Source organism: Rhinolophus sinicus, linkage group LG02, assembly GCF_036562045.2.
Source record: "Rhinolophus sinicus isolate RSC01 linkage group LG02, ASM3656204v1, whole genome shotgun sequence".
Classification (NCBI taxonomy): Eukaryota; Metazoa; Chordata; class Mammalia; order Chiroptera; family Rhinolophidae; genus Rhinolophus; species Rhinolophus sinicus.
In genome coordinates this window covers 186735433-186798565 of record NC_133752.1, presented here as the reverse complement: position 1 = coordinate 186798565, position 63133 = coordinate 186735433, and the positions used below count along the sequence as shown (strand labels likewise).

The 63133-nt window shown below is 42.5% G+C and overlaps 1 protein-coding gene and 1 pseudogene across 3 annotated transcripts; both read right to left on the bottom strand.

Moving 5' to 3' along the window:
* Positions 1–5667: 5667 nt before the first annotated feature.
* Positions 5668–41044, bottom strand: TCP11L2 (t-complex 11 like 2). 3 transcript variants are annotated; one of them, XM_074326251.1, is made up of 10 exons: positions 41026–41044; positions 32394–32585; positions 29652–29787; positions 25984–26104; positions 24736–24956; positions 22722–22858; positions 15902–16089; positions 15515–15696; positions 12520–12692; positions 5668–8053 (listed from the first exon to the last, which is right to left on the bottom strand). In XM_074326251.1, exons 2-10 carry the CDS (start codon positions 32548–32550, stop codon positions 7809–7811), a joined length of 1560 nt encoding a protein of 519 aa, XP_074182352.1. In that variant the 5' UTR covers positions 32551–32585; positions 41026–41044; the 3' UTR covers positions 5668–7808. The 3 variants fall into 3 exon arrangements, with proteins under 3 accessions (XP_074182352.1, XP_019584008.2, XP_074182353.1); XM_019728449.2 differs by lacking the exon at positions 41026–41044 and adding an exon at positions 40736–40872; XM_074326252.1 differs by lacking the exons at positions 32394–32585; positions 41026–41044 and adding an exon at positions 40736–40870.
* On the bottom strand, positions 18112–18776 carry LOC141568826 (U1 small nuclear ribonucleoprotein C-like; annotated as a pseudogene).
* Positions 41045–63133: the final 22089 nt, after the last annotated feature.

The window sequence follows — 63133 nt, the reverse complement described above, 5'->3', positions numbered from 1 at the left end:
GTTAAAAAAATGAGGGTGCCTGCGTGTGATATGGTGCCTGCATTATTCAAAGATTAAAACAACCATAAAGTGAGGGGGTATTAACTCACTAGAGAGTAGAGCATAACAGGACAATAATTAAGACAGTGTTATATTCTAAAAAGAGCTTAGAGGTAAGATCCAGGAATAAATATCAGCACGTGGAGAAATTTAGTATGAAAAGGTGACATTTTAAATCAGTAGAAGAGAGATGAATTATCCAATAAATGATGTTGGAACAGCTGATTAGCCATTTAGAAAAAATACATCTAAATGAATCCTGTATGGATGATATACTTAAATGTTAACAAAACTTGAAAACGTAAATGAATATATTCATAACATTGTGGAGATGACGGCTTTCAAGGATGGCAACACCAACATTGTAAAGCATTCATAGATTTCATAATATAATTCTCACTGTACTTTGATTCCATGAAAATTACTTTTTTTTTAATCACCATGAAGAGAGTTGTTTAAAAACGCAGGTTGCAAAGGACAAAAGCTTGGTATCCCTAATTTAAAATGAACTCATACAGATCAATCGGAAAATCCCATTGGGAGAAACAAGGCAAAAGATACCAACAGTTGTTTAATGGGTACGAGCTTCAGTTTGGGACTATACGAAAGTTCTGGAGGTGGATGGTGGTGATGATAACACAACAGTGTGAATGTACTTCAGGCCACTGAATGGTACACTTAAAAATAGTTAATATGGTAAATCTTATGTATATTTGACTGCAATAAATTATGGGAATTTGTTAAATACACATTTGTCATTTTCTCATCATGAATGTATAGGCCTTACAACCAGGTTAGTCTAATTTCTGAATTAGCTGCTGCAAGTAAACTTCAGTTGCCTGTATCTTCTAAATATTGCGCTGTTGTACTGATGTTTGAAAGTAGGAGGAGAAAGGAAAGAGAAATTAGAAGAATCAACTCCTGCTCTTGAAGATCTTACAGTTTACTTAAAGAGACAGGTACACTTTTGTATCACCCTTGTGAATTACCAGAGAGCAACCTATTCAGAACCTAACCTGGAAGGAGCCATGAAGTAGTTTTTTGATAGGCGGCATCTCAAGGTTGGCTTTTGGGAGCCTCTGGAACAGGGACTGTTTTGTCTGTCTTCGTAGTCCCAGGTTCTAACCCACTGTTTGTTCCTGAATAAACTTGTGTTGAAAAAATAATTTGAAAGAAAAGCATACAATGAGTGATACTAAACTCGGTATTATCTTTCAGTTTTAATCCTAATTTTTAAATTTTGTTTTAGTTTCTCTCGGAAAGTGGAGGACGTTGGTAACCGTGGTCCCAGGTTCCTGCATGGCGATGGTTGGCTGATGCTGAATGGTGTTGGCTCAGATCACAACCGCCACCATCCTACCTTCCTTACACCTGCCTGGCCCCCGAGGTATGGCGTTGGCAACCCCAGGTCAAATCAGTGAATTCTTTCTGATCTCCTTAGGGGCTAGATTTTTAAAACCAAAAAGCCAGGAACAGTCTCTTGATTTCTCTGTCTTCTGCTGTCACATCTTTTTCCAGAGCTGTGGGTGCAAAGAGACTGATGGTTTGAATAGGGAAAGGAAATTGCAGAGGGAAAAATGGTTGATATCTTGGACTACTATCCCATCACTTACGTATAAAGTGTTTTTGTAGCCAAATGAGAAAGTGATCAATGCCACTGGGGTTGGGGAGGAGAACAGGGAACATTGGTTAAAGGAGAATAAAGGGAAAGAAAAAGCAGAGGTGTCCAAGCTGGGCCCTGAAACATTAGAACATCAGTTTCTTGAGTGTACTCTTTGCCAGACATTAGAATCACACTTTATGTGTATTCTCTGATTTAATAACGAACCCAGGCGGATAAGTATGATGGATAAGTGTGATTATCCCCACTTGACAGATGAGGAGACTAAGGCTCAGAGTAGGAGTTAAGAAATTTGCCAAGCAGAGTTGGAATTTAAATTCATCATTATCTGATGCCAGAGCCCATGCTTTTACCCACCCTATGATAATACCACACTGAAAGGAAAGTGGTGGAAGGCATTTCAAGCAGAGAAAAATGCCTGAGCAATGGCATGAGGGTTGTAGATAACACAATACCACATTCTGGCAATTGAGTGTGGTTCTTCCGTCGGGCTATCAAGGGAAGTGTCTGTAGATGACACTATAAAAATCCATTGGGGCTGATCATCATTGGCCTTTCTGCCATGTTACAGTTAGACCTTCTTATGAGAGGCTCATAATTAGAAATGAAAGAAAAAGATTATCCTCTCTTCAAAACCTTCGTGCATTCAGGCTGGGAAAAAATAGGTATGGTCCTGATTTCTATACCTGAATCCATTGATGATAGAACTAGAGGAGACCAGAACAATGTTGGAGAAAGAATAAGGGCTCTTCAGTCTGAAAAGGCGAGGGCAGAGGGGGATCCTTGAAGTCTGTTATTTCACAGAGAGGAAGGTGAGGAGGAACATAATCAGAAGTCCCCACTGTAGTCAGAGAACATTCTGCATTTTGAGTAAGGCGGGTGGTCCAAAAATCTCTAGCAGCTGCCGTGCCCACAGGCTTTTCCCTGAAAGCCTTACTTTGTGTCATGTGACATCACCATCCTGCCAAAAGCAATAGGACTAGGAATCTGCCAAAGGCAGCCATATAAGGAAGCCAAGGTGGCTTGTCATGAGACCCCTACACAATGAGGGACCGTGGGAGAGGAGGAATGCATACCAAGGAGTGGCAAATACACCCAATTGTATTCTCTCTCCTGCGACGTTTTTAATTAAGATGAACCAAAAGGAAGGGCAGCAACAGGAAGCAGAAGCAGAGAAGTAAACACCAAGTCAGCATTTGGTAGCAACACGACCGTGAGAAATACTTTTCATTGGATGACCTAAGGAACCAATGTAGCAAGTGGTTAAGAGCACACATTTCAGGGCTTGACTCCTTGGGTTCAAATACATTTACCAGCTCTGTGACCTTGGATGACTTCCTTAGCCTCTCTGGGTCTCATTTTGCACATGTGGGAAAAATGATAGCACCTTCCTCACAGCATATCTCGCAGTTATGTGAGAGCATATATATTAGGTGCTTAACGGTGGTGCTTGCCATATGGTAAGTGCTTGGTGGCTATTATGATTATACTGAAAAAAAATTACATTCAAGTTCTTGACCAAGTCTAAGTGCAGCTGCTGGGATACATTCCTGGGTTTCCTTTTTTCCCCCCTCCATAAAGCCTTATACTAAATCCCTAGGTCCCTTTTCTCTGAAACCTGAAAGAGGCTAACGTAGTAAGCTTAGAAATGAAAAGATAATGCTTCACTTCAAAAATAGAGAACAAGAGGACACAAGTTGATTATACAAACAGTCTCTAAAAGATCAGGTTAAATCATGGAGAATAAGGGCCCAATTGATTACCAAAGGAAATCAGAACATGTTGGTTTTGTCACTATCCCTTGAAGATGACATCCAAGACAGTAACTGCAGCTTTCCACATACCCTTGAGTTTCTCTGTCAGTGACAATATTGGGCCTAATGAACCATGCTTCTGATGAGATACGACAGTTTTTGTTCTTTTGCACTTAAGTACTTAATCATCACGTCTCACAATACTAAAACCTCTTGAAGCTTGAAAGAGATTCAGGACTAATAAATTAACAGTTATTTTCATGTGTTCTGGCTACACTATGCTTTAGAATTTGCAGACAATTTCAAGTACATTATCTCATTTGATTCTCACCATATCTGCCAGGTAAGCAGGGAATAGAATCGGCAGGTAGGATAGGAAACCTCCATTTAGAGCGTTCAGGGAGTTTAAAACGCTGGCTTGAGTTTATATAGCTATTAAGTGGTAGAAGTGAATTCTAACTCAAGTCTTGTGACTCTCAGTCTGGTACTTTTACCGAAGGAATGGAAAATTTTGCAACTTACTATCAGAGGGAGCACAGACTGAACTTTATTTTCAAGAAGGGGGTCTAGTCAGAAGTAAAAATATGTTGCACAAAAGGTGTCACTTCATTCGCCAGGCCCATGGCATACTTTGCCAGTCAGACACAGAATTCTCTGCTGCTTATCTTGGATCTAGCTTCAAAATCCTCTGAACACAGTGTTCTGGGGAGATACTACTAAGAAGAGTAGACACATGATTTTAAACTTATTTTTAAGAAAAGAAGGTTTTGTGTTCAAGGAAGCTGAATGCTTCCCAATATGCATGTCAGCCTCTTTCTCCTGGGCACATTTTCCTGCCTTCCTTGCAATTACATGAGGCCACAGGATTAGGTTCTAGAACAGACCATGGGTGGATGTGGGCAGTCCTTTTCTTTCCCTTTCTACTGAGGGCATGGAGAAGACTCTGAAGATGTAGGGGACAGCTGAGTGACAAAATGAAGTTGGGTCCCTGAATGGCGGAATGGAGTAGCCACCCTGCCCATACCATACTAACCTACCCCCTGCTTTGAACTATAATTTGAGAAATAAGGCTCTACCGAGGCGACTGTGACTTGGGAGCTACACGGTCAGCAGTTCATCTACACACACTAATAAAGGTTGACTTCATGTGACTCTGCCCTTCCTTGAATCATCTTTCTGTGATTGCAGTGGGTGGTCTCCTCATACTTTTCCTACAATCAAAATGTAAAGACCTCAGGAATGTGGACTTGTTTTTCTCTTTCTGCCCCTCAGCATTCCCGTCCCATTTGGGAGAAAGCCTTAGTTGGGTGACATTGGCGGGACCACAGGAGTCCAAGGGTCAGCTCATCCCATCCCTTGCAAGTTAGAGCCTGGGCACTTGACCTAGATTTTTCCAACTGAATGTTGATATCCAGGACTGAGTCTTGAGCGAATGAGGCAAAGAAGCAAGGACAGTTGAGAAATCGATCTCTGAAGCCACACACTGAATCCACCTTGGCTGGAGTCCTGCAGCGTGGCATTGCCTTGGTTCCTACCCACTTTTCCAGCCTGATTCCCCAGATTAAATAGCCAGAGTCTGTTTCTACTGCTTGTACCGTGTGTGCGTATGTAAGTGCATATATGCACACAACACAGGCATATTCCAGCACCAACAGCACGTGTTCTTTGCCAGGGCAGTCTTTCCAAGACAATAATTTGTTCGTAACTTTTTTCTTTCAAAAGATTCAATGATTTTTTTATCTTTCAGGACAGAAACCATACATTTCAGCATGACACCCCAGAACCGTTTTACATTTGTTTTTCCTCTCATCACTTTTACTCTTCTACCATATGCTGGTCCCTGGGCTCACCGTTTCTCTACACAGTTGTGTTCACCGGGCACTTGGCCTGTCGTGCCTTTCCCTTTCCTGGGCTCTTGGCAAGTTCCTGCCTAGCCTCATGTTCTAGCTCAAGAAGGATGCCCACGAAATAGAGTGATGATTTTTCCTCTAGCACTATGTTTTACAGCCCTAGTTCACAAGTTTGTTCTTACTAGGTAATAAACTTCTAGTTATCTATCAGAACACCTAAGATACTTCTTGGCACATAATAGATGGTCAGTAGGTGTTTGCTGACTGACTGAATGAATAAACATGACCCCATGTCTGTAAGACTCCGACGATCAGCATTGAATCATTCTAGAACAACCACAACAAAGACTGCTATATGCCAGCCCTGAGCAACCCAAAAGTGGTTTAGAAGACAGACACTCGCTGTGTTGAAACAATGTTTAATGTTTAAAATTAAACAGTGCACACAATACATGTTTTAGCAGTAGATGAATGAAAATGTGTGTATGGTGTTTAATAAAACTGACATTACAAAACAAGACCATGTTAAGAAAACCCTAAAAGTAGAAGTAAACATTGAGATAAAAACCAAATAACATGCTAGGGGATATGATTTAAAAACCCTAATAAATGCAGTTGCCTAAATCCAGACTTGAGACACTGAGATTTACTTTGCCACTTAGAAAAAGAAAAAAAAGCAGAATGCCCTTCATTTTAAATGCATTAAAAATAAAGTTTGTACATTGTTTTCCTGCTGGCAACTGCAGTATAATCAAGTATATAAGAATACCAGCTGGATTCCAATCTGATAATTGAAAAACGCACCTGGCTGGTCTTCCTGTTCAGTATACAGTTCACCCAGAAAGCGACAAAAAGAAAAGAAAAATCACACTACTTTTCTATGTCAGACCCTCCCTGCCACCCATGCCCCAAAGTTGAAAACTACTTCAAGAGAAAATGAAAACAAATCTTCAGCACCTTATGGTTTCTAAGCATGGGCAGCGTGCAAACAGAAAGAGGGAAGAAATGGGTAAAACTAATAACGTGCTCTTCAGTAAATTTCAACTTACGTACAGCTGCTTAAATGGACAGAATGGCTGATTTATATGTATTGGTCATTGTGAGAAAAAAAAATTGACTTTCAAAATTTCCTCAAATTTTGGCAGATCACTCCAAAATGTGAAGATTGGAGATAATCTATTCACACACTCCTTTCCTAGAACTTTGTCAAATAAAGGAGTAGCACCATAATGGTGGAGGTGGTGGGGAAGAAAATGGGGTGAGGAAGAGAGGAGAGAACTCCTTTTGACCTCTTACCACTCTTCTCCACCATCCTAGTAAGGTTCAATGAGTCCTTATAAAACAAAACAATCAAAAATGTGTTTTATGTAAATAAAGCACTTTCTGGACTGAGTCCACCCAAACTGTAGTGCTTCCCCTTAACACTTCAAATGAAGCATGTAATTCCAGGACAGGCAGAATTTTCTAACATCCAATGACAAGCAGCGCCAGCTTGGCAAGTTTCGATTTAATGCTCAAGAATGTCACATGGTGACGCTACTTAGAAGAGCATCTTGGTCACAGCAGGGTCACATAGTTTAATCAGCACAGCAGGCATTTGCTAGCAATTTATATGGTTAAAAAATCCAAAGTTTAACTATTTCTTTTTTTGTGACCATCACTGAGAATGGGGATCTCCTGGGCATCTTGTTTTGTTAACTTCCCTTCTTATAAGTAAACCAATTCAAACCATCTGCCTTATGTAAAAATATTAAAATCTTATATAATCCTTACCAATGGCCTGAGAAATGCAAAGACATTCACTAAGAGATTTGTGCAAAAATTATCTCTCAGAGAGCAGGATTGCAAGAATAAATCAACCTCTAGAATAAAATTTTAGAAGGCATTTGTTTCTATTTTCACTAAATGAACAAGGGAGGTTTTATCTAAAATTTGCATATAAGGTAATAAATTTAAATTCTACACAAATACTGACAATTGGTATTATAAAATGTAAATAGCTACATCTGTGGAATTTTAGGACTTACTATGTAAGTTTTTGTTACACATTAATAAAATTTCATTGTACATTTCAAATACAATTATGCTTCCTTCACATAATGTATTCAGGATACCAATCCCCTTTGTTATTCTCACAACTTTCAACCCTTTTAAGTTGTACCAAAGTTAAAAACCATTCGATTTGATAGTGACAAGTGAGGAAATACAACTCCTTAAGGGTTGAATGAATAAGCCAGATATAAATGCTTTTAAGAAAACATTTACAAGTATTATATAGGTAATATAATTGATTACAAATTGCTTTCTGTTCATGAAAAACATCTCTTCTGAACTTGAAAATGACGCATGAATGGGCCTAGGTGATGAGCGTGTCTTCTGCAATGCTACCATTACTGGGTTACACAGACGCGGGCTAACATGGCACCACGGACAGGACTGAGAATGTGCCACATCTGTAATGCCATTGATGGAAACAGACTGGGTACCGAAGGGCTGGATTTCCAATCTGTCGTCCAATGTCAGTCAGTTCCTCTTAGTTCCTCTTTAGTTAGCAGGAGATGAGGCATCCGCCTTCCCGGGGCCTTCCTCACCGAAGAGCAGCTTTCGAAGTATATTTGCGTAAAATGGTCCATACACTTGTTTGTTGAAATTCACAATGTTTGCGTATTGATAGCCTAGCACTTCCAGCTCCTGCTGAATGACAGCAAGGCCTCCAGGTACAGGAGGCATGCATTTTTGAGGGCTTGGAAGACAAAGGAGGCTCTTCAAGTATAGCTGGATTCGTTTATCTGGGGAAAAGTAAAATATCTTTATCTGTCCCATTATTAAAGCATATAATTAAAACAAAATGAGAACAGTAGCTACGGTAGGTGGATTGCAATAATACTCCCAATTCTTTACCCTCCCTATATCCATGCCCTTTACAAGGTAGCTTTGCAGCTCTTCCCATCAAAGGCTGGAGTCTGTTTCCCCAGGTCTTGAATTGGTGCTGGCCTTGTGACTTGCTTTGGCCAATACACAATGCAGCACAAATGACAGTCTGTAGTTCCATGCCAAGGCCTTAAGAGGCATGGTTCACATCTGCCCTCTCTACCTACTATGTGAACAATGTGGGCTTGTTGAAAGCCCACCTCGAGGAAAGCCCTGCTCTTCTGAGGCCATTTGAGATCAACCTGTAGCCAACCAACTCCCAAACCCTTGAGAGAACCCAGCAAGATCAGTAGGGCTACCTGCCCAAGCCACAGATGACCACAAATGCATGCGTGAGGCCAGCAAGACCAAAAGAATTACCAGGTGCCCCCACAGACTTCTGAGCAATACTAAATGTTTGTTGTTGTTGTTTTTTAAGCTATGGAGTTTGAGGGTGACTTATTTTGCAGTTATATATAGCTCACTGATAAAAATGTAGAGTACTTTTGGGGTAGGGCAGGGAATCTTTTACAAAACTTCAATACTTAATGCCCATAATTTTAGTTATGTACACTAAAACTGAGTTTATAAACTGGCACTGCCAGTTTGGCCCTCACAGTGTTTTGTTTTTAAACCATTTAAAATTAGAGGATTTCACATAGAAATCCGAATTTCTGCTTCCTCTTAAAAAAAATCTAGAGAGCTGGCAAACTTGAGGGGCCCAGTTACCACATGGCAAGGGTGACCACACATCCAGGTTTTCCCAGGACAGTTGAACTTTATGCCTGTGGTCTTGGCATAAGTAAAAAGAACACTGTCAAAAATGTCCTGGTTTGGACAATACATGATACATTCACCCCATACACGGCCAACCATCTGGAGGCACCAAGGAAAGGCCACCCCCACTGGCACTCCTGCTTGCCAGCTTTACCCTTTCTGTGTCAGTGTATCTGCTGCAGAGTACTTCACAGAAGCATGCAAATGCAAGACTGAAGGAGGCTGCACAAGTACTGGGCAAATAGGACCCGACAAACCAGACTTGCTACAGCCCATGCTGTTCCAAGGACTTTCTTTGGCCTTGGAAACACAAATCTCACAAATAAGTTTACTAAGGAGAACAAACTCCATCAAATACAGACAACTATGACATTAATGAAACTCATCTCCAACACTTCTCCCAAAAATCACGTTCCAGCCAGATCTGACATAGAACTCCCATTTCCCAATATCCTGTGTGCACGTCTTAGCTAGAATTGTTTCCTCTTACTAGAATTCTCTTCCATCTCACCTCATTATCTGCCCCAAGTCAAAAGCAGCCTTCAGTGCCAAGGCTAAAGTGGCCTCCTGCTGTGGCTCTCCCTCACATCTGTTACACTATCACACCATATTATTGCTAAGTGGAGACTGTGTCTCTCGCTTAGACAGTGCGCTCTCTGAGCGTGAGGGCTGTGTCCTTTTTGTCCTTATAGCCCTGGTCTGGCATGTGGCAGGCACGTCACAAATGCTGGCTGAATTAAAGTGAGACTGGAATGGAAAAGGTCTGTAAAGATCAGTCAAACTGAAAGCAATGGGAGTCAGGGAGGAATGGGTGCTGGAGAAGGCAGTCAAAGGTTTTAATGGATGCCTGATCCGTAAATCTGTCAGCAAGAAGAAACGATTCATGTATGCATCACCTATACGACTGAAAATTGCTTTTTAAAAACAGATGGCGATAAGCATGCAAATAATCTACACAGTAGGTAGTCTATAAATAATTTTTACCTGGCTTTAATATGCATTTTTAAAAAAATTGGTTTGAAGGAAACTTTTCTGATTATCTTCTTAAAAGGCTAAGAGCCACAGCAGGAGTTGTAATTGCACTGTAAATAAATAGTACATCAACTAAGCACAAAAGAAGGCAGGCCATGGAGACGGTGAACAGGGAGGAAAATCATGGCTAACGATGGTCACATCCTTTTTATGTCCTCTAAGCGCTTAATTTATTCTAACTCTCTTATGGGCAAAAAATTAAGAATCAATTGTATACTAAATTTCCCGTTAGACTGGTTGCCTGACTCTCCAGAGCCCAGGTCTATTTTCATCACAAATATGGTCCAAACACTTTCCCGCAAGATTGTTTAGAGAATAAAACTCTTTTAAAACTGTTATTATGCTGACGTTCTGTCTCCTCTGTGGACGAGTCAGTTTTTAGGCCAAGACTAAAATGACAGAAACATTTGTCCAATTAGGAGCAGCCAAAACTGAGTCGCTGCCAAAGGTGTGTCCTTGGTTTCCAGAGTCCAAGGAGAGCTGCTCAAGTGAGTCATTCAAGTTGCTAAGCAACAATACTTTGAGGTTAAAAAATGCTTTCAATTTGTAAAAGAACAGGAAAGTTGGACTGGGAAGAGTGGGTTCAAAAAAAGTTGCTTTACTGGATTGTAAGCAGCCACCTTGGGGTGGGGCATCCGCTGGCCCCCAGCCTCCCTCTCTCTTCTGACTTTGCAAGTACTTCTCTTACCCAAAGCAAGGGCACAGAGGACACCTGGGTGCCCTGGCCACCCTGCCCAAGCAGCAGGGCTCCAGCAGTGCCCACCAGAGCAGTTAAGAATCTGAGCTCCAGAGTCAGACAGGCTCAGTAACAATCCCTGCTCTGCAACAGGCTAGTTATGTGACCTCAGGGGAGAGTCACTTAATCACTCAAAGTCTCCACAGTATTCGCCCCTTGCACAAACATTTATTCAATGTCATCTACTGGCCCAGCGTAATATAAGGATACAGCAGTGAACAAACATGCACCCCGTTCTCATGAGGCCTGCACACTAGTGGGGGGCTGGCGGTATGTGGCAGAGACCGCAGACAGTCTGCCCCCCCCCCCTTCCTCTGAGAATACCATCTTCCAGACATTAGCTGATCAGCTGGAGACTACGGGCTGAGGACAGGTGTATGTCAGCAATGAAAGTTATGCAGGAAAGGGTTCAGCCACAGGCGGCTGTGGTTAGGCTGTGATCACCTGTCACCTCAGCAGCCTGTAGCACTGCACGCCAGGCTGCTCTTTTCTGGGGGAGGGGTGACACCTTGAGCTCTTAAGGGGCCTGTGCGACCTAGATCTCCAGCATCCTGTATCACGGGAATAAGGATGAGAGAAACTATTTGAGAGCCTCAAATAAATAACAAGCGTTTGTGTTCTCAGGGAAGTCAATGTTGTACTTCAAAACCTTGCAAAGTAGTCCTGGAATGTTAGCACGTAAGTTCTAATTTGACAGCCATTTCCTCCTTCTAGTCTTTATCCCTCACCCTCTGTAGCAGACTCCTGCTTTGTGCCCTCTCCCCCTTCTTCTGGCCACAGCCCCAGATCTTGTCTGGGGGGAACCATCTGTCCCCTACACTCAGACCAGGTTTTACAGTAAAGCAGGAACTGAACGCATGTCTCGGGCCTAAGTTCCTTCTCCTCTGGCCACCAAGACTGATTCGAGAACGGGACATGACCAACAGTCAGGCCAACTGGAGCCAATGAGACGCAATTCTGGCGTCATTACAAGGAAGCTGACTCCTTGTTTCTGGCTTGACTTATGTATTTTCAGCTGAAGCTGTCTTCCTAGGATAGGCAGAGACTACGTATGAGACAGACAGTCCCAAGGAAGGCAGTGCTGAGGGCTGGCGGTAGAGGAACTAGTACCGGGGACACAGTCTGAGCTCATGGGAAACAGTACTTGCAGCCGGCCGCATCTCTGGTCTTTTGAGTTATATGAGAAAATACATTCCCCTTCTGCTTAAGCTAGTGTAGAAGTCTAGGTTCTCTGGCACAGGAAACAGAAAAGGTCCTAAGGATACATTGTTCATTTTCCCCATTCAACAACACAATTTGACACCCAGATATTCACTTTTTAGCAGCAAGTACCAAAAAAAGCCCACCCGTTATGCTTCCCAATTCCACAACCTTTTCACGCTGTCTCTTTAAGCCTGAGTAAGAATGGGTCCTCAGCTGGCTTAGGCTAGCTCACGGCAGGACCAATATCTGCTTTCTGTGAACATATGGCCGGCTGGTTTGGACTGTTGTATTTATCTACTAGGATTTTAACATTACTGGCAGCATTTTATTTTCTCCATAAAAATGTATTGGCGGGATAGAAAGATTGAAGACCCTGAAATATACCCCCGCTCCACTATGTATATACACACAGAAGTAGTTGAGTCCCAAACCTTTGAAAATATTAATACTTTCTTCATATTTTCAACATTTATTCTCCAAAAGAAGCAGGTAATCTGTTTAAGACTAAATTTTGATTAACACTTAACATTAGTCATAACCAGCAAGTGAAAGCAAATTGGATTTGAAGCAGAGACCAATAAAAACATGAGGACCCACCAATCAAAGACCGGATAGGATTGTCCTTTTCTTCGATGCTTGAAAATTGACCTATGAGATTAGCTTGAACGTCAGCATTTAAAGTGGGGAAGCCTCTCTCCATCAGGGTCTTGTTAATCTCAGCACAAGTCTGAACACCAATAGAATTCAGGACTTCCTTCAAGTTAAAGGTCCTATAAAACACAAAACAAAATCCGATCAGGGAAAGTTTTTCTTACTCAGTTTTGTTGCTGTTGTTTAATATCAACTTGTTTTAAATATCTACCATTTTTTGTTTATACAGATAACAATTACCCCTATTAGGATGAACTTAGAAAACAGTAACTCCTCCCAACCACTAACCCTTACTTGTAGCATATTTTTACACGCTTAAAACCACTAATCTGTATGTAGTGTTTATACAGGAAAGCATAGATAGAAAAACGTGGTCCCTGAAAACAAGTCTGCAATCCCATTTTCATGCAGGACTATCAGAAAAGAAAGAAAAGACCTATTTCTTAAAATAAACCCTTTGGCCTGAGTGGATTTATTAATAGATTTTTTTTTTTTAGCTTTGAAAATGAGGTAGAATCAATTCCTTTATTTCTGCCTGAGCAGTAAATCTATAACACCAATCAAAAACAAGAAATGAAGATATCCAGAGGTCAATACCATAAAGGTAAATTACCTCAAACTCCTGATCTATCATAATCAAAGATAAGCGCCTTCTCATTGCTACTTGCAAGTGACTGATCAATAGCGCAAATATATAGAGCACAGAAAAACTATGAAAGGTAATTAGCAGTGGGTTATTAATAGGCAAGGAAAAAGAAGTAATTAGAGAGTATATTTGTTGGGTCCACTCTACTGGGAATAAAGACTGAAAATTGCATCTCACTATCCGGAAAGGGTCTTTCAGATAACTCTGTTCAAAATGGGAATTAAAGGCCCAATGAGCGGAGGCAGTATAAAGTAGTGGTTACAGCATAAGCTGTAGTGTCACACAGACCTGGGTTCAACTCCCGACTCTACCAGTGAACTTGCTATGTGACTAGCTTAGCTCTTGGCAGATTGTCAGACACACAGTAAAGGCTTAATGAGAAGAAAAAGAAAAAAAAAAACTGTTTATCATTATCATCATTAACAACAATAAGAAGTAAGTCCTTGGTATTCTGCCTTCACTGGAATTTGTTATAAATCCACACTGGACCTGCCTTTGGGTTTCTACAACCCAACGTTAGATTCTTTACGGCAAAACTTTTACCTCCTAACTTTTACCCAACTTCCTCCTAGCTTCCACCTGCTTTTAATCAGTGAGCTCTTAGGCTAAAGGAAAAATTAATTTCAGCATAAACTAGGACTTGTTATTCATAATAAAGAAGGCAAAATTCCTGCTAGTTTTCCAAATGCATCATCAAGCCCAATGTAAATGACATCTGGGTCTACTGACTATTGGAATCATCTGCTTTTCTTTATTATCAATGTTATTACCCCATCCATAATGAGGATAATTGAGAACTGATTATAATCATTTCCGAACACAGACGGGGGTGGGGGGGACAGCGGATTAAACAAAACAATAAAACAACAGGATAGGCAGAACAACTATAAAGAGGACGATTTAGCAACTAAATAGTTATTAAAAGCAGCATGTACTGAGCACTTACTATGTGCCACACATCTGTACAAAGTGTTTCACGTGAATCACTTTGGATGTTCTTATAACTCCAAGGTGAGCATAAATATTATTCTCTTTTTGCAAGTGAGGAAGTGAGACCCAGGGTGATTCAGGAACTTGTTCAAGGGTACGTACATGACAAGTCAATAGCAGAGCCTGGATTTAGATCCCAAAGCCTGTCCTCTTAGTAACCACACTGCTATATGCTTTATATTAATACTAAAGCAGCACTGGGGGCTCACTAGAGGCTTAAAAAGTTTCTGGAAATGAATGGTTACCCAATGTGGGGAAACACTAAGGTGAGACCAATTGCAAAACCAGAGATTTCTTTTCATTACAGGTCTCGGGTCCCAAGCGTGAAAGATATGAGCCTGGCAGGTTAGCACCAGAATCAGTAGAAAGGGCAGGGCCTTGAGACAGTCAGACCAGGGCTCACGCCTTGGTTTGCCCTTTTCTTGCTGTGCAGCCCAAGGTAAATCTTATTCTCTCTCTGAGCTTCAGCTCCAAATGAGAACTTTGGGTTCTGTAACTGCTCAGGCTCCTTTTGGCTTTAATATTCTAGGGTTTCATCAGATAATTTACGTGCTCGCTGAGTACTGGGCGGGAATATGGGAGAACAGGTGCATGTCCTCAGTGAGAGGAACAGAGTACAAGTCCCTGCAAACACCTGAAAAGGCAAAACCAGCAGGAGGCGCTGACCATTTGAGACCCATGGACACATCTGGTCACTGACTAGGGTTAGGATCTGACTTGGACAGGATTCCCAACGAGATGATCGAAATGCAAAGTCTCAATGGGATTCTAATACACAACGAAGGTATGATCTGGGAGGTGAATTTTACAAAAACAACACCTTCACCGGCCTTGTATAAGTAACATCCTTAAAGGACAGAGAGGCCACCACTTCTAAAGGCTTGAGAGCAGGCTGGATCAGTGAAGCTGGTAAACACCTCATTACACAAAAAAGATGGTGTCGGAACAACTAATGTGGAAAGCCTCTTTGATAGGGCACTCTAAACACCGAGCTTGGTGGATTTCTGGGTTTTGATTGTTTTTTTCCACAGCGCTGTCAAAGAAGAGCTTTTGCATATAACCATCCTCAGTGGAAATCCTACACTCACCTTGGCACTTGTCATGGAAAAGACCTCTCCCTTCCTATGAAAGGACATCTCAGCCCTCAGAGATATTAAAAGAAATTCTAGAAAAGAAGGTGTAAGATAAGCTTCTCTAAAGCACAGTCCCGAATATCACGTCCAGATGTCCGAGGTTATTCTCGTGCTCGGAGATGCATACGGGCCTTAATAGAAGGGGGAGCAGGTGACAACACTTGGAACTTACTCTTTGTTCATGCCTTCAAGTAGAACAGTTGAAATCCTTTTTAATCTGCTTGCAAACTCAGGTAGGCCTTCTATGACAGAACCCACGATGCTATTGGTAATTACGGACAGGCAGGCAATGACTTTCAATTGATTCAGCTTTTCTGTCAGTTCCTGAAGACGTGCTCCATCTGTCATCAGGGTCTAGCACATTTATTTGAAGTGGAAAAATAGAAAGGGAAATTTAATACCATGAAAATGTAAAATAAGCAAATAATCCAAACTCCCATTTTATCTGATTTCAGGAAAGTCATTACACCACATGCAACACAGACCAGCTGATTCACAGCTGAAACTTAAGAACTAAAATATTGGTAAACTTCAGAGAAGAATAAAAAAAATCACTTACCTCTGGTAATTCTTTTTTCTGATAATCCCACTGCAACAGTTTCAAATAACTGTTATTTAGCAGCAGTGTAGGCCTCAGGCTTGGCTTGGAGCTGTGTTCCGCGCCGGGAGTTGAAGCAGTCTCAGAAAGGGAAAGTAATTCTTCATCTACAGATTCTTTTATCCATTCCGTAGTTTGATCAAGAGCACCTACAAGTGAGAAGGCCACACATTTTTCCTACAGCTGATGGATCCTTTCACTTGTGCATTCTACATGACAGATACTATGTGAGGAGCTGGGCGTGAATGAAAAGACAGCCATACCCCTCATCGAGATGGGGAGACAGATCTATAAACTAACAGTTACAGCAGAATACAATGCATACCAGAAGGTATAGTTGAGAATGGAGAGAGCAGAGGTTGTCCAGGGCACAGTGTAACAGAAAGAGCTCCATCAGTGACACTTGAAGATACAAGGGAAACGGAAGAAAGGGCTGTTGCCCCAGGCCAGGAAAATAGCCCACACAAAGACCAGAAAAAATGACAGAACATGGCACATTCTGGATGCTACAATCAAATCTGTATTGCTGGTTCATAAACACCAGCAGGGAGAGAATGGTAGCAGATGGCACTGAATGGTAGACAGGCCAACTCACACATGACCTTGAGTTTTGTGCAGGGAAGGTATTTAGAATAAAGGCATTGATTATTAGACATTTTGGGTCCTGGTCCCCTTGGAGTGTTGATTAAAGCTATGCCTTTCGCAAAATGCACGTGCAGGCTGGTGTGCACACTTTACTTTAGACCCAGTACTAAGGTTTCCCATTAGAAACAAATTGCTTTTTATACCACATTTCTTATAAAATTATTATTTGGTAGAATTTATAAGGTGGCAATTGCTAAAAAAAAAAAAAAGCACACTGAACACAGGTGCAGATTTTTTAAAAAGAGCCAGACAACGAAATAAAGAACAGTCACCCTGAAATTCTTCCTCGTACCCAGCACTTCAACAGTGGTAATTTATAAGCAGCTCTGTTTGCCACACTAAAGCAACACCAACCCCCAGAATTTCACAATTTTGTTTCTCCTCAGTTGGCAACTGTTGTTCTTGGTTTTTCTAGTTCTGTTTCTAAAGATGTAAAAGACTTGCAGTCTTTTATTTGAAAGATATCCAACAGAGAGGGAGAGAGTGGAAATCACCATGGATATAATTATAATGTGGCAGTAATAAGCATTTATACTGCAAGCTTAATCATTTACAGCTGACACATTTAAAAGCCCATTTAGTTATCTCAAACAAAAGCGACAGTGTAGCATAGTGGTTCTCAATCCTGGCTGATTTTAGAATCACCTGGGGAGCTTTAAAAAGAAAAAAATGATCTTGGGCACAGCTCCTGGAGTTTCTGATTTAATCAGTCTGGGACAGGGCTCAGGCATCTGTGTTCAAACACCCCAGTGATCCTAGTGTGTCACCAGGATTGAGTATGACTGGTAAAGCAGCATGAGCACGAGTTTAGAGTGAAGCATCGTTTTCTCTCATGGATCTGCTGAGACTTCATTTCCACAAGCTAGTAATTAACTGTTCTATATGACTCCAAAAGCAAGGGCAAGCCCACAAGACACTTGTACCCTCAGTTCTTCACGTGGACAGTAATAAGAGCCTTTCTATTCCCTCATTTATTCAGTGGTAACTGAGTACCTACTATATACCAGGCACTGCACCAAATGCTGGGGAATCACAGATGAGTCAATCCAGTCCCTGCACTCAAGAAGCTCCTAGTCAACCAGGAAAGAAACACAAGAAGAGGCAATGGCTTTATAGGTGGGTTCACCTAAGAGTTTCCCAGAGCAGTGGAGGGCCCAAAAGCGCTGCACCAGACTTTACTCCTCACCAATACATGCCCCTGATTTCCTGCCAAGGAGGGTTGGCTGACCGCTCTGAAATTATCTCTGGTTCTCTAAATCCAAATCCTGCCAGCTGTTAATGACCCAGCCTAAATCCTAAATCCCCCTCCCTATGGGAAGCTTTTCTTGATTGTATGGATCTATCCTTAACTCTTCCTTCTTAGAGCTCCCACCTTTGAATTTTTGATCTGGCTATCATTTCTCTTGAACAGCGGGGCTGAAAAACAGCTGCTCTCTTTTTTTTTTTTCCAACTAAAAGAATTGACAATTTTATTTTCACATTTCACAATACAAATGAAAATTGCTTTATTTTGTCCCATGACTCCCTTCCCAAACTATTCTCTTTGATAGGAAGCGGGAGCGAGTCTTCCTCGTCATGCTGTTAGAAAACATCAAGTCACAGCACCATGATCTTCTGGTGAAATGGAACAAGTTACATAAAACTGATAGAAAGAGGCTCCCCTCTTTCCTTATCTGTCTGGTTGAGTCACTCCTGGCTGAGTGGGTACCATCATGGGAAGCCAGGAGGTCTCATCAATGGTGGCCCCAGCATCATTGGCATGTGGCCTGCCACAGGCGGCCTCGTTCCAGGAGCAGGTCCCACAGGAAGAGAGGGCCCGTCATAAGCATGATGGGACAGCCCCCCATACGGGGTGCTGGCATCAGACCAGGGCGAGGAGGACCTGGGAGACTGGGGGGAGGTGGGATCCCTGCCCCTGCAGGAGGAGGAACAGAGGATGGAGTAGGAGGTCTTTCCTTGTTGAAATGCTGTGGTGGTTTTGTCAGTCAGGCTCTGAGCCTGTCCTTCCATCCATTTCTGATCGTAGTCTTGCACATTCTCTTTGGGTTTCCTACCACTGCAGTGTGTCTGTCTCAGATGGAGAGTCATGATGAGGTATGTATGGCAGGTCTGAGCAATAAAACTTGGGGATGTTGCTGCGCAGGCTGTTGGCCACTTTGTTCCGTGCCACTGGAAATGACCCAGCTTCTCTATTTTAAAAAAATTATCATTAAACGTTTCATGTGCCTTCGTCTCATTTTCATCTCACTAGAAAGATCACTGTGAGCCTAATCTATGACTTTGATTTTTAATTTCTCTTTCCTTTGACTTAGCTCATAGCACAACTTGATAGGTGTGTGAAATGTCTGGCTTCGTCTTGGCTTCGACCCATTTGCTTTGGAAACGAATCAGGTATTTCTCCGGTGGTATTTGTCACATAGTAGGTGCTCAAAAAAGCCTCTGCTCTCTATATGTGGCAGGAGAGACCTGGTAGGTTTCCAATTTAATTCACCATCTCTGGATGGCCCGTTTTGAAGTATACATACACCATCCTGACTATGGAGCCCAGGAGCTTTCCCTCAGGTTTTCCTACCTAGAGTCCTGACATTCTCCTGGTTTCTGGCCTTGCTCGGGGTAGGTATTTTAGCTTTTCTGTGAATTGCCTTATCCTTCCATTCACTTCCTTTTTTGCTAAATTGGCCAGAGTTGGTTTCTATTGATTGCAATATCACCCAGCTGATATAACACAAAACTGAAAAATCCAAAGAAAGTCACCAAAGCAGCAGCTTGGCTTCATCTTGGCTCAGCTGTGGAAGGCCTACCTTCTAGTCCGAGCTCCACTACTTATTATTCACTGTGTGACACTGTCCTTGGGTGGGTCACGGCTGAGTATCAGTTTGCTCATCTTTAAAATGTTCTGTGAATACATCCTGAATGCCTTATAGGCCAAGCAAAAAGAATCATAAGGCCATGTGATGTATTTCTGAAACATGTGTATGTCCCGTGGGATTTTTGAAAGAATCACATGAAATGAAGTTCATGAGAACATTTTATCAGCTGTAAGATATTTAAATAAATAAAACCTTTTTCTTTCTGAGTAGCTTAAATATTACTTGTGGTATGACCTCCCAGGGGTACTCTGTCTCTTTCCACAAGTAATTCAGTTGTTGGATCTAATGTGGTTACCTTTTTGATGTTTAGTACATACACTCAATCATTGCCTAAGGCTTTCTTGGGTATATTTTAAATAGGCAATTGTGTATATAAAGTCTCTGTCGGCAAAGTAAAATATTTTTTGGAGTCAATTCAGAAATCCAGAGTACTTCTCTGTATTAATTTTCCAATAATTATTTTATAAAACTCATGTACACACAAAACTCCAACACTTTTGTCTTTCTGTGCAATGCCACGAGGCTCTTATTTTGATAGTAGGACACAGTGGCCGACTTTTGGCAAAGTGACTTAGGATATAATTAACAACTGACATACACTCTGCTTTCTTGATTTCTCTGGGAACATATTTAGAGCTGGGCAGTAATGACCTCTATATATCAGCTGGATTTATTCTATTCTTAAATCTCTGGAAATATCCAAGTCAATGTGAAAGGTGTAAATGAATTACATGCCACCAAGCCTGGGTTTTAAGGAAAGAAACAAATCATTCAAGATAAATAAAACTGTAATTCAACCCTGTAGTAAGGAATTTGCTCAAGATTCCAAGCTACCTTGATTCAAAACATGGAGACGTGTGTACATGTGTGTATATACACACATATACAGACACACAGATGAAACCAACCACTAAATCTCAGGAAAATGCTACGAACAAAGTCCAGATTCAGGTTCTATTCAGGTTCCACTCCTCTTAATCCCTCCCTCCCTTTGGAACTAAAACAACATAGGCCTGAAATCATAGCCTGTTTGTTGTAGAAGGATCCTGAGAAGTCATCTAGTCTCACATGCCACCCGATGCCAGGGCTCCCGCTGCCAATCCCCCAAAGACAGTCAGTATCTGGTTAGCAGAGAGGCAGTGTCCCACAGTGGTTGAATGCACATGCTTTGGGGGCAGAGACACAGCTGGGTCATCCAGGCTTTACCAGTCACTAGCAGTCACCTAGGGTAAGCACCTTAACCTCGATTTGTTCATCTGTACATGGGATGATAACAGGAGCAGCCTCACAGGGCTACTGTGACGCTTGGATGGGCTAATAAATTTAGTGTTTGGCATGTAGGAAGAACTTGGCACTTAGTAAGTGCTTAAATACAATGTAGCTAGTGGTGACGACTATTATAAAAGAGAAGCCCTTTCCAACGTTCAAACACCTCACTGAGGAATGCAATGAGGCAGTACTTCCTCCACTCCCACTCTGTCTTGACGCCCACCCGGTCGGCTTTAACACTGCCATCAAGGCTATGGAGGATCCTCGCACAGTCATATCCAGGGATCCAGCCGTGGCCTTCATCTTTCTTAACCACTTAACAGCACTTGTCACAGCTGATAATGTCTTCCTCTTCCGAACACTTCCTTCACATGTCCTGTAGGACACTGCTCTCTCCTGGCTTTCTTTACCTCTCTGGATACTCCACTGCTGGATCCTTCTCCTCTTCTCAAGCTCCAGATGCTCTGGAGTCCCAGGTCCGGCCCCTTCAGTGTCGATATTCACTGCCTGGGTAATCCCAGTCAGTGTAACACTGTGGATAAGAGCATGGGCCACGGAGCCAGACTGCTTGGGTGAGTCCCAGCTCTATAACTTACAAGTTGTATTATGGAGGCAAATGATTTACCCTTTCTATGCCTCAGTTTCCTTGTCTGTAAAATGGGGAGTAATTTTCTAAAGTTGTTATAAGGGTAAAGCACTTATAGTCTTATAAGCATTTTATGCATGTTAGCTACTATCCAGTTCTGCGGCTTTATCTACCATAAAGAGACTGATGATTGCCAAATGTAGATCCCCTTGTCCACTACTCTAGTCTCTTATATCTAAATGCCTACCCGACACTTCCATGTTGATGTCAAACAAGATCTCAGGGTTCATACATCTAAAACTGAACTTGACTCCATACCGTCTCCCAACCTTCCTTCCTCTCGTCTCCCCCATCTCACTAACAGGCATCACTATTCACTCAGTTGCTCAGGCAAAACTCTTAGAGTCATTCTCAACTCCTCTCTGTTTCCCCTCATCCAACTCTCAGAAAATCTCGTTACTCTACTTTCAAGACACACCCAGAACGTGACCCCTTCTTACTACGTCCACCACTACCACCTGACCAAGCCACCATCAGTTCTTGCCTGAGCAACTGCAGTACCACCTACCTGGTACCCCTGCTTCCCTCTTTGCTCCGGACACTCTATTCTCTACCCAAGAGCCAGAGTATTCTTTAAAAATGAGTATCAGATGTTGCTTCCCTGCTCAAAACTCTCCAATAACTTCCCATCACACTTGGAATGACATCTGAATTCCTCTCCTTTCCTAACAAAGCCCTGTACCATATCCGCCGTCTACCTCTCAGCCTCATCTCCAACCGCTCTCTCCCTGCCTACTCCACTCCAGCCACACTGTCTGCCTTGTGTTTCCCTAACTTCACAAACACATTTCTGCTTCAGGGTCTTTGTATGTGCAGCTAATTCCGGCTGGAATGTTCTCGCACATCTTCACATGCCCCTTCCTCAGTCCTTTGCAAACTCCGCTCCAATGTCACTTCTTAGAGAGGACTTCCCAGTCCACTTCTAAAAAACACTCCCCACGCTCACTCCTGCCCATTACTGTCTGTGCCTTTATCCTATTTTTCTTCATAGCACTTAACACCGCTGGCAATATATGTTTATTTGTTGGTTTGTCTACTAGAATGTCAGCTCCTTGGGGGTCACAGCTTCATTCTGTTTTGTTCACTGACTGCAGTATCCACAGCACGTACGCAGTGTCTGGGGCACGGCAGGTGCTCAATAAATACTGTTTTTAATGCATGAAGACATGAATAATGCTTAGCACAGTTCCTGGGGCAGAGTAAATAGCTGTAAGTTTGTGATGTCAATTTTAGAAGCTAAAAAATGTTTAACAGAAAGGCCAAAATTCTTTAGTGACACTAAAGATGTCAAAAATAAAATTATCGTATTTTCACCCGATTTCAATATAAATATACAATATACTATACTTACTTGGAGTTTCTTCTAAAATTTCCTGGAACTTGGTTCTCTCATAATCCACCAATTGGCGTTGCAGATGTGGTCTAAGACTCTTAATTGTAAAATTGACCATGTCCATTTTCATGAGGTCCAGGACATGAAATATTTGTCTAAAAATTTCAGAGTTAAAATAAAGAGGTGATTAAGAAATTAAGCTGAAATTCATTAAATTTTATCTATTTTCTAGGCTGGAAAAAAATAAACATCCCTAAAATGCTTTTAAATTCCAATCACCATTTGGCAAGGAAACTTTTCACAGAGGGCATTACACATGCTTTCCAAATGTATTCTTCTACAGATCTCAAGAGTATTTGTCTTAGCAAAAGGAGTACCTCCAGCTGAGCCATTACATCCAGTCAGGGACTGACAGAAAGACACTAAGAAGTATAAACGAGGATTCTTAACAAAAAAGATTCAAGAAGGAATTTTTATTTGAATGCCCCTAAAATTTTAAGGAGTCTGAACATAGTGTATATGGTTTCTATTCCTAAAGGAGTAAGAAAAAAAGAAAAGAAAGGGTGGGGTAATGAGGCACCGGGGAAAGTACTTCCTTTTAGGGTTGGGCAGCCCTGTGCTCAAATGCAGCTTTGCAACTGACCAGCTCAGTGGCCGAGCTCGAGTTACTCAATCTTTCTGAGCCTCAATTCCCTCCCCTGTGAAAGGAGAGGACATGATAGACCTTGGAGGGATGTTGTGAAGAGTCAATGAGATAATGAATATAAAATGTAGGGGACAGTGGCACCCAGTAGGTGTTCAATAAATGACCAAGATGAACACCACAGAAATTGGCATACAAACAGGTAACAAGACAACTAGAAGCAAGGATTCTGCAACTGAAGAATTGCAATCTGCCAGAGGTGAGCACAACTCTAAGGACACATGAAGCCCATTTTACAGATGGGGAAAAGTGTGACTTAGAGAGGTTATCAGTGTGCCCAAGGGCATAAAGTAACCTACTATAGGCAGTTTCCTTCCCCACCTTTCCAATACTATTTCATAAAACTTAATTCTCAGTGTGGCCGTATTGACACACAAAAAGAAGACAAGTTCCCCTCAATGGCAGAAAGTGTTGCAGACTCCGCTTTCCTGTGGGATCACAAAGACGTTACTGTCTGCACAGCCAGATTAGAGTCTCATGATTTTAATGTACACTTCGTTTCCTCAAAGAGGCCATGGCAGAGATGGCTAGCTGACCACCACAGGTCCCGGCTCCCTTCCACAGTGCATATCTGTGGCTGGGAAATGCATTTCCCGACAGGAACCACATTTCCTAGGCCCCCTTCAATCTAGGTGGGACCATGGAACTGGCTAGCCATAGTCAGTGGAATGTGCCTGGGCCAAAGTGGTTAAACACTGGGTGTGCCTTCCCTGTGATCTCCTTCCCATTCACCAGCTGAATTTAAAGGACCCTGAGGACCTGGGCAATGGTGGAGCCAAGGAGAGAAGGAGCCTGAGTCACGGAATGACAGGTGGAAAGCTGCCTGACCGAGAACTCTGACGTGGACTGTGACATCAACGGGAAAGAAACCCTTAAATCATTGAGAATCCTGGGCTATGCGCTATAGCAGCTAGCATTACCCTAATAAGGAAACCTTTCGAGATCCCTGACTAGGTCCCTTTGTTGGAGGCTCTACTTAGCCCTCCTACTTCCCCTTCCATAGCACTTATCACAATTCTAATTCCTTGTTCAGGGTCTGTCTCCCCATTAGACTGTAAACTCCCTGAGGTCAGGAACTGTCTCTGTCGTTTTCATCACTGCATCCCCAGTGCCCAGCACGTGCCAGCTAAACAACCCTGTTATATCAGGCTATCTGAAAACGCGACGTACACAGTACATGACTGACTTCTCCTTGCTTATTTGGTTTTCTTCTAGGGCCAAGGATTCCTTTGAGAGACTGTGATTATGTGGTGTTCCTGGATCTCCACACTCCCCTTCTGAGTGAACTCAAAGGTGCTCTAAGAAAATGGAAGCAGCCAAAGTGCTAACCTCAGCACCTCCACGATGTTGCCAGTGGCCTTCAATTCTCGGATGTCGTCATCTCTCACGGGCGCGCACAGCTTTCCCATCGTGCTGATGACATAGCTGGCCAGGCCCTGAATGTCCACGGCACTGTGCTCGGCCTGCTGCCTAATGAGCTCTGTGTCCAGAACTTCACAGATCTGGTTGCGAAGCCGGTTGCCACCAGGAGTGAGAAAGGAGAGAAGAATCTACACAGGGAAGGGAAAGAACAATTACCAGCATCATTACCTGAATAAAGGGTGTCGTTTTTCATTTCAATATCTACATGACCAAGCTCCCTGTTCATATTTTAATACCCTGGATGCCACAGAAGTTTACAACGAGAGCACTCTAATGTCTCAACCCTAAAAGGAAAGACCTGTCTTCTGAATTAAAGTCCCCCCCAACTCACACACACACTTCATGGAAAATTACTGATAAAGTCAGAATGAAAGCAACTGGCAAGGAAGCAATATTACTGAAAGAACTTCAAAAAGTTTACAGATAAACCGTGCAAAGACAGAACAAGTTTCAGATCATGAATCCAAAAGAGCCCTTTAAAGAAGAGCAAACGGAATTACCCCATGGGCTCTATTAGTATATTTTAGATAGAAAATATTTATAATATATTATTACATAAGCAATCTATATTGAGTATCAATACATAGCAGACACTGTACTTATACACACAGCATGTGGTCAGGACCACAGGCTCTGAGCCAGGGGCCTCAGTTCAAACCCCTCTGTACCCCTCAAAGCTATGTGACCCTGGGTGAGTCAGGGAACATGGTTTCTTTATATAAAATAACAGGCATAACTACCTCCCAGCGTTATGGTGAGGATATATGAATACTCCAACACTTGGCATGGAGCAAGTGTCTTATAAATGTTATCTAAAACTATAACTGTCATCTCATTGAATTCTTACAAGTATCCTGTAAGCACTCAGGAAAATGACACTTACAGAGGGAGAGGCCATCACCAAAACAGGTCTATCTGACTCCAGAGGCTGTGCTCTTGATTACAAGCTCCACTCTGTGGGCTCAATGTCTCCCTCGTTCCCTCCATGGCCCTATTTCCCAGCCCCCACCCTCCTCCAGGAGATGCAGAGAAATTCCCTCCCAGTGACTGAACTTGCTCAGTTTTTCAAAAAGCATCTCTAATACTCTTTGGAGGACATGAAAGCAGTCTTTGGGGGGAAATAATCACTAATTAATTCAGACAATGTCAACTTGCCTCTCTGATTTCTTCAAACAGTTTGATGGCGTGTTCATACTCTGGAGGCTCAGCATTCAATTCTGATTCCAAGACATCCCAGAAAGCCTGGTGGACAATATGCTTCACTTGGCTGGCCAAGCTATCGGAATGAAATGGATTGAAAAAAAAAAAAAAAAGAAAAAAGAAAGCATTGTTTTCCCTGTTTATAAAGCAAATACGTTCATGGTAGAAACCTTAGAAAACGCAAAAACAGAGACTAAAAATTGCCCATAATCCCATTATTTCTCATTTAATGTACTGTCTTAACACAGAGTACCCAGCATATACAATACTATATACTTGTTTCATTTAATGTTCTGTCCTAAGTATTTCCCCTAGACTTTTAAAATGCTTCCTCCCTATAGCTTTCATTAAGTTCATAAAATTTTGTCTCAGGAGATACCATAATTTACCCAGTTACACTTCTACACAGATTCTTAGACTTGTTCTAGATTTTGGGGATGAGAAGGCAAAATTGCTCTTTCCTCAACAGCTGAAATTTTATGGTACAGAACAGTACACATTGGCTCCAAGGAGACATGTATTTGAAAACCTGCCAACTTCAGCTTAGATGTCCCATTTAAAGTTAGCCAGACCAAACTGCTGAAATAAGAGCCTTCCTAGGAAGAGCTGACAATACAATAGGTGGCCACCTTGCTTCACCCCTTATGTCAACACCCTAAAATAGGTACACACTAAAACACACATCCCTACGGAACTCAGATGCCACTTTGCAACAGCTTTGAGAAAAGCACATATTTCCCTGCACCGGAATTACTTCTCAGTCTCTATCCCCCACAAAGGCTATACCTTTCCCAGGTAGAGGCCACAACTTCTACTAGGTACCTGCCATTGCACCTAGCACAGCACCTGGCACATGCGACGTGTTCAATAAATGCACAGTGAGTGAATGAATAATTTGATAGTCAGGCATATCTCCTAATTTTTCTTTTTAAAGTACAAATAGCTAAATATACAATAATGCTATGAGAAATGAAAATCAGCTTTCTGAAGAGCACGTTAACATCATTTCTGTAAATGCAAATACTATAGTGTACTCAGTAACTTTAAATGTTAAAACTTATGCAACATAAATGCCATTTCCAATGTTTGAGACGCTCTTGAACTACAGAACAATTAAATTACAAAGGCCAACACTGCTGGGATGGACTTTCGCTCTTGACTTTACAAGCCTGACGTACTTGGCTTAAATGGACCCAACAGCAATGAGCTAAAACAACTTTATAGCTCCCTTGGGACATCTGAGTTTAAATTTAAGTTTTCCTAAAGGCTGAAAGATACTTTTCAGGTCTTTTTCTGGGGATGGGGTAGGGAGATGAGATCAATTAAATCACTTATAAGCATTCCTATCAGAAATCGGACTTAATTTACCAAGTTTTTTCCCCATAGAAAATATTTGGTAAAATATGAATCATCCATATTTTAAAACGTAACAACTTGGCCATTGTGGAGAGTCAGCTGAAAAATCAACACTTATTTCATTTTAAACAAAGGTAATGTTTTAAAAAAATCAAGGGAAGAGGACTCCTATTTTCCATAGTATTAGGTTGGTGCAAAAGTAATTGTGGTTTTTGCAATCATTTTAACCTTTTAAACTGTAATTACTTTTGCACGAACCTAAATCAAAGCACTTACGTGCAAGGCACTTGCATGCCATTTGCACGCATTTGTAGTGAGTATTGCAGTCCCCGTCCCATCCTTGGGGAACGTGAGGCTCAGATACGGCCTCAGCAGAGTCAGGATTCAAACCCCAGGGTCTGTCTGATCCTAAAGTACCTTCACCGCGGCCTGTATTTGCAACTTTTGAATTTCAGGTACAAATACCCCCCAATTATCTTTTGCCGTGCTTCATAAAACACTCTAATTTTAACTTCAAACAGCCATTTTTCTTAGTCAATAAATGTTTATTCAACATTCAATATGTGGAAGACACTGTTTTAGGCACGGGGGATTTTATAGTGAAAAGAAAGTCTCTGCTCTCAGAAAGCTTATATATTAGCAGGGACAGAAAGACAAAAATCATCATATTAAAAATGAATAAGACAATTTCAGAGCTACGAGGAAGACAGTCAGACAACGTAGTAGATAGTGATGGAGAGGGTAACAATTTTGCTGAGTGGCTGAAGAAAGCTTCTCTAAGCTAGTGACCTTGGAACTGAGACTTGAATGGGGAAAAGAAAGCAGCCAGTGAAAATCTAGGGGGAAAAGAAGACGAAAGAAGGGACCATGTCCCTGGGACGGGATCAAGCTGATGTCCCCGAGACGAGCAAGGAAGCCAGTGTGGCTGAAGCAGCACAAGTAGGAAGGAAAGGAGTAAGAGACAGGCTGGGGAAGAAGGGCCTCACAGGCCACACTAAGGAGCTTATATTTTTATTCTAAGTGCACTAGAAAACCACGGAAGGGTTTTAAGCAAAGAAATGACGTAATCTGATTTACCCTTTAGAAAGATCTCTATGGCAACCGTGTGACTGTGGGAGAACTAAGAATGGAGAGGGAGCCATGAGTTAGGACCGAAAGAGTCCAGGTCAGAGGGGATGGCGGCCTGGCCTAGGGCCTGGACTAGCAGTAGAGCTGGTATAAAGGACCCTGGTGAAGTGCAGTCATCAGAGACAACCCACCAGACATGCCGACTTTGGCCAGTCATCTCAGAAAATATTAAGGATTATTATGAGCAACCTTCCCAGGAGCAGAAGGACTATGATCCACATTTAAATGTAAAAAATTTTTGATGTTTACTATTTTCCTGCTTTAAAACAAATGCAAAGGTTCTGATGGAATCAAGCATTACGTGTTATCTTAACTGACAGAGAGAATGCTCCAGATTTATAAACGGCACTGTAAGATTGAAGAGTCAGTGCCATCCACCAGGAGCCAACTTTGCCTCTAAAGATGACTTATCTGGAATAATGGTCACAAGCCTTTTCCCTCTTTGTCCCAGCCACTGAAGCCAGCGAGAGTGAGGTAGGATCTAAGAGTGGGGCTATAACCAGAGGTCGCCCGGCACCCCGAGGTGAATCAGGGCTGCCGATGCAGCTGTGATTCCTCCCTCCAGAGGCTTCTGGATCACCTATTCTTAGCACTTTGGCAACTCAGCTGCATTTGTTTATCTTTCACAATCTGAATAATATCAGTTTTTAGTAAGTCAATCTGCAAATATTTCTTGAGCATGTATTATGTCAGCTACTCTGCTAGGCAATAAGGAAAGAGCAAACGATATAGTCGTAGTTCCTCCATTAATGGTGCTTTTGGTCAAATGGGAAACACAAAGATTGAACATAAATTTATAAGACATCTTAACAAAAGGGAGGCAGAGGGGGCTACGGGAGTCTTTAGCAAGATGCAATGTAGTCTAGCGGGCTGAGAAATGTCAGGAAAAGCTTCCCTCAGGACAAGGCATATACGCTGAGTTCTAAAGATTACAGGTAATGTGTACCCTAGAGGAATGGTTTTAAAAACACGTATAAGACCTTGTTAGAGAATCAAATCATATTTACTCCCAGTGGCTATTATAGAACTTCCAGGAATCAGTGTGAATATTTGCGTGTGTACATACATGTACACACACACACACACACACACACACAATCTGCAGCACAGTTTATGCACCACAAACACTTCTAGGTTACCTGTTCTCAGGGAGGGCATCTTGTTTCAATAGAAAGTTCTCATTTATAGCAATTTCATGAGCAAGAGTCATGTCTGCAAAGTTCCTTGCTGCAGCCATCACTTCATCAAATGATACAACCCTGGGAGGGCTTGTTGCTGAAAGAAAAACAAAAACCCGTTAATGCGGAAGAGAAGCTGTCATCCAATGAAGCTTCCTCATGCAGAAAGAGTGTAAGTTATTCCAACATTTTTTTTCAGGGTTTTACAAATAAAAAGAATATATTTTAAAATAGGTAGGCTCCCCTGCTTAATAGTGAAGACTTCAAACATTTAAGAACTCCTTTGATAACATCAGTTACTGTATTGATAATACATTTTCAAATGTTTTTGAGTTAATCTTATTAACATAGGCTATAATTTTTTAATTACCATATTTTGCTGTGTATAATGCGCTTCCATGTATAATGCACACCCAGGTTTTTGGCCCAAACTTTCAGGGGAAAAAAGACTTTTTGTTTTAATTTTTTAATTCAAATTTTTATTTGTTTACATCTTGTTTGTGTATTATAAAGGAATTTTAGCATTTACTTTTAACATATTATGGTACAAAAATTTTATGTAACAAATAATTATAAAACATGAGAACAGATACAAAGTACAAGAAATTTTATGAACCGGTAACAAATTTGTGATATTTACATATCATAGAAGGCCAAGTTCATCGTAAGTTCAACAAAACTGATTATTGTATTCCAGGGTATTATTTTGCATATGGATATCGTTATTGATTTCTAGAGTTACACTTTTAACTTATAATCATAAATAAAAGAATTAAAAATATTTATATAGATACAGAATTAATACCACCCATGTATAATACGCATCCTTATTTTTCCCTCACAAACTTAGGCTAAAAAAGTGCACATTATACACGGCAAAATACGGTAAATCACCTCAATTTTTTAGTGCCTATTACATTTGCATTTATTAACATGTCATATACAGGAAATTGATAAGACTTTTTCTGCAATTCATAACTCTCATTTATTTAAGCAGACTCACTATGAAATAACTGACCTTTTAAAACCATGATTTCTAAAGGTGTAGGCACTATAGCATAATGCTTAGGTTTGGTTCCAAGTTTGCTACTCATCATTTAACTTAACTGAGGCCTCACTGACCTCCACATAGGGCTGTCCTGAGGTGATTACATAAGGTAATTTAGGTAAAGAAGAACATAGTAAGAACTCAATCAATATGGGTAACTAAAATAAAATCAGTGGCATAATCTACTTCTCAGTAGGAAGTAGTAAATAAAAAATTATTCTACTTTTTTCTAACGATTATTCTAAAAAAGTATTCTAATAAGTCATGTCCTTTTGAAATCACTGTTGGAACTCTTAGCTTAATTAAAAATCATTCCTCAGACAACAGTACTGACTAGTAATTCTTTGCTACCTAAATTAATTTTGAAAAGAAAAGGAGGAAGAGGAAGAGGAGGAGGCGGAAAAGGGAATACACAGAATTAGTAAAACCCTTCTTCAGGATTCCTAGGTACCCTTTTAGAGGCATCAACCCCATATACAGCATAAACAGTAAGAAAAAGCAACAGAAAGCTGGGAGGCTGCTAGTAAATTCTTTTGCTCATTCTCTGTCCCATTAAGAATCTCCTTAAAAATGTCTGCACCCTTTGGTCCAAGAATCAAATTATATCTAAAGAAGCCCTGCAAAGGCTTTGTGTAGTAAGACGCTCATAACGCTCTATTTGTAACAGCGAAAAATGGAAACAAAGTGCAATGATAAATCAGTGGTTACATAAATGTATGGTGTATTCACTTGATGAAGTAGTAAGCAGTCATAAAAACAATGTTTTAAAAATACATTATCATGAGTAAATGTTTTAGTTATAATACTAAGTGAAAAGAGTCCACATATACGCACATATGTCTATGCGAAGAATGAAGAGATGACAGAGTGCCGCCATCTGTCATCTTTGGGTGATGTTATAGGCAACATTTTCTTTTCTCTATAACAACTGTCCAAGTTTTAAAAATTTAACGTAAATACAAATGAACAAACTTCTGAAGTGAGCATCGGATCACATTAAACATTAGTTGCTTTTTTCTGCATTTGCTTTGTCAGTTTGTTATAGTTTCCATACAAAATGCCAATTAAAAGCTTAAAAAAAAAAAAAGAGACAAACAACTGCTTTACCCATCTCTAGCTTCCACACACAAAAAGAAGGAAGAAAAGATGGTTTCCCTTCACTGGGGCCACTCTTTTAACTCTTTCTCATGCCCCTAGTGTTGTAATTCCCCTTATGGGCACTTTTCTGGGGTGATTTGCACAACATTTCTTGAAATTGGCAGGAAACCCTTTAGTTTATTTCACTTCCTGCCTGACCCTTGAATTGGGGCAAGTTTCCTTTCGTGTAAATCAGAAATGATCAGAAAAGACCAACTGAATTTATGTGGCTCAAGAAGGACTGGCCTTCCACTACTAGAGAGAGAGGACCGGTGGGGTTGACAGTGAAACCAAAGCAGTTCAGACGCAGTGATGAAAATGAAAACGACCAGGATGTAAACTTTGGTGGCTATGCATTCCTGAGAGCCTGTACAAGATAGCTGCAGTGCTATTCCGGTCCATCTAGAAAGGAGAGGAAGTCTGTACTCTGATCTCAGTCATGTCTGAGTTTTAAAATCCAAAACCCATGTCTAGCACCATCCCCACTGTCCCCAGCCTCTGCTCCCCTGTCAGCTTACAAGCAGGAGAGCTGGATTTGCTGGAGGAGTCACTTGTAAAACTCTGCCTGGAGCACTCATAGTCACTGAGTGAAGCCATGCTTTCGGAGAACCTGGAGGAGTCTGAATCGCTGGGCTGGTCCTCGCCCACACACTGCTTCTCGCCATGGAAGGGCATTTTGTGTCCCTGGAGTGTGGGTAAAGAGATAGCACCTGCACAGACAAACAGACCCTGCGTCAACATTCTGTGGTACTTCCAGCGGTGGTGCCAATCCTTCTTCCAGCGTGGACAGCCGCGCTGCACGTATCACAGCACCGGAAAGACTCCCAGGTTACCTCGTGCTTCCCACAACACCCTGGCCAGGCAGGCTACCGCTAGGCCTTCAAGACTGCCTTCCAAAAGAGGGAGTCCACAGCCATAGGTCTGAGCTTACTCAGGACATACTCAGGGAGAATACACACGCTCAGCAATAATGAACGGGTCCTAAAGAAACACAATGCACAGAACACACGCTCGTCCGCCTGGGCTGCTAAAACACGGGAGGGTAAGAGGCAGAGTGTGGGGCTCTGTGCTCAGACTGCCTAGATTAGAAACTCATTCAGCCTTTCGTCTTGTGACCTTGAGAAGTCACTGAACGACCTACCTCACAAGTAAAACTGGACTGAAAGACCACCATCTCATAGGGTTGCTTGAAGATGAAACAGGATTAATCTTATGAAAGTGCTTAGCACAGCACTCAAATGTTAGCCATTACTATTGTTCCTCTGTCTTTGTTTTAATGAAAATATTTTTGAAATCAGCCTTGTTAGTTGTCTGTGAGCCTCTTGGGGAAAGGACAAGGCTAATTAAAATCTCTGGCTGCCAAGTCTGTAGGTTCTTCTCCATTTTCCCGTAAGCTGCCATGACATGAAGAGTAAGGCCTGATCTTTGGTTTGTATTGGACAATTTACAAAGTACCCACTGCCACCCAGTGAACAAACAGACACAAAAGATCCTGATTCTACAGGTTGTAGGGGGGAGACAGACAGATTCCGAGAGAGGAGGGGATTTAGTACTCCGTAAAACCAGTCCCTGGACTCGACATTCACTGTCGTTTCCGGGACCTCAGATTGCCTCCCAGGTCAGGGCCTTTGGGCCCCGTCACCCAACAGAAAGGAAATCCTGTGGACTCAAGATGCCCAGGCCCTAGCTCAGGAGCCGCAGCCAGGCCCGTGAGGAAGCTGGCCTTGATATGAGTGTGGTGTTAGCTGACACTGAGGGGAAACCTGGGCATGAGGAGAAAAGGCATCTCAAATCCTGAATGAACAGTGACGATAGTAAGGGTTCACTGAGTCTCTTTAAACCTGAACCAGCCCATGCAATGAGGTACACAGAGCGTTTAACGTTGCCAGAATGTGAAACCACAACTATGCATAGTATGCCGGAAAATACCTGCAGTTTCTTCCATGATTCCTTTCACATTCATTGAGTGCCTACTGTGTACCAAGAACTGGGAAAACAGTGAACAAAACAGACAGGGCCTGACCCCCATGCCTCTCAATCTCAGTACATAAAACTGTGTTTGCCAGATGCCAGAAGACAAGAAAAGGCAAAACAAGGCATTGCCAAGAAAGCATGAGAAAGGAGAGGCAGGCACGATTGGGACTAAGGGGTAAATCCAGCCGTTGTTGAGAGGAAGAGTGCCACTTTTTATCCCTTGGGTGGTAGAGACAAGGATGGGCCTCAAAGGGACTTATTAAAGGGACTTTTAAAACCCAAGGGTATTTGCACCTGGCCTCACCTAAACAACCTTCTTCAGTCCTGCCACTCATAGAAACGTACCCTAGCTTGGCCCACCACTTTCACAAACAGAAAACCACTAACTTGGAGGCTGCCTCTGCAGACTGAAGGGCAAGGAGTTGGGTGTAGCTGTCAGGAAGCTACCAGGTAGAGATATTCACCTTCTCCTAGAGTTCCAAGGCCAACCACCCCGAACACAGGCTATAAAATAAGCCCCTGAACTCTTGCCTCCTCAGTGGTGACATAACCTCCTTTACCCCAAGCAAACTAGATTCTGCTTGAGCTTTAACTCCCATCTGCTGGGGTGGGGGTGAGAGGTGGAGGTTAGAGAACTAAAGAAAAAGGGCTGCTCTAATCCTTTCACTTCCACCAAACCCCAGCTCCTAAATAGAGTGCTTGCCCTTCCCTCCAGCTTTCTCTTTGCCAACATTTTACTTCTTACTGATGGCACTTCATGAAAATGCCACCTTCTCCAGGAAGCCTTCCCTCTACCCTCTGGCCAAAGCTAAGGGCACGCTTCTTTGTCCATCTGCAGCACATTTCCTGTGTTTAGTCCCTCGTACAGTGATTTTCCTCCCGTGGCTACTTCCAACTCTCCTTAATAAGGCAGGGACTGTGTCTCGTCTACTGCCAGTATCAAGTTTGTAACAAGTATTCATTCTCTGTCAGCTGAATCGGAATCATTGAATCCCACTTGGTAGAGCTTCAACCAGAACATTTGCAAACTGATATCACTACACATTTACAGTCCTGGTACTTCCAAAGGTCATGCGGAGCAGAGAAACCTACCCCTTAAACCTCCCTTCCCAGGTTTAGGACTCAATAGCCCCTGCTCCTTATCACACTTGTATTTGAATATCTTAAACTTTGTTTCCACTCCATTATCTTTTTCAGTCATTCCGTTTTAACAACTGTGCTATGTATGCTCTTAATCCCTCTTCTCTCTGGCTGTTTTTCCAAGTAAAGGTGAGTAAAAGCTTTCATCCATTGGAATTGATGAACTAGGTTAATTCATACGTGAATCCATTGGATTTATTTCACCATAAATTCATCCATTAGAACTTATGAACTGTCCATTTCATTTTTCTTCTACTGCTGAACAACACACTTCCTAGGTTTTTAGATTGTTTAATAAAGCAGCAAAGTACAAAGATTTGAAAAATAAAAGATCTATGTTAGAAATTAGAAGTCCGGGGTCTGAGGCCTGGGTCAGTCATTAAATTTGCTGTGTGACTTTGTATACATCACATCTGCTCTCTTCACCCCATTTTTCTGAGCGAGTTGGGCCAGTTATAAGGTCCCTTTCGGCTAGGAATTGCTAAAATGCTATAAACCCAGAGTTCCCTGAGGCATCACTGGAAGTTCTGAGAAATTACCTGTGCTCGTGGCAGACATGGTTAATAACATGCAACTGTACTTTCTTCCAACAATTCACTGAAGGTCGAGTTTCTGGCCCAGGGGCTAAAATAGAAAATCTAAAAGCGTCAACATGTTTAGAAACTCGTTTAGTTGGCAGAAGCCCCACAGCACACTGGGCTTTAGTGCATCCACGCAGAAACTTTTCTTTGAAGCCAAAAATGCCCATTTTTGCTTTATTAGGAAATTGCCTATTTCCTCATATAGGCATACTAATAATACCTAACTTGGAGGACTGGTGTGAGATTTCATTTAGTCAATGTATGTACAGTACTTGGAACAGTGTCTGACACAGAGTAAACAGGATACAGATGTTTGCTATTATTAGTATTATTTGCTTCTGTTATCATCATTTCAGGCATTAAAAATTCTAAAGGGAAGAATAGTTTTATCCCGTGATGATAAAAGCATATTTCCCTACAGATAAACAAGGCTGGGGATTAACCTAAGACAGAACTCTTGCACTTGTGTGAAATACAAAAGCCAAAAACAAATGGCCTATCTTGGTGTAAATGGTCTTCTGCAAGTTCCTTCACATCTGTTCTTACTTTTCTTGGTCTCGGGTTTCCATGTAAGTCATCTGGGGACATAGCTACTTGACTCAAAAGACAATGAGAATAATTAGATTGCTTTTAAAACTATTTTGGATTCTCTTTTAGAACAGTGATAATGAAACCAGCCTGATTCTTTATGAACGATAATGCTTCTCATAGCGACAGATTTAGATCTACTTAACCTTCACCACTGCAATTCACAAGCAAACCACACAACTTTTTAGGAACACCACATCTCATCCTACCTGGAGGATTTACTCACTGGCCAAAGGAAAAGTCAAAGGTGAAGACAGAAAATAACGCCAAGCAAAGCCTCCAACACTACCGTGGGTCACTATTCTAAGAAAATAATCACATTTTTCATTGCAGTGTTCCATATGTAATAATAAATGCAATATTATATCGTGACTTCCAAAAGCAATGACTACGATACAGCAGACACTTAAATATTTATTGTCGAATAAATAAATGGATGAATGAATGGCAGTGTAAGGGGCTAATCCTGTATCCCACCACAGATGGAGGGGAGATAGGTTTTTAATTTGCTAGTTGATTCCTCAGTCTATGTCCAGACTACTGACTCCACTTCCTTTTTACAGCAAACTATTCTCTGCAAATGGTCCTGCACAGGTTCAGGATTGCAAAGATCCACCAAGTGACAATGCACATGTCACTGAAGCAGTAAGAACACTGGCTCTGGAACCAGGTAGACTGGGTTCTTGATCCTGATTCTTGATATTTACTGACTGGAGGCAGAGAACCTACCATTTTAAAATGGAGATAATAACAGCATCTACCTTATTGAACTATTGTGAAGATTAACTGAAACAGTCTATGTCAAGTACTTAAACTCCTAGTAAGTGCTTGACAGACTGTCAACTATTGTTTTAGTTTTCCTGAAAGAAGTCAGGAACTCCAAAAATGTCAAAGTCATAAAAACAAAGAGAGGCTAGGGAGGATATGTTCCAGATGAAGAGAGGCTTGACAACTGAGTGCAATAGATGATACTAGACTGAGTCCTGTACTGGTGGGGGGAAAATGCTCTAACAGACATTATTAGGTCAATGGAGAACAATGTTACAATACTGGAAACCTACTTCTGCATTACAGTATTAAATGTACTGAAATTGATACATGTACTATGATTATGCCTGTAGGAATAAATGGCCATCATATGTGGCAACTTTCTCTCAAATGATTCATACAAGAGAGAAAGAAAACAATAAAGCATGTGGAACAAAATGTTAACAGGTGAATATGAGTAAAAGGTAGACAACAGGGAATTGTTTGTACTGTTCTTGCAACCTGTTCTGTAAGTTTGAAATTATTTCTGAGCAAAAGGTTAAAAGAGAAGAAAAGAAGTACGGAACTAAAACTTCAAGTCCAATTCAGAACAGCCCAGTCTGCAGTGTTTAGATTTCGATTGTTCCCACCACTCTGACAGCTCAGATACCACTCCATTACAAACGTTCTTCTAGACAGTCAAACTTGTCCCAATGTCCTTCTTGAACAATGCCCAGAGAATAAAACAGGAAATAGACCAGAGTCCTTCTGAGAAGGAAAAAGAAATCATCCCTTTTAAGAGTTCTTCTCCAGGTGGTTTCCCTTTCCTTCAGAAGTCTCCCAGTGGCGGTTTATAGTCCCTCTGTCTGGCCTCTGCCCACCTCATCCTATACCTCTCTCCCCCAAACCCTTCCTGCTCCAGACACAACGGTCTCTTTGGGTTTCTCAGACATGTCTCACTTCCTACTTGGGAGCACTTGTACCTGTTATTCTCTCCTCCTGGAATGTTCTTCTCCATGATCACATGAGTGGCTCCTTCTTGCCATTCAGATTGGAAATTAAACGTTGCAACTTCAAAGTCACCTGACATGAAATCCCTACTCACACCATCTAAATCAGCCATCTGGAGCTCAGAACGCTTCCTCGGGCTAGAGCTCAGGGAGTATCACTGATGAACAAATTAAGCCACACTCCTATTCATAAGACAACTTGGGTTGTCCTTCTCTTCTGCCTCACTCACATTACTCATGCTCTCATTATGCAGTCATTTGAAGCAATACAGTTGTTTCTGCATCCTCGTCTCCCCACTAAATTTTAAGCTGCTTGCAGGAAGGAGCCCTGTCTCCACTGATTCCCAGCACCCACCTCAACACATTTCTAAGGCACCAATGATTCAAACTAGCAAAGACTGCCAGTTCCAGAGCTTAAAGAAACCTTTACATGGGTCTTTCCACCCACTTAATGCCCACTGACAGCGAATAACAACATTGAGAGCCACCACCGTAAGTGCTTTAAATGTTTTATCTCTTTGGATTATAACCTTGCTAGCTAAGGAATCACTATCATCCCCATTTTACAGAGAAGTTAATTACTTGCCCAAGGATTCCCAGCAGTAGCAGAGGCCCAACTCAAAAGCCAAGTAGTGGCTCCCTCAAGCCCATGCTTTCGACAACTCTAACATGGCTGGAGAATATTTGGTGTGCTGCTCATTCTTTCCACGCCCACTCCCACAAACTGACCTACTCATCACCACGTGAACATCTGCACACGTGTTAGCAAGCTGACCTGGCCCCCCGGGGGGGGGGGGGGGGGGTTGCTCAAGTGCTATACTGTGAAGGGCGTCACTGAAAGACTCTATTGTGCAAAATAACGCTCAACCACCCCACTGGCGAGACTGAAAACACCCTCTCCGGGAGCCATTCTTTAAGCACTGCAAAATCCCCCGTTAAAACCCAAATATCAAAAGGGTTAACCACATACAATTAGTGTAAGTCAAACAGATTTTGAGGTAAATTGTTCCGATGATCCAGCAGTGCCTTGAGGAATGGAACCCATCCAGTTAAGGTTCCATCATGGAAAAAAGAAATTTCAGAAAAACACCTCGTGGGTACCATCTTTGAAGACCCGATTACGGTCAGGTGCCAGGACAAGCAGTCACATAGGTGTAGTCAAGGGCAAGGAGTCAGAGCGAGACAGGGCTCTGCAGGAAAATCGCAGATGGTGCGGAAAACCTACATCTTCTGCAAAATGCTGCTTCAGAACCAGTTCCAAACAGCAGCACTAAAAAGTTATTTATCTGCAGCGAAGCAAACACCGCAGAGCAGAGAGATGGGTGCCTGATCCATTCCGTTAGAGAATACTGGTCTTCATCAAATGAGAGCCAACAAAGAGCTAAATAAAAGCCAACAAGCCCGTCATTGTCTAAAAAAGCAGATGTGCACACAACACGTAACACGACAACATCAGGGAGGAGGATTTCGAGGCACTTTTCACACTTGAAAACACTTCTCCTCCCACCCCTGGCTGGTCTATTTTAGTACCTACGCTTTCCCCTCTGGAGGGCGCAGCCCCTCGCAAATGGCATTGACGCTGCTTCCACACACGACTAGACCTCTTCAGCCCGGGGCCCCTGCAAGACTGGCCACCTCCCTGGGCTGCCAGGTGATGTATGACATCCCTGGAGGCAAGAGGAAAAGGCAGGCAGGGAGCTTCCTAAAGCGGGAACCACGGGTTGGCAGGTAGCAAAGAGCAAGGTCTCTGACTGGGCTGGAGATCACGAGACCACGGGGATCTCGGGGACTGATGGGCCCACTAGAGAAAAGGACAATTTGTCTAATTTCTTCAAGGTTCAAGTAACGGGACAACCATCTACAGTATGTCCCGCACGTCAGTCATTTGAGTGCCACTCTTCACGCCTGTTTCCGCATTGCCATCCTGGCCTGTTCTCTTTACCTTCACCAGGTCTTTGCATTCAAATACATTTACTTTGAAAGGAAACTTTGTGTCCTTGTGAAATCGCTCGTGTCATGGAACAGGTTCCCCTCACACTAACGAAAACACAGAACCACGTTCGTCCACGTGCCACCTCAAATCACCGCTGGAAACCCGTGGTGCCACCCAAAGGAGCAGCTTTGGGAAGCGCCCGCCGTCCCTGAGAGGCCAGGGGTTGGACCCGGGGCCTGACTGGCCCTTCCCGCGCCTTTACTCTCACTGACGGAGTTGGCACCGGCCACCCCACCCCCCCACCCCCCGGCCCACGTCCTCCCGCAGCCTCTCCCCCTCCAGCAGCACGTTTCCTGTCAAAACAAACCCTTGGGGGAGGGGACGGCGGAGGTCGAGCCGAGTGCCAGGGAAACCCCGGCAACAAACCCCAAACACACGCTTCGGGCCCTGCCCGGCCCTCACCACAGCTGGCTTCGCCCACCCCCGTCGGGCCGGGGGTCGCGGGCGAGCGGGTGCCCCCTCCCGGAGCCCGGAGGATGGGAAGCCGCTAGCAAAGCGGTCGCTGGCACGGGCCCAGCGGGATGTAAACAGCGGCCCAGCGGCCGCGACCCCGCCGCCTCCGGGGCCCGAAGCCCGCGGCCACCCCGACACCCACCGGGATTACTCGGCGCCCGCGCCCTGCTCCCACGCATGACGGCGGTTCGAGGTCAAACAAGGGGGTGAGGGGAGCCAAACAGAGCTTTATCGCCCCCGGCCCCGCGTCCCAGGAGGAGTTCCGAGGTGAGGCGGGGGAACCCCTCCGACTGCCAAGAAGCGACGTGGCCCCGTCCACCGACCCGGGCCCATCACCTCAGCCAGCGACCCCCTCCCGGGGGATGGATACGCACCGGGCCCGGCGCGGAGACAAGCGGAGGAGAACGGCGACTGAATGAGCCCAGGTCAGGGGTCTCTGGGTGTCCCCTCACCCAGCGCGGCACAAGGACCTCCACAACTCACCAGTCCAACCACCCCCAGCTTCCCCGTAACCCCACGCGGTATTTAAAGGGCCGGGAGGGACTCTAAGGAGGCAGCCACGGCGTGATCATCACGTAACTGGCGAGTGGGGGGAAGACAGCACGGAGGAGAGGGGAATCTAGGGCACTGCAAGCTCCGCTAGCAGAGCTCTGACAGATTTGACCTGTGACAGGATACGTTTCCTCATGTTCCGATGAAAAAGGCCGAGGAGAGCTTGGATTGAAGGTCTTTTGGATGCGAGAGGGAAAGGCCCCCCCTCAGGCTGGGAGTGGTGCGGTCCTGGGACTGCTAGGGGCGGGGAGAGAAGTGTTTACGGAACTGGGGCATCCGTGCCGCCCGGAGCCCTGGCGTTGGAGGCGGGGCCTGTAGGGGGCTGGGGGGCGGGGCGGAGCGGGGGGCGCGGGGGCGGAGCCGGGGCGCGGGGTCGGCGCGAAGCCACCCGCGGAAACGCTCTTTGAAGCCCTAGACGGATCCGGCCTAGGCATTGCTGCCAGCTCCGCGGCCGCGGCGCGGGTGGGACTTTTGCTACCTGACACCTCATCTAGACGGGGAGATCCAAATTGGGTGCTCACCATCACACCGTCCACACACACAGAGACAAACCAACCGACAGCTTGGCAAATGCGTTCCCACGCACCTCGGCAACCAACAGTGTCACCGACGTTTGTGTCGGCACCTCCACATAAACACCGGTCCAGATTTGCATATGGCTGAACCAGACGATTAACTCCTCGGAGTCACACCCACCCAGGCTCTCTGAACACGTAAACTATGTGTGCATGCAAAAGATAAAGCGTCTTACTTCCTCCAGGGTTCTTGGCAGCACCTAACTGTGTCCGGGAGAAGTTTCGACACTGGTTAATGTAAATAAGCAGTGCCAGGATGGGCTCTGTGCGGTCAGCCCTACTGCTCAGCTCTTGTTGTGGGCGTGCTGCAGGGTGTACAGAGACACCCTTACCCGGATCTCACATGAAAGACTATCTTCTGCCAGATGTAAATTGGTATTTCGGAGATAGTTTCATGCAGTAATGTAAATGAATTTTGTATAGACTGAAGTATTTCTATTTTGTGCTGAAATCATGTCCGGATTGTGGAGGCAGAATTGGTTCTAGACAGGCATTTTAAAGGAAGGTAGAAAACCAGTTATCTTAGATGGAATAAAACACGTGAAATGCTTAGAGCTGTACACAGCAAGCACTCAATTAGTGTTAGCCATGGAAACTATTTGGCAAACCACTCTGAACAAACATAGCTGGTGGTCTGTATAAATTTGTATTTGTGTCTCCTTATGCCACTCTCTCATCCCTTCTCCAAAAATATACAACTCTATACAAATCAAGAGATTAAAGAAAAAATGCTGTTGCCACCCAGATGTTTTCATGCTCTTGTTTATACAGTTTGTTGGAATCAGCAGTGACATGACAGATGCCTCCAATTTCAATTCTTGCCTATTAAAAACCACCACACAAAAACTGCTGTGAACACCCTAAAATCTCCACAATAGAAAGATTAACCAAAAATATCCCTTGGGCTTCTGGACACTGTGACAGTGACACATTGCAGCTTTGCTTCCATTGTGAGCTTTGTAGGCGCTTATTAAGTATTGTTTTGCTCTATTACATAACTTGGAGCAGGCGAGCATGAGTCAAGGGACATGCAAGGGAATTGTCGAGTCTACCTGGGTGACCAGCTGCTTAACCCCAAGCATGGCATTTATTTTAAAGCTCAAATATGTAACCCTCAAAGCCACAAGGAAGCAATTTTTGTCAAAGCAGGTGAGTCAAGTTTCAGCATGGGCTGGGTTGAGAACCTTGAGGTGAAAGAAGTGGGGTAATATCAGAGACCCAAGCCAGGGAGAGAAAATATCCTAGAAACACAATCTTCTGTTAGTTAGACATTAAATAACTTGCTATCTGGAAACCTTTTGATCAATTACCTGACCAAATGCCCTCAGCCTGGCTTGGATATAAAAGCACTTTGAAAAAATATAGTGCTGTAAAATATTAGGCAGTTCCATTAAAAAATGAGCCTTGTATCAAATTCCTGCTCACAGAGCCCAGGCAGTCATAGAATAAAATCCTCCTTGCTCAGATTAGGTTCATGACCTTCTGGAAAAAAATGTCTGAAGCGGCAACCCCTTTAGTAAGTAAAATACTTAGCTTTTTATTTGAAGAAAACATATCATCACACCTAATTTTTCTAACCTTTTTTATTGAACTGCTTTGAGAACTCAAGGTAATGCAGTTTGTTTTGCCCTTATAAATTTACACAATAGCGAACTTTGATCTATTGCTTATGGCAAATAACTAAAGGCAGATAAAAAATTTTGCTCAGTAGAGAACTATAAATACAAACTTTCTTTTTACACATCTGAGTTTTAAATCATAATGAATCTTTGAAAAAAAATCAGAAAATCCCAAACTGTGATTTTAATATGGATTTGCAATTCCTCAACCATTTATCTGGTATAGTGGAGTAGTAACTTATGCTGATCTAGCATAATGGAAATTCAACTATACTACTCCGACGGGACAGGGTGCGGAGAGCAAAGAGAATAATTTAAACATTGGCAGTGATTTTGTCCCCTATTCTCTCTATGAGAGTTGTGAGGCTTCTCTTCCTAAATTGATCTAAGTGTCCAAGCTTCTCATCATGTTCCAAGCTTCTTACCCAGGACTGGCTTCATGGACCCACGACCTGCGTAGTTGCACAAAACCATATACTTGGAAGAGCCCCGCACTTGGTTGAATGCTCGACTGCTGCCACTTTGAAATTCTTAATACTTTTTTAAGAATTTGCACCGGATTTCAGAAATTATGTAGCTGGTCCTGATTTCATCACACAGATTATGAGTCTACTGTTTAAAGGTACCTATTTTCCTTTATCTGTCCCCATATGCAAAGCAATGTTATCTAGTGCTTAGTTGAAGAAACATGCTATATCTGTTTCAATGCTGTAGGCAAAAACAAACAAACAAACAAAAAAACATCAAAAAACTGAGTATATCCCAGGTCTTGTGTCCCATGGAAGGAACTTTCAAGGATAATTTTGATTGCACATGCTTTTGACCTTATGTTCTCCCATTAGAACCTACCCCCTCATGTAAGATAGGATTACACCGTAAGCAGAAAAATTGATTAAATGGAATCCCATCTCTTTCTCTGTCCCCTGTCCATCTTAAGGTGCTAGGAAGGATTAAATTTCCGCAAGGAGGGAAAAGGCAATAGAGAGTAGAAGTAAAAAAAAAATTATTTGGCTAATACACAAACTACATAATTGGTCACTGAATGTTCCAAATTTAACCAGACTTTCTAGGCAGATTTTGTCTTTTTTTTTTTTTTTTTTGGTCTTGAATATAAGGCAGATTTAGATCATTGACCAGTTTTGACAGTTAATGAAAATGTTGATGCTTGATCAAGTTTCCAAAGCACCAAAACACCAGTTTTCCCCCTGACTTCATTGAACTGAATTAGTATAAAATTGGAAGTTATTTCCCATTCCAATGGCTTGTGCCCTCATACCCAGGACACAGCCCCAGACCCTGACACCTCACACACTAAAAGCAAAAGCATTCTTAGTGCCCTCCCTTCACCCTCCATGCCCCCCTCCGCCCCCCAACACACACACTCACACACTTACTTGGAAACCACTGTTGTCCCCTGGAACGCAAAAAAAAGAGTGAGGCTCAGCAGTGAAGACAACGCTGGGCAGGAAGTGGGAGGGGCCAAGGAAAGGTGACGCTCAAAGGAGCACCTAGGAGAAGCCAGAGAGGTGATGGCTCAGAGCCTGACCAACACAAGTCATGCTGTTTTCCCCACCTCTGGGCCAACCCTTTTCTAAATGCCTCCATAGTGGGTTCAACCATGGTTGTATGTTTAGACCTTCACTTTTAAAATTAATTGGAATAATCAGTGTTGGGTGGGTAGAACTTCTAAGATAAGAGGCAAAACTTAGAAGACAAAGAAAAAACAAAAGATTAAGCAACATGAATCTTCAGATAGCATGTTCAACATAAAAACGTGAGTTATAGAACAGCAATTATGTAGTGATACCATTTATACTTGAGAGAGAATTTGCACTTGAGGGTACATATATGCATATATATGGAATGCATAAAAATGGAGTAAAAATTTACCCTCCAAACTGTTTAGGAGGCAAGTTGGGAGAGGTTTCTGATTTGTTCTATACACATACAAGTGGTTTATTTCTTTTACAGTGAGAATGTCACTAATGTAATTTCACACTGCGATACAGTGATACCGCTCTTATCATTCATTGTATGTCCTCCTAACTATACCATAGTGGTGGTGGGCTACTAACACTGCACAATAAATAATTTTCCCTTCTCTTATTCATATTTTTAAAAGTCATGATATCAAATGGAGCTTTTCATATAAATTATAAAAAGGGATAGATTTGCAAAAGGCCCTTACTATTTTAAAAAGATAATTAAAAATTTTATGGTATGTCAAAATTACTTATGCTGGAGGGGGAATACCAATCTTTACTTTTTAAGTAATTCCCTTCAAGCCCAATTCTCGGATAGTCAAAGTGCATGGTGTTTACTTTCATTTTGAAAACATGTTTTGCCCCAACCTGTGACTTCTAAGGGTTTCCTTGATGATAAACCAGACAGGCATTGTTTCCCAGAGACTTAAATAATTATAATACCTTTTGAGGATGAGGAATTGAGAACCCCGAACATGAGATGCCTGCACAGTAGTTTTTAGCTGAATTCCTGAGGGTTCTAGTGGAAGGCACTGAAGGAACCAAAGTTTTGCCACCCTGAAGCTGCCTTTTTGGGATATTGATTTTAAGCTGTTTATTAAGAAATGAAAGACTCAGAAAGAACCTTTGACACTCCCCCTTTCCTATCCAAGACAAAAACCTGCTTCAGGAAGGAAATCTTATCATGCCGCCTTAGTGTAACGTGAATTAAGAATGGTAAATAAGAGGGCTTCAGGCAGGGGCCTGTTAATTAATGTCCCATGTGTCCCACTGTTTCCTCCTAGTTTCCAGGCAAGAATTTGCCTGCAGACACAGTGTATTCCACGTCTCCTCAACGATCTGCCAATAGCCCATTCTCACTTCTGAAATCTAATACTCCATCCCCCCACCTTTTCTTCTTTGTCCAAAGTGTCATATACGCCCAGTGTTACCTCATTGTCTTTGGAATTTTCATGCTTATGTGAATTTCCCATGTGCATGTATTAAAATTTTTATTTTCTCCTATTAATCTGTCTCTGTAAATTTGATTATCAGCCCAGCTAGAAGAATTGAGAAGGTGGGAGGAAAGCATTATTTTCCCCCCACACACAGTTCATTAGGGCACTGAAGGTTTATGAGTGACCAAAGGGATATTCGGTGACTCGGTGAATTGGCAGGACAAGAATAGAAACCAGAGCTTACTTCACGGCTTCTATACACACACACACACACACACACACACACACACACACACACAGTCACATGCACGGTATTACCTATTGGCATAATTATCTAATATCCATAACAACATGTCAACAAGCATACAGCACTATTATCTACTAAGTGCCCAAAGTATTTATAATCACATTCCATTACTCTGAAACGGTGTTTACACCAGATACTGGGGTGGCTGTACCTTCTGGAAAGCCAGGAGAAAGAAATGCTGCCAACTCTCCTAAAATATGGAGCTGTTTATGCTTCTCTCATGTAAGAAGCAGTCAGAGAGAAAAAAAAAGAAGAAGCAAATTCTGCTACAAGAGAATCTGGAGTAAAGAGCAACAATAAGCACTTGTGGCCAATTCCCTGAGAGGGATTCCCGGCCATGACATCGTTTGTGTTACAAGTACCCCTACAAGTGCACAATCTGCAAATCCTGAAAAGCTGGGGACAACATAATCGTATACAAGTGAATTTTAATGCTTAAGGTGAATTCTTGATTTGAAGGAAGGCTACCTTGATTATACTTGTAATTTTAAAAAGTTTTTTTTTAATTTGTGAGTTTATGCAGATCACAGTTTTCAAAGAACAAATCAATTAAGATACAAACGAACTGTATATATAAAGAGCAAAAGTAATATGGTGGAAAGAGGGTGTTCCTTGGATTCAGACAGACGGGGAGCTCATAGCCAAGTCCTACCGCTCATTACCCATGTGTCCTAATCTTTACAGGTGTAACATGGGGATAATGATCTTGTGGGGACCATTTGTCATTTCAGTGGCCCAGCTGCCCAAATGGTAATCCCATTCTTACCATTTAATATACAAGCCGAAGTGGGGGATGATATGATGTTCCCGTTAATACTTTACTATTGAAGCTGAAGGGAGGGGGAGACATTCTCTCTTCCCAGACCCCGGCAGCTGGGCCATGGACATGGGACCCACCCATGTCCTATTAGATGCTGCCCACTACCTGCTGGTAGGGATGAATCAGAAAGCCTGCAGTGGTGGTGGTGTCCAGTACATGGTGTCCTTCCTGGATCGTCCCTGTGGCATGGTCTCAGCTATGCCTGGCTTCCTCTAGTTCTTTCCTGGTCTTTAGCCTTCTTCTCAATTCCATGAGCTATACCCAAGACTATTCTGGTATGTCTGTTCAAAATAGATGTCTATCATTTGCCACTAAGGACCTTGACTAGAACAAATACCCCACGGTTTGTTGGAGAAGTAAAAGAGAATATCTATCTCTCTATCTATCTCTCTATCTCTCTATCTCTCTATCTATCTGGGGAGGGAGAGAAATAGAGAGAGAAATGAGCAGAGTGCCAAGTACATTGTGTGGATTAATGAACTATAGCTACTATTATACTCTTTTTAATGTACTGATTTAATATTCACAATTTCAACTGGTCCTGAACAACTTAAAGGTCTGTGACATGTGACAGTTTAAAATTCTGCCAAGGAGCAAATTTTAATCCAACGAGTTGGTAGTACAGGAGCCATTTACTGTACTTAGCTAACGAGTGAGCCTAACAGACCACTTAGTATTGACACTGCAGTGTGAACACTGCCATTCTCTGCCTATTAGACCAGTAAGTCAGGATCCATTCAGAAAATCAATAGCCTGTTCCACATAGTTCAATAGAGAGAATTCAATAGGGAGAAGAAATTATACACAGTAGGAAGAGCTAAAAGTCCTATTACAACGCAGATAGTAGAATCAGTGGGAAGCTATTCCCATCCCTACAGATAAAGGAACAAAAGGACAAAAGCAGAGCCTGGGTGTCAGGACTGCCCAGTGGGCTCTGAGACCACAGAAGGAGGGGCTGATGAGTAGGAGGTAGAACCATAGAGGTGATAAGCCACTACTGGAGAGGTTTTCTCAAGAAGCACTAACATATATGACATATATGCATGAATAATATGTAATAAACATGTAACATTCATTTTGAACAATTACCATGTGTCAAGCCCTGTCTTAGGCACGAGAAATACAAGGTGGTCAAGGGCCCAGGCCTCTGGAAACCTACGATTTAGGAGGGAAGACATAGGTATATAATTCACAAAGACATACCATGATTTTAGGTAGCATTAAGTGCTATGGGAAAAATAATGCCCAGGAAGGAGACTGAACATGATGACAGGAGGTGGATGGGAGAATGGGTCAGGGAAGGCTTCTCAGGGGGTCAGCCCGATGTTAAATGATCGACTCTCACCCCAATCCCACCCTTCTATGCTCTGCTTCATAACGCATAAGAAGGAGGAGGCTGAGACTCTATATTCTCCCTTGCTGGGGGCTCTCCAGGAAGGCTTTGCTGATTGGGGGTGGCAGGTATGCACTAGAGGGGGAGTATGAGGCTGAAGGGGAAAGAGGGAATGCTCCTCAACAACGGCCCATCGCCTTGGCAGGCTCCAGCCTTTTTCCCTTGGCAGCTCCACAGCCAGTCTCATAGTGGTATAAAACCACCTTTCATTATGCTCGCTGATTCTAGGGCGTCAGGAATTTGAACAGGACTCAGTAGGGAAGGCTTATCTCTCTCCATGATAATTGGAACCTCAGCTAGAAGACTTGAAGGCAGAGGGTAAGCATGACTGGCAAGTTGGCACAGGTCGATGCTGAGGCTCCTGGGGCATCTCTCTCTGTGTGCCCTCTCCATGTGGTCTCTCCAGACTCGTGGCTTCAGAGTAGCTGTGATTCTTACACGTGGGTCTCCAAAGCACATATCCTGAAAAAGCCAGTTGTACCACCTTTTCTAACCTGGCTTTGGAAGTCACACAGTGTCACTTCCAATACATTCTATTAGTTAGAAGCTTGTCATATTCAAAGGAAGGGGAATTAGACCCTACCCTTTGTGGCAGGGGCTTCAGAGAATTTGTAGCCATGTTTTAAAACCACCACAAACCCCACTTACTCTTTAGGGACACTCAACCCCCTGATGGTCTCTGAATTTGTGGTCATGCTTTTCCTTACACTCTACCCTTTTCTTGCATTGCCGTTGTTCCCACAAATTTACTTCTCACGTTTCTACTCACCATTTAAGATTCATCTTAGATGCCATCTGCATTATAATCTCCTATAGCCCCACATTTGGAAGTAATTAACCACCTCTGTTTTGCCCATCGTCCTCTTGCAATTTCCGTCAAGTGACCCGAATACATATTTGTTGAATGGATAAATAGAATAATAAAATCTTAGGCGTGAAAGTGACCTCAACTGTTACTTAGAACGTCCTTTTTGAATTTGTAGTTCTTCCAGCAGTGCTTTGGCCATCGTAGACTTTCAAACAATGTTAGTTAAATGAACAAGCCTGTCTCCACCCCAACACACACACACACACACACACACACACACCAAAAAAAAAACCACACAAAACTCAGGCATATTTTGCTACTTTGCTATTCTTCTATTAAGTGGGTACAATTTGGTTTGAGGCAGGCTGGAGCGATTGGAAGAGATATTCTCCAATTGCTGAAAGAGCATGAAATGGTCTTAAACCAGCAGACACCACAGGTCAGAATTCATGGTCTTTCTTCTGGCGGGCCTCCAACAATCACTTTCCTGCAGAAGACTGATGCTGTTGTCCCAAACAGACAAGGGTCACCCTTCAGCCCATCCTTTTGAGCTCCTCCCTTCCCTGACTTTCTCTTCTCCAAAATTTCTGGGCCACAGCAAGCAAACTAACCAAGATCATTCTCTTCATAGTAAATACCAGTGCCAAAGCACACAAGAAAATAAATAAATAAAGCAACTCACTGTTGACCAGTTTCTGATGTATAAAGATGTTCCAAAAATTTTCAGGGGATAATTTGCAAGAATACCTCGTTGCATACAAGGAACTAAAAGTTCCTTAAGTGACTCACACAACACTATTCAAGCAATAATATCTTCGAAATACCAATCAGTTATAATGGAAAAAAAAAAAGATACAACCCTAGTAATTAAACAAAACTGGAAAAAAGTGAATATAGTTTTTGAAACAACTCCAACATGCTGCTGTTTGAGGGAAAAGCTAATTTCTAGAAAGGAAAATGAGAAAGTAGTTGCAAAATGTTGAGGTACCGTACATTTACTAAAGATTTCTTGACTCTCTCCATGACTTTGAAGATTGATTTACCTGGTTCATTTTATATCTAACTCTGATTCCCAACTCATGCTTTCCTACCCCAGGTATATATCCCAAGTCCCAGCCCTCACAGGCTTATGAGTAGAAAATGAAGTCACATTTCCTTATTGCACTCAAATTATGACAGCATGGATGCCTATCGGCTGTGTTGCTGGAAATGAGTCGCCTTTAAAATATCCCCTCGTTATTCCTGAGCAGTCACATGTGGGAGCTTACAAACACTGCATGGCGTTAGCTCTGCTTGACCACTCCTACTCAGATTCCCACGTGTCCAGGGTCACTGCTCACGGAGATACGTGGACACCTCTGCCACTGTAAGCCGTGGGACAGCCAAGGTCCATGCCAGACAGAAAACCTCTGGATGTTTCCAAAGCTTCTGAATCTTGTGCTGGGCTCAGTGTAGAGGCAGGAGCTGAGCCCCCTCTCTGACCCTGTACACACCCTTGGTTGCTCATGCTTAGAGCCTCACAAGGTCTTTTATCAGTTCCAACACAGCTTGGCCTCCTGGAGACAATTCTGTCAAGTGCACGGCCCAAGAACTTTGGCACTAATCAGATTATCGATCAGACGTGACTTTAAAAGACACCTATGTATTATTTTTTCTTCAAGGAACTGAAAAGAGAAAATGGAAGCCAAGCTTTCCTAAAGATAGTATGAGAATCAGAAGGGGAGTGGCAAGGAAGACCAGGCTTTAAAAGGATGTGTGCCTTTGTGTGAACGAGGTGGAAGCACACTGGCATACTTGGGGAACAGTCAGGGAGCAGCTGTGACCGCAGTGTGGTGGGGAAGCGGAAATGGAAGGGGGTGGGGCGTGAGGTTGGAGCTCACTTGGCCACATTGCACAGGGCCTGTAAGTGATGAGACATGATTGGAGAGATGTGACAGATGTTTGAAAAGAATCACCCTGGCTGCTACGAGGATAACAGAGTATAGTAGGGCAAGAAGGAAGCAGGGAGACCACTTGGGAGGCCAAGGCGGGAATTCAGGCTGTAGACAGCGCTGTTTGTCCTGGGGTTGTGCTGGTGGCCTGTGCCGGTGGCTAGAACGCGTCTGTGCATAGCAGTGGGGCGTGTTCCTCATGAATCCTGTCTTGGGGATATACTGTGACGTGCAACTTTCTGATTGCCATGTCTGGGAGTAAGAAGATTACCTGGGGAGGATGTTATAGATTGGTACATGAATAAGAACACAGTGTCATAAAGACCCTCAGGAAAATCCCCAAATGGAACTTGAGGCTCTGCTATCTCACTGTACTTAATTTTCCTTTGCCAAGGGAACAGATGGGATTAGTGGATGACAACCATTGCTCTTAAGGAAGGCATGCCAAGATGACTGCCTCAGTTTAGTTTACATGCTTCCAGCTTTGAGGAAGAAAAATCCAATTGTAACTGGCTTAAACGGTGAGGAAATCATCCCATAACAGGAAGTCCAGAGGTATTCTGTGTGCTTCCACGTTTCCATATGCATGTCTTCATAGACAGAACCCCCGACCTGCTTCACTCTCTCTTTTTTCCCTTCTACTATACTGTGAAATGTACTTATTTATCATGTTGATTAATATTATCTTTTTCCCTCCATTAAAATTAAGCTCTCTGAAGGCAGGGATCACTGTGTTATTTACTTACGTATCCTAAGAGCCTACAATGGTGCCAGAAAGAGTGTAGGCACTTCATAAATATTTTTTGAATGAAGGAGTAAAAGGATGAAATATTTTCCTTTGGATCCCAAATGAAGCAAAAGGATGGTCATGATGGGCTCACAATGTCTCTCCTGGGGAAATAAGGACAAAGTCAGGAAACTCTCCATTTGCTGGACTAGTTTCCTTGTGGCTCCTGAAGGGACAAGGCTGTAAAATACAAACCAAACCTAAAAATTCGTTCAGCAAACAAATTGTTTCTCAACCATTAAATGAGGAATGCCACGTTCAAGATAGTTCAAATGCTCTTCAGGCTTGACCAAGTGGTGGGTATCACTTGACAATGCACTTGGTAAAGATTAAAATGTGTGTGGTTCCTCTAGACTGGTCTCTGCCTCTGGAGTCTGTGTCTTGACCAAGAGCACCCTAACTTTGGCAGACCCTGCCCACATGAGGAAAACAGGAAGCACTTGGCACCATTTCCTTGAGGCTGCAGATGTGGTCAATTCATTTTATTTGAGGCCTGCTTATTAAGCCTTACTTCCCTATGTTCTGGGCACTGTGGAAGATGCCGGGGGTACAAACAATGATCAAGAGTCTTGACAGGCTCTCAAGATTAGTGAAGAGATTTAGTGAGGCAGCCAGTGTCCTGCAAGACAAAACGTATGAACAGTAGTTGTAATCAAATGTTATAAGCGTGGTATTGGGCGTTGTTGCCAGGTAATGGTGGAAGGAGTGATTAGTTCCATGTGGGGGGAACAGATAAGATTGCAGAGGAGAGTTTTGAAGGCTGAATAGGAGTTTACCAGGCAAACTGGAGAGGACAGAGTGACACTTCAGAAAGAGAAAATGGAAGGTACAAAGATATGGATGTTTGAAGCAGCAATGTGTCTTTAGACAACTACAACTGGTTATGTATTTCCGGAGTACAAAGTACCAGTAGGGGAATTAACCAAAATTAGGGCTGGCGAGCTGGGCAAGGGCCAGAGTATTAATACTTGCTATGCTTTGATAAGGGACTGGGGTTTGTTTTAGGTGATGAGTTTTCATGAAGAGAGTGAAAGGGTCATATTTGTAATTAGAAAGATCACCCTGGCATCCAGGGTCAAGGTGGAATTGGGAAAAGCAAACAGAAGTCAAGGAGGGCCACTCACATAGGCAAAATAACAAAACTTGGCAGTTTCCTACACTTCCCAGTAGGTGGAGCAGGTAGGCCAGAACAGCTTGGTTGCTGGCTGTGGAGCATGGAGAAAGAACCAGTAGAAATTGTTTTCATGAGCAGGAAGCTTCTAAGTCAGGTGCTCTTCACTCTGGAAGTAATTGTATTGATTTAAAAAAATTCTCCAGAAAATACTAGAAGTCACCAAAACATCCACAAATAGGGAACGCATTCAAAATCATGAAACATTCACATACTGGATTACTAGGAAGCCATTTAAAGGAATGAAGAAGATTTGCATACACCCGTGAAAAAAAGTCCTAGTGAAAAAAAGCAAGTTGTAAAATAGTGTATAATATGATCTAGACATTTGTGCAAATGTCTAGAAAGATGAACATAAAATTCATATGAGTGGTCATTTCGAGAGGATTTTGGGGCTATTGACTTTGTGAGTGAATGTGCATCTAAGCGTGTTATTAACGTATAGTTGGCATACAATAAGCTGCACATATTAAAAGTGTGTAAGTTAGTAACTTTTGACATTCGTGTATACCTCTGAAACCATCACTACAATCACAATAGTGAATATATCCATCACCCTCACAAGTTTCTTCATATTTCTTTGTAATCCTGCTCTACCTTCCTCCTCGGTCTCCCATTGCCCAGGCAACCACGGATTTGCTTTCTATCACGGGCAGTTTGCATTTTCCAGAATTTTACATAAATTTATTGACATAAATACAATAGGTCTTAGTTTTGGTCTTCGCTTTTTCATTTAGCAAAATTTATTTAAGATTCATCCCTGCTGTTAAGTGAAAAATTATTTATTCCTTTTAATTGCTGAAGAGCATTCCATCGTATGGATGTATCACAATTTGCTTTTCATTCATCTGCTGGATTGTTACTAGTTTGTACAAATAAAGCTGCTAGGTCCACATTCATGTAGCAGTCTTGTATTTGCATATGCTTTTATTTCTCTTTTGTAAATACCTATGAGTGAAACGGCTGGATCATACAGTGGGTGTGTGTTTAACTTTTTTTAAAATCCCGCAAAATTGGTTTCTGAAGTGATTGTACAATTTCACGTCCCACCAGCATTGTTTCTCTGGCATTCCAGTTTCTCTGGCATGATCAGATTTTTCAATTTTAGCTCTTCTAATGGGTAGTTCAAACTTTCACTTCTTTAATGATTAATGATGTACATTTTTCATATACTAATTTGCCATCTGTAGATCTCCATAGGTGAAGAGTCTATTCAGATTTTTGTAAGCCGCTGACATTTATATTTCACTTTATACTTCATAAAGTTTTAAATTTCATGATGACCATATATCTCTTTTATAATAAAAAAGACTAATTGAAAATATCTCAACCCAGAACACAACAATAATTACAATTTGAGCTTTAAACTTATTATTAGTATATTACGCTAGAGTGAAGGAAAATTCCAATTATATCCTTAAAAGATAAAATATTTGGTTTCCAGTCTCAAATCACATGGAAAAGGCCTCAAAACCATTATGATTTTTATTTCCAGAGATCATTGCTTTTGAGAGGTACCACAAGTTTAGACTCAAATGAACCTGATGCAAACTCCATCCAGCTCTTCTACTGTCAGCTGTGGGATCTGGGGCAAATTCTCAGAGCTTTAATTTACTTAAAAAAAAAATCTGACATGTCATTTACCTCATAGGTTCATTCTGAGGATAAAATTTAATGTTGTATTTAGCACAATAACGAGCACGCAATATGTGTTCCACAAATATCAAAATTTCTATGACAAGCAGTGTGAGTGTCTTGACAACCGATTGTTCCATGCTCAAAATTCACACTAAGGCTAAATAAAGCACAGTCACAGCGTTTTGTAAAGGAACTGTTGAAATCTGCGTCAAGATAGGCAATATCCTTTGTAATACCAGAGATCACCAGACTTCCCCTGCCCCCATTTATTTTTAAAGAATCTAAAAGAAGAGCTCTGGTTTGCATTCGGTTTTGACAGAGGAAAAAAAAAGCAAAAAAACAAAACAAAACGGAAACTTAGGTTGAAAATGAACTTTAGTGAGCATCTTAGCACATGTTGACTTTTTTTTTTTGGAGAACCCTCAATATCCTCTGTTGCTCAATGCACCCTGTGGTCTTGCAGGTGCTCAGGGTACCCTGCAGGGTGGTGCAGAGCTAATCTGCATGTTTCAAAGTGGGGTTATTGTCAAGTTAGGTTTATTGGGGTTAGTGTCAGTCCTAAGTGCTAAGTACTGTGTAATGCAATGGAAAATCTTGGCAGCCACAGCCAAAGAGAAACTTGTGGAAGGGAAATGTGGGGACCACCAGCTGAACCCATGGCTAGAGAAAGGAACTCAGAACTCAAGACTCCTACTTGTCTGGCTCTGGACTCTCAAATGGGCCCAAATCTACAGGCTTCATCCCTTCCAGCCCCATGGCCCTTTGCCCCCATCTCTACTATAGCACTAATGACCTGGTATGGGGGTTACTTGTTCCAAAAGCTGTGAGTTCTTAAAGAAATTAATGATTAAGTTCTTAAGGATTGTTGCTTGTGTGTTTTTCCAATTTTGTATATCGTCAATATCAGGCACAAAGCAGGTTCTCAATTAAATTCATAGATTGAAGTGTAACAGAGGAGGATAAAATGTTTGCTATCCACCAGCACAACTGCCTTGTAAGAAGAATGCATTTGGTTTCAGTGAAAGATCCTTTTGTTCAGCTGGGTACCTGCAAGGGTCAAGAGCTGATGAGCCTGGAGGTTGGGCCTTGAGTGAGCTGAATAGCTATGTGTAACAGAGAGAAGAGTTTGGAGCTGGGTGTGGGGTGAGGGTGGGGTAGGAAGGCAAAGGGGAGGGAGCGTGAGAGGGAGAGGACCTAGGAAGATACTCAGAGGGAAAAACAGCTTCAATAAATAATACATCTTTGGGCCCTGGTAGCCAAAGTGTTTTGTTCTCTTTTTCCAGGGTTGTTTAACATTCACGCTGAAGTTGTTTGAGTTTCAACAGTGTAAACCTCTCCTCGCCTGCCAATATCTTTGATAAAGTCTACATATTCAGATTGCCTTGTAGTGTGGGTTTTCTGCAGAAACCAAGGAAGGGGCTGAATTTCCATCTGGGTCAAAGACAGAAAGGTGAGACCATTTCCTGAAAGAACTAGTCAGTGGAGTCAGGAGTTGGAGGCAGAAGCAGCCCTAAGAAAGTAAACTGAAGAAAGTAAGCGGGAATCAATGGGTAAGGTTTTTAAACTTCCCTTAGGACATGAATTTGGGAGTTTCTAGCTCATTTATCTTATGATGCAGAGAGGTTGCAGCTGACATCTGGGACGCAAAAGGAAGGAGAGGAAGAAAAGGAGGAAAGAACCAGAGTGAGGAGAAGATGCCCTTCCTACCCTCAGGCTTTCTGGTCTATTTGAGTATCAATCCTGTATATATGAAAAGACGCTCATTAGGACAGTGTAAGAGTCAATGAAGGGAGCAAACATCAGTGTCAGTATTTGGGGACAAAAAGCAGAAGTTCTCATAAAGAGGTAAGCCTGGAACTAGACTTGAAGGATGGATCTGCTGCTTAAAAGAAGTTTAAAAATACACACACACACACACACACACACACACACACACACACATATATAGGTATATGTTAATTAAACATATAGTTATGTGTTTCTTCTCTTACTGGGGAGGGGGATTGGATAATGTGCTCTGGCTCTGAAATCACCCAGACCAGGCTCTAAATCCTGGCTATCAGCCTGTGACTTTGGGGAAGTTACTTAAGTTCTCTGAGCCTCAGTTCCTTCATTTGTAAAGTGGAGCTAATAAAAGGACTCACCTCATAGGGTTGCTGGGAGATTTAAATAAAATAATCTATGAAAAGTGCTTAGCATAGGGCCTGGCACAAGATAAATACTGAGTAATCATTCCATAAAGGGTATCCGTTTTTATGCCAGTTTGTGGAGCACACTTTGGAAAATATGAAGAAAAGCAGAACTGAAAACCATCAACAGCTCCACCACCCAAAGAAGAAAACCACAGTTAACATTTTGGAGAACACCTTTCTAGTTTTCTAGTCAATGCATAGCTTAGTTTGCCTTTTTATCTTTTTGTATTGCCAGCCCCTCTGAATATAAAACTTAAATCCTAATTTTTATCTAGTTAACATAGGATTCCCCCCATCCCCCCATCTTAGTATAATCTCTTCAAAACATTTTTAATGACTGGGACACATTAAATCAAATTCATGTATTGTAATTTACTTAATCATGCTCTTATTGTTAGACATTTGTGTGGATTCCAGGTGTTTTTTTTTCCCTATTCTAAATAACTCAGTACTAAACAAGTCTGTGCATAAACCTCTTCTTTTATTTTGTATTATTTCTTTAGATGCTATTCACAGAAATGAAATCACTAAGTAGAAAGTATCAATAGTTTTAATGTTCCTACTTATTGTCAAAAGAATTCTGAGGGCACCTGGAGGAGGGGCTTTTGTCCCCACAGGCTTCCCTTATACCCTTCTTTTTGGCCTCTTTTCCATGGGAAGGAATGTGATTAACCAGAGGCTGGGTACTCAGTGTGGCGGTCACTGGGGAGAGAGGTCTGGAGACCAGTATAGTTTCTCTTTTCCTCTGTCAATCTGTTGAATACAATGTGAGAGAAAAGCTAAAGCTGACCCAGAGCATGAACTTCTGGAGGAAGCGTGGACATTTCCTTTGCTTTCTTTTCTCCCACGTGGCCAATAGGCCTGGGACCCTCCGTCGCCCCTGCCAGGGCTCCTTTCTAGGTTCGAAGGTAAATGCATTTTCTCTTGAGACCTTTCTGTGGCTCCATCTCATGGAGCACAGATGGATATGCACTTCCACTTTTCCTTGCAAACTGGTCGACCCAACATGCAGGCTGGTGAGAAGGCTGCCCCTGTCAGTGTCTAGCTGTGACTCTGTAGAACAGTTTCATGCATCAGCGTTCTGTTTTGAGGGGCAGCCTAAAGCCTAGCTAGAAATAAAGCTCCCCCTGGGGATTTGCCTCCCTGGGGGGACTGCCTGGAGAGGTTTCATCTGTAAACTGGGGAAAATAAAAGTCTCAGGTGGGATTTAGGTGCTCTCAGCATCAGGGTGCATTGCCCAACATTCTTCGGATTGCTACTGATAGAAATCCAGCCCAGGTACCTTAAGGGAAGTGGTGTGTTGGTGAATGTTTCACAAAAATAAAAGCTCTGATTTGCAGTGTTTGGGTATTTCCCTGGGCTAGAAACTCCCCCATGGCCCTAGAGTCAATACTTCTACCGGGGCTGATTTCAAGCTCCAACTGTTTAACAACCAGTTCCTAAAATTCCTGAAAATTTAACATTCGGCATCTTGCTAGCCCAAAGGAGCCCACTCTGGTGTACACTCGGGGAGGGGGATGAGTGACTCATGTCATCAACATGGGAGAAGAGTTGGGACATAGAAAATGACCTCAGGAATGATGGGAAGCAGGGAATCTATTACCAACAGGATTCTCTCTGCAAACAAACCTATTCTTTTTTCTACTGCAGATAATAGTCTCTCTATATTTCAAGAGATATGACTGATGGCAGTTTCCAGAGTCACATCCTTGCAGATTCATACCAAAGAAAAGGGAGGGTTTCTCTTCCATCTCGCACTGGTTTGGAAAATCCCAGTGAAGGGCTGACTGTGTACTTTCCCCTTGGATCAGAGTGTAGGTTCACACAAGAGCTGTGTGAATGGCAGTGATTTCCACTACAATTACCATTTCAATACTATCAGGGCCTGGTTCCCATCTCTACTAGTCTCCAAACTGGCTGAATCTATGACAGCACAAGGAGCTGTTTTACCCTACCCACTTGGCATTATATTTAGAGTTCTTTTTTTTAAATCTCAACTCATTTCATAGACAAAATAATAAGCCATTGGTATTTTAAATATTTCTATTTTTTTTATATCACAAATGAGGTTAGCAATATACTTCTATGGGTTACATAACCATATTTCCTCTTTTGTGAATTATTGTCATGTCTTTTGTTCCTTCATATCCTGGAGTTTTAAGTTTTCTTTAAACAATCTCTTCATTCAACAAATACTTACTGATCTGCTATTATAGGCCCAAGTATCTATAGACACAGAAATTATAATAGCAAACAAGAGAGGGTTCCAGTCTTCAGAGCACGTAACTCTATTTGTATGGCCTTTTTAGGTAATAATATGCTAACATTTGCTTTTCCTATTTACAACACATATTTTTCCTATATTCTTTCCTTATTCTTCAAAATAGTTTTACATTTTCATGCAGTTAAATCTGATATACTTTCCCTTTTTAATAAAACCCTTTTCTTCTATGCTTTTTTCTTTCCTTTAAAAAATGTATTTCCTATTTGCCTTGGCTTGAAACTTTTGTATTCAATGATTTAACTCATCTGTAATTTGTCACAGTGTGTGGGTGAGCTGAGCATCTAACATGGTCATTTTTTTTTCAAACATTTAACACTTACTGAAGACTTCCCTTCTCCACTGATTTGTGAAGATGACAGAGAGAATTTTAACTGATGGAGAGGTGAGGTAGGGGGCTGTTGAAGGGCAATTGGAATTGCTCAGTTTAGGGAATTGGTCTGGGTCATGATGAGGAAGTGGGGTATACAGGACATTAATGGGGGGTGGAGCTTGTCTGGAATAAAGGGTCCACATAGTATAGTGATTCTTAACCAGAGATGGACATACCTGTTGATGGGAGTATGAAGTACCCACAGCTGGGCCCTGCCATTAGTAGGTCTGATACAGTGCCCAGGTTCATCTGTTTTTCCAAAGCTCCCTGGGAACTGCTGATGTAGGAAATTGTGGGGGATAAAGCTCATCAGATAAGTAGGAAGCAGATCAGAGGGATGTCAATGCCAAGATGAATTCAGTTGTAGGTCCAGGAAGCCTCTGAGGGGACAGCAGAACTAGCATGGACTTTGACTCAGGCAGACAGAGGTTTCAATCCTATCTTTGACATTCGCAGCCTGTGTTATTGGGACAGATCACTGGTCCTCTCTCAGTCCCATTTTTCTGTCCTAAACAGACTTAATACTATTTCTCTGATAGGGTTGTGGTGCTTCAGTGGCAAATCAAGTATAAAATGGCTGGCTCAGCACCTGACACCTTAATTCATTCTCTTTTCTTCCTCTTGAGTGAGCCTTTGGCTTACGCCCGATCTGCTTCATAGCTGCCTTTGGGATGAACTGATGTAAGACATTTCTAGAGGAAACACGCAGGTATGTGTCAGGATGAGAAATGGAAAGAGGTCCACGTTTTCCTTCAATCCCAGAGGTTTCAGAAACCTTCAGAGAGGCTGCACCTTTTTGGAAAGGAACCCTTCTTCCTGAGAGAAATGGAGAGAAGCTTTGAACCTCACAAAGCCCCTGATTCATAAACTTGGCAAAGGCAAAACCTGGCTTCACTGCAGGCCACCTCGGCTCAGTAGCAAAGATAATCCCAGCCCCTGGGCAGCTTAGCCTATAAACCAAAGACAGCTGTTGTGTGAAAATCACACAGACACAGTCATTTTAATAAAAATTCTCACGCAAATCTGTTTACAGAGCAAAGAGTCTCCTTTCTTGAGGAAGGTGTGGAGACAGAGTCCAGAGAGCATTTTCCAGGCTCTTGGCCTCACATGGAAAGGTGCTTGCTGGCTTGGTTATAAGATGGCCATCAGGTGTAATCAGATGGCCATCTACTGTGGCTGGGTGGCCGTCAGCTGTAACCAGTTAGCCATTAGCCCCTACAGTTACTGTCATGGCTACGCTAGGGGGTTGGTTGGTTGGCAGAGAAGCAGAGGGCGGATTGCGCATCGTGTGCCTCCTGGTTCCTGTATCTCCAACCCAGCAGCCAGGGAGCCTATAGTGGTATGAACCCCCTATACATGGCTCTGTGGGTGTTCCTTTTTGGCCTCACCATATCCTGCATTCTTATGCAGGGAGCAGGACCAGAGACCCCGCATGACAGATGGAAAAATGCCATTAATTCTCAGAAGATCCATCTGCCTTAATTTCATATCGTTGATATTCATTCAGTGATTTGACAAATATTTATTGATACCAGTTCTGTCTGTTAACTACTTTGGAGCTGGCCTCTACATAGCACTCATTTAAAACTGGGTTTCCAACCTGTATTACAAGTTGACAGCAAATATTTTAGGATGGTTTGGAATCAGATACACGTGGTCTTAAACCCTGAGTCTTGATAGGGATGAGCTCTGTGACTTTGGGCCAATTGCTAAAACACTCTGGGCCCTAGCCATTTTTTTCTCTAAAATGAGAATGTCTTTCTTACTCTTAAGTCAGTGTTCTCTTCCTGAAAGAGCAGCATTTGATTGGATGAAGAGGAGGAAAGAGCTCATTCATTCTGGAAGACAGGACTTGTGTGGTACTAGGGAGGAGTGAGAGGCCAGCCTGCCCATTGGGAGGGTATGTTTGGGAATAATAAGCGATAACATTAGGACAGTCAAAGAAGTGACCTTCTGCTTTGTACACTGTTCACACCCCAAAAGCCGGGCTTTAGGACAGGTGTCTTGGAAGCCCCTGGAAGCAGGAACAGAGAGGCTTAAGCTGCAGGGGGATGAATGAATTTAGAGTCACGTGGCAACTGAACTGAAAGCTTCCTATGAGTAGTTCTTGTCAGCTTTGCCTTCATTAGACATCAGAGGAATAGATCAAGAGAGGGATGGGATCTTTTTCACTTGAAGAAAGAACAAGGGAACCTAGGTTTATTGAAACAAGAGGGACTTAAATTAGATAGTTACGCTGAGTTCCTCACTCTGAGAAAAGTACAAGAGTATCCTATGTCATTAAAGAGTCTCATTTCTAAGAGACTTGAAATCTCCTGGCTGGCAGAGGCTCAAAGGCGAGTTCATTAGTTCATTAGTGACTCTCAATCCCTTCAACATACTGGGTAAGTTTCCTGAATTACTGTGACAGTCATTGTGTTTGAAGGTTTCCTGGTGAGCTCCTGGTTCCCTCACTCTCATCCACCCCCATCCAGGCATAAAATTTTCAGAGGCTAATCTCCAGCTCTTAGTTCCACAGATGCTGGGTCTCAGGTCACATCCCCTTAAAGTCAATGAGGATGCTGGGCCCAGAGCCCAGGAACTCACCATTCCTCTAACGGGGTCCCTATAAAACTGAGGGGCCCAGAACTGATCAGAAATCACAGAATCAGAACTGCTGGATTCCCCTCTTTATCTTTTTGAAAGTTGAGGAATTCAACCAAAGTGATGTAATACTGCATTTACATCCGATTCTGGTATCACTTTAAGACCTAAGGATTTTCAGAGCAAAGGCCAATGTAAGGAAACAATACCGTGCTTCCCTGAAAATAAGACCTAGCCAGACTATCAGGTCTAATGCGTCTTTTGGAGCAAAAATTAATATAAGACTGTCATGCAGGGCGGCCTGCGGGGTCTCTGGTCCCGCTCCCCACATAACACAGGATATGGTGAGGCCAAAAAGGAACACCCACGGAGCCATAGGTAGGGGAGTCATACCACTATATTCTCTCTGGCGGCACTATACTCTCACTGGAGGCTGGATCCACACTGTCCACAAACCGCCATCCACGCTTGCCAGCCTAGCCGCCATCTTCTTGCTAGCCCCATTCTTCTCTGTCTCTTCTAGCGTAGCCACAGCAGTTATATTAGTGGCCAATGGCTCACTGGTTACAGCTGACGGCCAACTAGCCACAGCTGATGGCCATGCAATCACAGTTGGCCATTTACTACCTGAGCCAGCACCTGTCTATGTGAGGCCGAGAGCCTGGAAACTACTTTCTGAGGCTCTGCCCCCACAAAGACCCAGTCTGATTATATTATGTTATGTCATATTATATTATATTACATTATATTATATTATATTACATTATATTATTATATTATATTATAAGACCAGGTCTTATATTAACTTTTGCTCCAAAAAAT

Coding starts and splice junctions, on each gene's coding strand:
- TCP11L2 (XM_074326251.1), bottom strand. CDS start 32,550: ATGCCCTTCCATGGCGAGAAGCAGTGTGTGGGCGAGGACCAGCCCAGC. Junction 24,957..25,983: donor TGTTTGAAGAAATCAGAGAG/GCAAGTTGACAT, acceptor TTCCCTGTGTAG/ATTCTTCTCTCCTTTCTCAC. Junction 16,090..22,721: donor AATTTTAGAAGAAACTCCAA/GTAAGTATAGTA, acceptor TCTCACTTGTAG/GTGCTCTTGATCAAACTACG.